The 72,089-nt window shown below is 36.7% G+C and overlaps 1 protein-coding gene and 1 non-coding gene across 3 annotated transcripts; both read left to right on the top strand.

The window, feature by feature from the left end:
- The first annotated feature begins 18,430 nt into the window (after positions 1-18,430).
- LOC149814886 (nuclear poly(A) polymerase 4-like) lies at positions 18,431-46,188 on the top strand. 2 transcript variants are annotated; one of them, XM_089990668.1, is made up of 12 exons: positions 18,431-18,933; positions 19,037-19,114; positions 19,321-19,428; positions 34,331-34,393; positions 34,509-34,670; positions 42,168-42,281; positions 42,374-42,436; positions 42,517-42,846; positions 42,948-43,112; positions 44,629-45,282; positions 45,431-45,477; positions 45,590-46,188. In XM_089990668.1, the coding sequence occupies exons 1-12, from the start codon at positions 18,823-18,825 to the stop codon at positions 45,612-45,614; spliced, it is 1,920 nt and encodes a 639-aa protein (XP_089846794.1). In that variant the 5' UTR covers positions 18,431-18,822; the 3' UTR covers positions 45,615-46,188. The 2 variants fall into 2 exon arrangements, with proteins under 2 accessions (XP_089846794.1, XP_089846795.1); XM_089990669.1 differs by lacking the exon at positions 42,374-42,436 and having other exon boundaries at positions 18,446-18,933.
- A 25,699-nt stretch (positions 46,189-71,887) lies between these two features.
- LOC149814885 (small nucleolar RNA R71) lies at positions 71,888-71,990 on the top strand. The gene has a single exon (XR_016428184.1). It is a non-coding gene; the product is annotated as a small nucleolar RNA R71 (small nucleolar RNA).
- Positions 71,991-72,089: the final 99 nt, after the last annotated feature.

Below are 72,089 nucleotides of genomic sequence, written 5' to 3'. Positions count from 1 at the left end.
ACTTGGTTTGGATCTTATCCAAATCCAAATTGCAAGGACAATAACTAAATTGGGTCTAGTCCAGATCCAATCAGTTCGGATGACAACTTGGGTTCATATGCAAGTTTTAACGTGTTATTTCTAGATTCATTAATCTTGGATCGCCTAGCAGAATGTAACCAGAGATACAAAGCTTTGAAACTTTGCATGGCATGTCATAAACAAATACCTTCTAATGAATGCAATATGTCCTACGCAGTTAAATTTTAATACATGCAACGAACGTGGATATGCAAACGATGCTAAAAAAATGCATACAAGTGCAACCTAGACAAGAGAGAGAAAGAGAGAGAGAGAGAGAGAGGGAGACACTTGAAATGTCTCTCGCTTTTGGGCTTTTATGCAAATGACTAAGAGGTCCAATAAGGGTCCTTGGTCTAACAAGTATGGGTCCAAGGCCCAAGTTGGATCTAGACATGCCAATGGGGATCCAGAATGACCTGGATTTGAACAACCCACCAACGGGGTTCCAGCATGGCCCAAAAGAAAAAAAATACAAAAATAATTAGAAAAAAATATATAAAAACTACTAGGAAGACCCACATACACCTATTGTCGAAACTGAACCTAAGAAAATAAAAATTACAAATATTGTAAAATAAATCTAATCTACTAAAAAACTGAGTTTCGAACTCCGCATGCTTGGCTTGAGCTAGGTTCCAGTGACCGGACTCGAGAATCAGTTTCCCTGGGTTCAAAAGGCTTCATCCTCAGAGCCTGCACCTTGCTCAATAAATCTCCATGGTACTTAAAAATAAATTTAACATGAAATATATCAGCAATATTATCTCAGAAAGAGAGATTCAATCGGTAAGCATTCTCATTAATAAGTGTAAGGAGAACAAAATAACAACCAACTAACATTTCTTGAGATAAGGCTAACAACATATTAGAAAAAGTCAAATTTTCTTCAAGTAAATAAATGAGCTTATCAACTAACATATCAAATAAAAGAAATGACTCTCTGCTAAGAACATCACACAATAATTAAAATATGAAATCAAAACTAGGTAAAGCTAGACCAAAACTTGAACAAAATTTTGATTTCAATAACTCAAAGGATTTATTGGCTTTTGGAGTCCAATGAAATGCTCTACCTTAATGCAATATGTGAGTGGTGTATCTAGACTACTAAAGTGTGTGATAAACCTAGGATACAATGATGCAAGACCATGAAAACTATGCTCAATAGTAATGGATGTAAGAGTAGGTGAATTCTTGATAGATTTGACCTTGGTTGGGTTCACAGAGATACCCTTACTTGACGCTACATAACTCAAGAATAAAACCTCATCCATTAAAAATATGCATTTGTCAGGAGCAACATAAAATTATTTTTTTCTCAATACAGAAAAAAACAGTTTGTAAAAATAAGTGTTCATAGACATCTATCAAAATATCATGAAAATAAGCAACAAGGAGTTTTTTTATGTATAATATTAAAACTTGATTTATGATACACAAAAAATTAGATGGTGTCCAGTAAGCCAGGAAACATAATCAACCATCCCTTCAAAGCAATTTTTCATTCATTCCCTAATTGAATACTAATTTGAAAGTTTTCACTAAGAAAATTAATGTAGAGTCGTACCTCACACAGGAGAGGTAACCCAGATGAGAACTCCTCATGAGACATATCCCTCAGTGGTTGCACTTGATAATCCACCTCATGCTCAACTAGGGGTGGTTTGGACACTAAAAGAATGGGAAGTGTAGGGCTTTGACAAAAGTGTTCTTACCTCAAATGTTGGTGAAACCAAACTCTTACCCTCAAATTTAGGTGAAGGTTCTTCCCCGACTTCTTCATAAAAAATGGGTTCACCTTCAAATTCTCGCAAGGGTTCTTTGAGAACCTCATCCAAGAATATGGAATTGAGCAGGCATGCCTTGTGTCCCATTTCGCCACACTAAGGACACTTCATAATATTCCTTATCGGGATGTAGGGATGAACTAGGGTCTTGTCCTAGCTAGTCTCGTAGGCAAGTAGAATAGGTGGGATAGACAAAATAAGTTGTGCAAGCGATGCACGAATAAGTACCTTGGCCATAGAGGCTACCCTACTAGAATACCTCTTCTCGAGAGTCTTCTTTTCACTCTTGGCATGTTCGCATGCCTCTAAAATCTCCAATCATAGTGTGAGTGCATCCAAGTCTTTTTGAAGCTCACGGTGTTGCACATGTATGGCACATGTAGCATTTTCTTTATGTTTTATGTGCGGACTACATCCACACCCTCATCGTGGCATCATGATAATGAATCATGCCTAATTAAGAAACTCAGAGAGCCGAACTCTAATACCACTTGATGGTGATGCCTATATGGGGCACGGGTCACCGACACTTTCCCAAACACCTGTGTACACAACTAGTGTACCCGACACTAAACTAAGCCTAAAAACTAAACTGACGGAACCTAATGAAGGATATGAAGCTACAAAACTCTGCATGACCTATCAAAAATAAATACCTTCTAATGAATGCAACATGTTTTATACAATTAAATTCTAATGCGGGCAATGAACGCGGATATGCTAATGATGCTAAAAAATGCGTACATGCACAACCTAGGCAAACCGAAAATGAGTATGGCTAAATTTTAAAATGTATATTTAGATGCCCAATTGAACCCAAAATAAAAATCTAATGCATTCAAATATAATATAAAATTAATATAAACATACATCAAAAAATTCAAATTCATCGAACATATGCTCATTCATTGAGGCATTTCACTGAACATTTGGTGAGCGCCTCTAAAACAAAATTTTGAAAGCATTTTTCCTTAAAATTGCTAACACGAAAATTTGTGAAACTGTTCAATTCCAAATAGTTACGAACAATCAACATATATATAAATATGATTTAATCAACAAATTACAGTTTTATCATTTTTATGCATAACAGCCTGCAATAGAAAATAAAAAATCAACAAAAACTGAATTTATCTATCTACGAAACTAAAATTCCGCACAATGTTAAGAGTTTGATTCAAACCGAACAAAACTCATTCACAACAACAAATATTTAAATCGGTTTAACAAGTTCATGCAATCAGCAAAACATGACAATGAATAAATAAAAAGCGAGGTTATCAGCCAAGAGGGTTTGAAATTTCTTAGCTCCCGCGATGAACATCGGCCAAATCCTTCATGCCTTAGCTCTAATGCAGCTCCAACCGAACTGAGGGTCACGCGGTTGACCACCTTCTCGTGTAACAGCTTCGCACATGACAACTCCTTCATGAGGTCACCAATGAGAGAGAGAGAGGAGGGCTCCTCCAGCATTATATTCTTCTCAAAAGTTTTCCACAAGGGGGGACTTTTTTGAGCAACAACAAAATTGTTGAACCCCATTACATCTAGGGGTGGGCATCGGGCCGGCCCGGTTCATGCCCATTTAGAGCTCAGTCTGTCGGGCTTTAAGTGTTGCTCGGCCAAGAGATGGCCCAACCCGTTTACTAACAGGCTAAGTTTTAGCCTGGTTCTTAATAGGCTTGGGTTTGAAGAGCAGCCCATGGCCTGACCCGTGGAACCAATGGGCTAATGTGAAGCGGGTCGGGTTTGGCCTGGCCCAAATCCATTTATAAATAGTAATAATCAACAAGTTTCTAACTTTTCATGCACTCAATTAATTATCTTTTTTATTTTTCATAAAATTAATATAGCTTATTAGGTTAATAATAATATTTACCAAATTACTATATAATAATTAATTTTTATATTATTAAAAATTAATAAATAACCAGCCCATCAAGCTTGTAACACCCCAAAATTTAAACTCAAAAATTTTTGAGAATTTTTTTTATTTTAAAAATAGCAAAACAACTTTAAAAATAGCAAAACAATTTAAACTTAAAAATTAATAAATAACCAGCCCATGGCCTTACATGATCAATGCCTGTCACCATTGCATAACAAGAATATCATTAAAAAATAATTAACAATCATATGCATGAGTAGGTAAATACTGCATGTACTTACCGATGAAGAACCGATAACCCTTTTCATACATGAGTTACTTTAATTGCCTTTATTTACTTTTCTTTTTACGTGATGTATCTCATGCTTAACTAAATGCACAAACAAATTACGATTTTCACTTTCTTAACCTTATTCCTGTGGGTACTACACAGGCATAACCTGGACTAGAAGTATGACTCGAGAGGAGTATATTCAAATAATTTATGGTTTTTCTCTGGTTGAACACCTTTCACCAGTCTTGAGTGAGAGATGACCTAGTCGAGAGATAGCTCACAACACCTCTATCTTGATGTATCGAACTTTCACTCATGAATTTCGTGACCTACCAACCCATGGCTAATGTAGAGGCCTTCTTCTATCTTCATGAATGAGGAGGAGCAACCTTCCGTACTCAAAACATATTTCACGAAGCTGAAAGTACTGCTTACCTTATCATTGTAAGCCCAATAAAATTAATGCTCACATGATTATTCTTTTAATCCATTAATTATATTATTTATCCATGCACAAACAAAATGAATTTAATCTAAGATTTATGCTTTCAATTAGGGCTCATAGATGCAGAATTCAATATCAAAGATGCTATAATGCCACATGTGCAATTTGTAGCATATCAAACTCATTTTTGCATTCACTTATAGGCATTGATTATGATTAACTATACACATTCATACACAATCACATAAACACAAAATGCATACATAACACATGCACTTGAATAACAACGTGCATTCAATCATACATATGTAGAAATGAAACTTTTCATGTCATGCCTCTTTAGGCACTTAGTACCTATATAAACACAACATTATATATTGCATATGCATATTCATTTAGCTGGAGAAAACTAGTCGTCCCTAAAATCAGAATTAGTTGCGAAATTAGCGATGGACAAATTTTGTCTCAAAATTCATTGCTAAGTAACGATGGATTAGTGACAGATAAATTCGATCTCAAACTTTATCGCTAATTAATGATGGATTAGTGATGGGAAAATTTTGTATCAAACTTCGTTGCAACTTAACGACGAATGAGCGACATAATTTTTTCATCGCTAAGTAGCGACAAATTTTGAGACAGAATATGTCTGTCGCTAAGCCGTTGCTACTTTTCAATATAAAAATGGCCCATCTAGGGTGCAAAATTATCTCCCTGCTCTCTCTTTCTCTCCCCTCTTCTGTCGATCCATTGCCCTTTCTCCTCCCTCGCTCGATCCCCCTATGTCTCCTTCCATCCTTCGAGCAGATGTCGGTGACCAAAGTTGTCGACCATCCCTTTGAACACCACCACCGTCACCTTCTTCCCTGCTGCCACCGACGACCACTGACCGTCGGCCACCCCCTCTTTGATCGCTGCCATCTCCCCTTCTTCCCTCAGCAGCCCCGTTGGTGACCCACTGCATGTTCCTCCGGCTCCGACAACTCGATCGAAGACCACCAGCGACCACACTGATGAGCTTGCCTCTCGTACCCTTGTGCCTCCCTCTGTCCCTCTTTCCAACTTGTCGGTAGGGGGGCCCGCCCCCCCTGCCGCTAGTACTTTCTGACAGGGGGGCTCGCTCCCCTACTGTTGGTATTTTTCGATAGGGGGCTCCGCCCCCTGCCTTTGTGTTTTCTCGGTCGGCAGAGGGCCCCACCCCTGCCGCTGGTACTTTCTGACAGGGAGCTCCACCCCCTTGCCCTTGTTTTAGCAACAACGGCAGGGGATCCCCCCCCCTACCTTTGTATTTGCTCGATCGACAGAAGGCCCTGCCTATGTCTTTGTCTTTGGTCGGCAGCCTCTTTTCTTCTGCTTCTCCTTATGTCTTTGTCTTTGACAGATAAGAGTATTGTGCATTGTAGGTACGTAGCAGAGCAAAATATGTGATGCTTAATGCTAAACTTCGCATGCGGCTTAAAATGTCATGCGAAAAGAAACAAGAAAATTGCAAATACAAAAGCATGCAAATCGGGTAAATACTCGTGGTGAGTAAGTGATGCAAGTGCATCACATGTTATTTACTTTCTTGGATGCAACACTTTTCTACTCACACATTCACTTAGTTGTGGATATCTAGAACTGTTTTGCTGGAGTTTGGAGATCATGATGAGCACGATTTGAATGTATGAGAATAGAAGTGCTCTTATTTTTATAGTTCGAATTTCATGCTAGTCACGGTTGTAATTAGTAGAATATTGGAGTGTGTTTGTTATAAGTACATGTTTGACATTGTTGTGATATGAATGATTGAATGTATTACAATGTTTGACATGAGTATTCATGCTTGCATGAAGTTATTTTTTATTTGATTATGCATTTCATGTGAAATTGTATCATAAAAATATGCTTAAAATAAATTTATTATGTGATATATATATATATATATATATATATATATATATATATATATATATATATAAAATCATTACATCCACCGTCAATGCATGATAAATTAGATATTTTCTTCATCATAGCATTGTTATAATTCTCTTTTAACTGGTTAAGATAATATCTGTAACATCATAGGATAAAATGGCTGCAAACTATGAATGGATGTATTGTAGGATAGTTGATAATGAGGTGTTGCTTGAATATATGGATGGTGTTGGCAGTTTTATTGAATTTGCAATGACAAGTGTCAATTCAGTGGATCTCATCTGTCGGATCAGGTGCTTCTACACGATGTGTAAGAACAATCAATTTGTAGAACCTCATGACGTTAGACATCACCTATACAGGAAGGGTTTTGTCAGTGGTTATCAGAATTGAATGTTTTATGGTGAAGAATTTTGGAATAATTTTGATGCACGGGTGGATGTGGTGCACGATAATCCATATGTGGATTTGATATTTGATGTGGCAGGACCAGAACTGGGTTCTGCAATGGGTCCTAGTAATGTACCAATTGGGGTAGAGAAAAAAGCAACAAACAATGCAGCTAGTAGATTTTATAACTTACTTAGATATGTTGATTAGCCACTGTGGAATGGTTGTGAGAGTCACACTATCTTGTCTGCAGTTCTTCAATTACTGAATTTGAAGTCAGAGTATAATTTGAGTCAATCATGTTTTGACCGTTTGTGCTCTATTATAAAGAGTATGTTGCCCAAAGACGATAAATTGCCACAAATTTTTTTACCGTGTGAAGGTTATGGTCAACGCTCTAGGTATGAGGTATCAAAAGATAGATGTTTGTCCAAATCACTGCATATTGTATTTCAAAGATCAAGAAAATAGCAGATCATGCCTGTCATATGGGCATCCTCGGTTCAAGCCAAAGACAAGGGACTGTAGTTTTTTTTCCTTTCTCTGGTTTTTTTGTTGGGAGATATTTTAAGCTTCTAAAACTACAGATCAACTGATTGGTATTATATGTGTAGATACTGGGTACGAGCCTTTGTTGGTATTATGACATCGGTCTTGAGAAGGATCAAAGAGTTGTTCCACTTGTAGATCAGTTCTGGCAGGCTTAGAAACAAACAAGACCAGTCCTTTAGTGGGATGGGTTTGTTCAGTTCCAAGAAAAAAATTTATTTATCAGCAAGCATTTATTTGTTCTTTGCATAACTAGACATGCAGTTTACTACCAATCCTTACCCGATTAAACGTTTGTAACTCCCTTGGTCTATAAAGTTTTTGTAAACGGTATGCAGTGCATAAATGCGCACAAATACAATAGAAAGATGAGTTCAGGTCTCATCCTATATACCACATGGTCATTGCTATAACAGTGAAGCAAAATTTGCCTAACCGGGTCTCAAACCAAATACATGCAGGTCGATTAAATTATATGAAGTATGAACTTTTGATGTTAATGTATGGTTTTAAGTAATAAATTAATCTGCATTTCTAACATGTAGTGTTGTGTAGATGACGGTTTTAAAGTTTAAAGAGGATGATATCAGATAAAATGGTGTTGCATGCCACTGAATGAATGCTTTTATTAAATTTCAAGTGCTTTTGCATTAAATTGAATGTGTCATGTAACAATGTATAGGTGCATGATGTAAATCATATTCAATGCCTATGGTTGAATGTATAAATGAATGTGAATGTATTACAATTAGCATGCATGACATTAAAGTTATACTAGCATTGAATAATGCATTAAAATGCCCAGATTGGAGGCACAAATCTTTGATATAGATTCATTTTGTATGTGTATGAAAATAATAGAAATAATATAATTAAAAAAATAATATGTGAACATTAATTTTATTGCTGCTTACAATGAGAGATTTTGTGATACTTTCAGCTCTATGAAAACAATTCATCAGCACAGAAAATTGTTCCTCCACAACCATGGAGATAAGAAAAACCTCTATAGTAGCTGCGAGGTGGTAGATATGGAATTCATGAGTGAATTCTTGATGCATCAAGATAGAGGTATTATAAACTCTCTCTCGACTTAGTAGTTCCTACCCAAGACTGGTGAAAGGTGTTCGGCCAGGGTTAAGCGACAATTTGTTTGAAAATACCCTTCTTGAGTCATCGCTCTGAGCCAGATTAAGCCTGTGTAGTGCCCATAGAGCTAAAAAGTAAAACAAAGAATTGTAAGTGCATTAACTTAGGCATGACATGCATCATTTAAAAATAAATTTTAAATAAAGATAGTTAAAGTCACTAATGCATGAAAGCGTCATTGTTCTTTATTGATAAGTGCATGCATTATTTACTTGCTAATGCATAAACTTATTTTTTGTTTTTGAAGTTTATTTTGGTTGTACAATTATGATATCATATATGTCTCAAATTGATATTTGCTTGAATTAATGTTTAAATTCATTGAAGTATGTTTCATGTATATTGATTTTAGTTTACATGTGTTGGTTTATTACTTTTTACTATAACCCAATGAGTCTAACCACAAAATTTAAATGCAGGTACTGAGTGAGGATGCCTAGCGATGGTGGGATGTGGTGACAGGTCAAGAGCCAATCTTTTTCCTCTCCTAGGGATTTTTGTTGAATTTAACTTTAAATTTGTTATGATGGATATTTTATAGACTTTGATATTTATTTTGAATTTGTGAGACTTAATTGAATTAATTATGTTATTGATGATCACAACAAAATGGCTTTGGTTGCTTGGTCCGATGTCTCTAAGCCTTTTGCTAGGGGAGAATTGGGTGTTGCATATCTTTCCATGAAAAATGAGGCACTTATCTCCAAGTTGTGGTGGTCTATTATCATGAATGAGGAGGACCTTGCCTCATACTTTAGATCTAAATATTCTTTGTAGGTCTACCTTGGGAGTGATTGCCTTACGGAGGATCCTGGTCATCTTCATCGGTTTGGATTTTGTAGTATTGGGTTTGGCCAAAATTGAGGACAGAGATTGGGGCCCTCGTTGGACAACTCACCCAAGTGTGTTTGGTCTCATTTTGCGTCAGGCCAGCTTCCGATCGCCTCTTTTTGCCTAGCATTTGGTGATGTGGGTTCAGATTCCTTGCCAAGGGTGTTGCTATGGGTGTGTGGGCCTTCATCAAGATCATGCATGTTTGGATGGCTGGTCATTATGGATGGGGTCTTAACCCATGAAAATTTAGCAAGGAGAGGCTTTTTTATAGTGAGATCTTCATTGCATATTCTATGGTTTTGCCTCTACTTCCAATCCATCTTTTCCACATCTTTAAGGAGCCTACGTCATCTTGTTCGAGAGGAGTCCTTCGCATGAGAACTACTTTTGAGTCCAGTGTTGTTACACCCAAAATTTTTGTGTCGGTTTTGAAAATAATTGTTAGACAAAATCTGATTGTTTTATCCAAGTAGTTTATATTGCATAGATGGTAGTAGAGATTGATACATTGAATGTTGTAACTGTAATTTGTAATTGGTGTGACTTTATTGAGTGGTTGGGTTGTGGCCTCTAAACCAAGAAGAGCTTCTTGTGAAATTCATATCACATGATAAGTGAAACTAATTAAGAAAGCTACACTAAGTTGCACATCCTTCATGGATTTAGAATGACGGTGAGCTTGTAGGGCTCGTCCTATGGTCTAAAGGACCCTATCTCTCACCATAAGAGCGTAGGAGACAACCATGTGGATCCGAGATGATGGAGTGCTGGAAAAGTTTGTTATAGTCTAAGAGGACCCTTTTTCCCCACCACGGTTCAAGTTTAGGTGCCCACGACTCTGTGTCCACCAGAGGTTTTAAAATACAAAAAAATGTTTGTTTTGAAAACATACTCTCTTATAGGTAGAAGAGCCCATAGTGACATTGAGAAGTTGTACCCTCGATTAGGTAAACATGATCAGAACAATAAATGTGTTTGCATCATGTAATTACAACATAAACTAAAGATAAAGAAATAAGATGTGTGCATGCATTCATAAGAACATTGTATTTTGGGATGAGTCACCCTCCTCCAAACTTCTCAATCGTGAAAAGAGAAGAGAAATTCATGTGTTACGAGGAAGGGGGAGAAATAGTATGGGATGTGTGATAACCACCCTAAACTCATGAAAAATTGAGCCAATTTTTTATTTTTTTTAAATATAGCACACCACAAAAAATCAAACATTTATTTTTTAAAAAATATTTTTCTAGCGCTATAGAAGAAAAAAACTTTTTAACAAAATATTCATTCCATTGATGCATATAATGATTGATTACAAAATTCAAGGGTAATCTATTACTGATTACTTATAATATTACATCCAAGTACAAGTCTGATAAAAACCCAAAACACAGAGCACTCTCAAGAAGAGAAGGGTCTATGATCAAACTCCAAAAATACTTCAGTTAAGTGCATATGTCGCCGCCAAGCTCACCTACTAATGGGTACTCAAAAAAGGAAAAATAAGCAGGGGTGAGACAAACCACAAGTCTCAGCAGGTAACACGACCACCCACTACACAATAGCGAAAATAGGTAGGTCACTAAGCCCAACTGAACTCCAACTAAGTCCATGGCTAACAACGAGTCTCAAATCCCCACTCCCTGCAAGATTTGACTCGACAAAACATCGAACTCGAGAGGTTACTCAAACAACTTTGCATAACCTAAATGCATGCATGTATATATATTTTTCTCTTTCATTTTGGTTCATCTTTTGCTCTCTACAAGTGCATGTCACAGTTTTCTTAAGTTCTCAGTTTCATTATTATCTCCATGAGGGCACCACTGTCTCGGGTTGCTATAGGCTTGCTGGTCTACATGGGAGTGTATATTCATCCATAAATGATTTAAATATTTTATTTTTAAACTATATAAGAATTTGGTTCACCAACACCAAGGTACAAAATCTTTCATCAAGGAGTTACTTTCCTTGAAAAAGTTATAGTGCACTATTGCTAAAGTACGTATCTGGACCTCCAACAACAACAAAAAGTTTATGTCCCCTAAGCCACTGTGGTCAGGGACTAATCCACACTAGTGACCAAAGCAAGGCCCACAATAGTAACACACCACCACCAACTGAGAAGGAGTTTATCGACAACTCAACACAATCCTACGGGGTTGGTGTAAGCTCGCTCTCAAGGAGATTAAATAGTCACTTAAGGTGACAAGTTACTCTTATATTAATTTTGATTCATTATCAAAAATTTAAATTTCTCAATGTACCCTTTAGGTACTCATGCCTTGCTCGACAAGACATATTGAATTTCTAATCTCAAGAGAAAATTCATTTTTCAAAACAAATGTAAACACCTTATTGCACTCTCAACTGCGCTTGACAGTAGGTTCTCGCTTTAGAAAATCATTTCTCAAGATCCATACTATAAAAAATAAAATTTTGAGACATTCATAAATCCCAAGTTTATGAATCCCAAACCTCATACACTACCACTAGGGCTAATATATAGGCTAAACCACTAGTTTTCTAGATTAATTAGCATGGCCAATGTTTTTTCCTTCTTGATTTCATATATATATATATATTATAGGTTTAGTCCATTTTTATGGCTTTAGAACAACTAAAAATATAGTTTTTTGTTTTCTCTCTCATTTTTTCATCTAACCACGTGAGGTTCATAAATATATACGTGACCTACTAAGTTCCACATATACGATGTTCCACCCAATTCACGAGCATCTATACTTACTCGCATTACAAGAACTTTGCTTGATTTTCGTACACACACACACACACACACACACACACACATATATATATATATATATATTGTCAGTTTTCATTTTCTTTTCTTTTTTTTCAAAAGCTATATGAGTTGCATACATTCTTAATTCAAGATTTTCATGTGTGCATGCAAAACAAATTATTTCAAGTACACACACATGCACACCCCCCCCCCCCCCCCACACACACATATATATATATATATATATATATATACATACATATATATATATATAATTCAAATTTTCAAAACATATCCATTAGATGTCAAATAAGAACTAGTGTGAGGCCAAAACAATTAAAAACTCACATAAATTAAATCTAACTAAATTTGAGAATAACTAAAAGAAAATCAACAACTAATCAAATAATCAACAATCAATCTATCTAATTTAGTATTACTAAAAAAAATAATAATAATGAGATTGTACTAACGATCAACATAAAAACCTCTATTTTTCTTGACAAAAAATATCACACACATGTACCAGACCTAATCAACACTAATATATCGAATAAACACAAAGCAACACCTGGAAACAAGAGAAAAACCTAAACTATTCTACTTGATTTGTAAATCAAGAAAACCGACTTCGGCAGGACCTATCAACTTTGGACAGAGGATGGGCAAGGTTAAAACATATCAAAAACTCCTCAAATTTTGGCATAGACCTAGCCAATAACCTCTAGTCACGTGTCTGCCTTGTTCCTGGATGAAACTCTATAAAAAATCACATGAAATAATGCACCAAAACACGAAATTCACTTTACTCATTTTTATTTCTAACAATAATTTAATTAAAACTAAGCAATTCAATCTAATTAAATACTGTTTAGAATGTAAGCTATACTAGAATCAATTCTAAACTAAAAAATAATCACTAACATGATGACGCAATACTGGAAATTAATTAAAAATACAAGGAAAAACTAAATTGCATGCTAAATGATCTATCGCTAACTCAAGCAAATACTCAGCTAAAATCGACTAATTTAATCCTAAAAACATGGATGAAAACAAAATTTAAAGCAAAACAGCAAGATGAAAATAAATTTAATCTAACTACTATTAAACTAAAATTAATAAATGACCAAAATTAACTAGGACACACTATACCGATTGACGTTATTCAAGTAAATCTAATTAATCTAATGTAAATAACATTTCTAAAATACAATAAAATAATTTAATTAACAAATTGATTTAACAAATTAATAATAAACTATATGTCTAATCGAATTAAATCTATTCTATGCCAAACTACAAGCAGTCGATGAGAAAACTTACCATAAGGGTTGTCAGACGAATTTTAGAAAGAAGAGAGCAATCCACTTTCCTTGAAAACACGTACCCATATTTTTTTTCTCTTATTGCACACTGATATCCTCTTGCTTCACACGTCCTGAAGCTGAGTCTACGAAGGGGAAGATCGATGGAGAAGAAAAGATGGCCGACGGTTGCTATATGAGATTCTTAGTCGTTGGTCAATGAAGGTAATTGACGTTTTCATGACAAATACGATTTGAGTCTCCAAAAGAGTGTACTTTCAGCGATTAAACACAAAATACAACAATAAGAAGAAAGAAAACATGAAGAACACGAAGATTTATGAGAGAATCACAGAGAAAAATGAAAAATAAATAGAAAGCAAGAAAGAAAAACATGAACAAGAAGAAGGGGAAGAGGAAGAAAATGTGAAGAAGAAAGTCACAACTTCTAAGGTTGTTGGACAAGGTTAGGGTTGTTGTAGCTCTCTTTTTATATGAAATTTTTATCATATTTTCTAAAACAACCCTTAGTTCAAGCTATTTTCAAGAATCACCTTCAAATTATTAAAATTTGCAATTTACCTTTAGGCACCATCTTTGAGGGTGAATCACACTATTCTCACCTTGGATCTTCAAATCTTGGATGGATTTGAGTATGGATCTTATTCAAGATCCATGGTAAAAGCTTTGGGTCAAATATGTATCCAAATTCCCTCAAAAATTGAACCATTAGCTTAAAATAGTTGTATCTCTTTTATTTTAACTCGATTTCAAGCAAAATTCGAACAAAAGCTTCTTTGCACCTAAAACATCACAAACACGGATACTTATGACATAAAACCACATATAAATGCATGAATGTATGATAAAATGATATGCATTTCATGCATTATCAATCTGCACAGAAACACTTTTAAAGGTGTTTTCTACAATGTGAAGATCCTTTCCTCCTTAATCTGACTTTGGTTAGTCCAAATCAAACAATATTGCAAAATAGATAATCTTTCTATACAAGATATCTTTAAATAATTTCTGAATTCAATTTCTTTCAAATAAAATATAATAATTTTTTTTACATCAACACTAAATTTGATTTTTTTTCTAAAATCTACACTTTAAACCGAGTAGACTCGGTTCTCTACATTCATACCTAAAACCGATTCGAAAAAAAGAAACCCATGAATCAAAACCATTTTTTTAAGTCACAAAAAAGAAAACTTAGATTCAATGCTATATATATATATATATATATATATATATATATATACACACACACACACATCATAAGAACATGCCACTATAGAAAATGCAAATTTCAACATAATTTATGAAAATGACTAAGTTTGATTTCTTTAAAAAGAAAATCGCAGATTCAAACTCATATATATATATATATTCATATTATTATTAAAAAAAACAAAAAAACCCACATAATATAGATATATTATTATTTTTTTTCGAGATTATATCTAACATACACATCAACACGTGAACAACACAAAACATCCACACATAACCATGTTTGCAACAAAAGAAAAATATTTTTGATAAAACTAACTCAAACCGGGATTAATACATGCCACTATCACATAGAAGGGATTGACACTTACCTTGTTTCGCAAAATCCGACAAGTACAATCCCTAGGCACTGAAAAATCTTGTCCTCAAGCTCGATTCTCTAATGGTTCTCCTCTTCTCAACATAAAAAACACAAGGAACCGAGGAGAAAAAACAAAACAAAACTATCTCATAAAATGAGAAAAATAATGAAGGAAAGAAAAAAGGCAAGGTCGACCTACCTGTAGTCGACTTGTCCTTCACCCCTAGGATAGGTGCTTCAAAGTCTTCCTCCATTAGAGCTCCTTAGCTGGTTGGCCTCCTCAGCTGCACCAACAAAGGCTGATAGGGGTGTGGTACCGCCCAAGAATCTGAAGCTGCAAATGCAAAAAAAAAAATCATGGTAGTGTAAGGGGAAGAGAGAGAGAGAGAGAGAGAGAGAGAGAGAGAGAGAGAGAGAGAGAGAGAGAGAGAGAGAGAGAGAGAGAAGTCAGTAAGGAGAGTGAGAGAGGGTTGAACGTCCCCCTCCTCTCTAAGTCAAAATCATTCCCCCTTCTCTCATTATTCTCTATTTTTTTAAATTTTTTTATACTTATATATATATATATATATATATATATATATATATATATATATATATGAATCCACTAAGTGAATTGATCAGTTAGGGCAACATAGCCTTTACTCCCAAATGAGAGTAGCAATCTGCTACTGTCAAGGCAACAAGACTAAGTTTTGCATGCATTGGCCCAACAAGAGGTGAGTTATGCTATAATTTTTTCATATTATATTTTTTAAAAATTTTTGAATGCGCTACATGGGGCTACAAAGGGGTTTACAACATTCAAGTGAGCTCATGATGAGCCCATTGCAAGAGTATATGGACTTACAATGCATGCAAACCCAACTCTGCATGCATTGACCCGATTTGAGGTGGTTTTGAATATCTCTATCATCTTTAAAATCATTTTTTATACTTTTCAAATCACTTCACTCTATAAAATAATTTCAAAAACTTTATCATGGTCAAAGCCTAGTCAAAGTGCATGAGACCAATATGGGTCTCACGTAGTTTACCTACTTGGCTAGTCAACTTAGGTTGGGATGATTATGTCACTCAGGATAAAAAAAATATTCCTACAAGACTTTGAATTTACTTGAATTGCCCCCAAAACTTGCCGAAGGTGTTTCAAAGTCAATTCAAGTTTGAATTCAATGAAATAAAAGCCAAAATTCATTAAAATTTTGTTATGAATCTATTTTTAACTTAAAAAATAGGGTTTGTTGGCCTTAAATATCTAAATTTATTTTTGAAAAGAAAATTACTTAAAAATTAAGTTTTTTACATTATGTGCCTCACACCGGTGGCAAACTGGTTGGGGGAAATATATAACACGATGGAGAGAATGAGAAAAGGAAAAGAAAAAAGAGGAAGATTAAATGCTTAAAATGAGGGAGAAGGAGAGTTTAAAGTTTTTAATCTCTTGCTTAAAAGGGTTTTAAGCCACGTGTTAAAGAGGTTGTGCCACGTGGGTTGAGATGGGGCAAAAACAGCAACTACACTGGTTACAAAAATGCCCCTATAGCAAAAAAGATTCTCCAACGTGCCTTACTCATACCTATCCTTGATGGCTTCACAAGTAACACTTTTGCCTCAAGCCCAAAAAACCAAACTCTTTTCATAAAATGCCATCCACATCCCTGGTCTTTTACATGATAAACACTAAGCAAATACTTTGCTCGAATTACCCTTCAACAATGGCTATAATGACGGTTATATCCCCAAAACATAATGGATCGATTCCGAACCCAATTTGGGTTGAACGAAGAGTCTAAACTTTATATAAAACACTCAAATTTTCGCACTAATATGCAAAAGAAAATCACAAGCATGAATTGAGATATCAGAGGGTTTACAAAATCAGGGGTGTTAGAGGGGTTGCCACCTAGCAAATGGTTCTATGTCTGGAGGTGCTGGTTGTTCATGACATGGTGGGCGGCCTGGAAGGAGCGCAATTCCAGGATTTTTTGCTTGTCCATCTGTTCTAGCAAGGTTGGAAGTCGATCTCTCATTGCCCTAGGCCTTGCGCATTTTTTATAAATAAATTCTATTTTACTTAAAAAAAAACTATAATTGAGTTTTTTTGGGTAGGGGCCCGCTGAACCTTAGGGGATGTTTGTGTCTCCCATCCGTGGGATTAGGACACAAACATGGGATGTGTTTGCGTGAAAGTGCATTTGGTAGACTATTTTTAGGCATCCATAGCTGTTCTGTCTCCCCACCAAACAGGGAGGACAGGACAGCATCATAGGCTGCACAAAAGAAAAAAAAAGAGGATGCCTGAACAGGGGAGAACAACACGTTCCGTCCTCCCCTGTTGGCGATTCAAACGACACTTGCCCAAATGATCACGACTCTGGCTTAGCCTTCACCGACAGATGGCGGCCAAAATCATCACTAGCTTAGCAACAAAGATCATGACCTATAGCTAAACCCATAAATCAAGTATTACAAAAGGTAGAAATAAGTATTACAAAATGTAAGAAAAGACTTAAACGAAACCACGTCTCAAACGCAGGCTGCGTTGGCAGGTCGTCGTCTTAATTCCGATTTATTCCTTTTTTTTTTTTTAAATATTTTTTATTTTTTTGAGTGAATTACCACAGGCCACCCCACCTAATCAGCTATTTGCCAAATAGCCCACACGCTTCTTGAAACTCCCTCTTAAGATTTACAATTTTGTTTTTACACCAAATGGAATTTAATGTTGCAGCCCTCCTTTTCGGAAAAATCTTAAAGAGGAAAATATTGCAAACGTTTGAAAGTTTCAGCATAAATGATATCTCGGAGAAACACCAATATAACTTGGGTGGGCATCGGGCCGGCCTAGCCCGATCAATAGCCTGGCTCTTAACGGGTTCAGGTTTGAAGAGAAGCCCATGGCTGACTCATTGGCCTAACGGGCTAACGCCTAAGGGGATCGTGTTGAGGTATGCTGACCCGCCAACCCGCCGACATGACCCTCCAACCCGACCCGATTGCCACCCCTACTTAAAATGCATAAATGATTGACTGAAATTATGGGTTAATGAAAAGAATAGCAAGTTCTCATCCAATTAATTAGGTAAATAGTAACAATTAATAAATATTTAGTTTTTATGCAATTAATTAGGTAAATAATACTAATTATTTAAATTATATATAATAGTTAATTCTTAAAAATTTTAAATTATTAAAAAATTAATAAATAGCTCAGGCTCATTGGGCCAGCCACGGGTCGCCGTTACCTAACAAGCCCGAGCTTAAAATCATGACCCAAATCTGGCTCATAGTGGGCCTGGTACCGTTGGCCCATCGGGTTGCCCACCTCTAGGCTCATATGACTTTTCTTGATCTGTTTGAATAAGGGGTTAAAAAAGAAAAACGAGAGCAGTTGACTGTAACAAGTAAATTTGATGCCTTTTCTTTTTTAATGGTTTTGTTGGGTTATAATCGCCGTTCCTCTCTCTCTCTCCAAGCAACCTCTCGTCCCCTTAGATTTTCTAGGGTTTCCCCGTGGCCCCCCTCCCTCCGCGCCGGAATCTTCCCGGGATCCCGCCGGTAAACCGCCCGATCTGCATGATCTCAGGGTTCCGGCGCCCGTCCTTCGCCTCTTCGTCGTTTTCGTCGCAGGCGAACCGATCTGGGCGGTGGCGCGGTGGCGCGGGACTCGGTGTTCCGTTCTCGTCGAGGAACTAGGGTTTTCGTTCTTCTCTGGTTCTCTTTTTCGCGTTGCTCTTTCTTTGTTCCTTAGCCTCCGGATCGTCTTCGTTTAAATTTGCCGTTCTAGGGTTTCTTTCTTTTCTTCTATTTTTTTTTCCTTTTGTTCTTTGTTTTCCCCTGCTCTGGATTTCGGTTGCGGGATTTTCTCCGATGGTGAACTCGGAGAAGCCGGGCGGGCAGAAGCAGTACGGCGTAACGAAGCCGATCTCCGTCTCGGGCCCGACGGAGGCGGACATACAGAGGAGCTTGGAATTGGAGCAGGTAGCCCTATTTTCTTTCGTTCTTTTCTTGATCGGTTTCTCTCTCTCTCTCACCTCTCTCCGTTTCTTATTTCCATAATGGTATTATGGCTTTTCTTGGGAAGTTTTTGGTGGACGCTGGATTGTATGAGAGTCCGGAGGACGCGTTGAAGAGGGAGGAAGTTCTTGTCGAGCTCGACCAGGTTTGTCTTGGAATTTGAGGACGGTGTGTCTGTGATTTGTGTTTCAACTTCGTTATGAATGCTCTTTTGGATTTTTTGGGTTGCATGAGATCTCTAGGGGTTGTGTTTCTCAGAATGTATCAGGAGGGCGTTTAGTTGTTTTTCTTTTATCTTTTGTTGTTGAGGGGGAAAATTGATGGTTCGGTGTGGTTTGGCGTTTGTTTCAGATCGTGAAGAAATGGGTGAAACAACTGACACGCCAGAGAGGGTATACGGATCAGATGGTGGAGGATGCTAATGCCGTGATATTTACGTTTGGTTCTTACCGTCTTGGGGTGAGAATTTCCGTTGGTTCAAGTTGAAAATTTTCATTGGCCTTCTCTTTAGACAATTGGTTTATGGGTGTTGCTAAGGGCTCAGTATTATAGGTTACTTTGTTGGTTTTTCCTTTGTTGCTTGTGCATTATTGATTTCTGTATGTCTTTGCCTCCTTATATAGCCTTGCACTTACAACTTGTCTAGAATTCCTAGAGTATGCATCGTGGGTTCGATAGTCAGTTAATTCATCTGTCAAGGTGTCATCTATATGTTCATTTGTAGCATTGTGCTGTCACATACTTGTTCTACAGAGAATTTTGATATTCGAGTTGGCGTTTATCTTCAGCATGACTAGGAAAAATACTTCATGTCATCATGCTTCAATTATTCTTGTTGTTGATTATGTGAATTCAAAGCGCATTTACTGTTGACTGATTGAATGTCATAGTTTGATGAAGACTGCGAGGCACATTTTTGAATGATCTCTATATGTCTACCTGATCAAGAATACCAGTCATTTTTGGGTTGATAATGATACGAGTAACCTTTTCTAGTTATCTGAGATGGAATATGCTGCTTTTATAGACTGTGCCATACCTGTATAAGCCATCATGATGAAATTTTATAAGACCATCAAGGTTGAAAAAAGCATATCAGTGCTTGTATTGGTTGAGCCCAAGATAGGTATGCATCATAACCTATCGTCAATGTTTTACTTTTAGTAAAAAATATAAAATCCATAATTTTTTTTAAAAACTATGGAAAATTCTAAAAAAATCTAATGCCAGAAAGAATGATATTATCCACAAAATCAAACTATGATATCACATATCAAACAAATAAACTACATAAAACATTGAACATCCAATAATCAAGACATTGTGCTATGGATGGCATGTGTATCATAAAAAAAATGCAAATCATGAAATACTATGCATACTAAACAATGAAACTAAGCTAACAAGACATATACTCACAAGGCTCATAATGTGTGTTTACATAAACGAAAACAAAATGACAATGTTTCATGATACCTAAAAGTTTTGCATAATCTATTTTTTCAAGATTTAAACTCAAACAAACTAGATGATGTTGATTATCGTCATCATCTTCTTCTTTTCCATCTTTATCTTCATTGACATACTCCCCATACACGCGGGCTTCTTCGAGCATTTGTTGGCAATGTGATTTCATGCCCTCCAGGATGGTTTTCAATGTGCACAAGGCTACATTTTGGTGTGCCTTGGGTAAGTAATACTTTAGCTGACACACCTACAAAATTGCTCTTGATGGGGGATTTGAATGTAGGACTCCTTGGTTATATAGATTCCTAGTGACCCTATTTATTTAGCTTCCATATTGTACTTCAACCTGTTGTCTCTCATGGTTGTAATTGTTGTACTCCCACTTGCCTAGAGAAACAAAGGTGAGTAGGTGAGGATATTCATTTATGTGATTTTTCATTGGATCACATTTGCACCCAGTGTAATAATCTTTTTATCTTATTGGTATTTGGATCCTGTCCTTTTGTTGCTCTCTTCTTTTTTGGTTCATTTATTCTTGTAGTCTATAGCTGTATGTTAGATGCTATAATGCATCATATGTTAAGGAGGGTAATCTTTTCGATAGTCATCAAGTATGGTACTCTTGTTTATTAGTAAACGGTGTGGAACTAATTTTGTAATGTGTTGAGTACATGATATTCTCAAATAGGTTAAGGTCGAAGGAAAAAATTAATTACATTAGTTATTAGTTAGAAATGATTGATCCACAAGGCACTTGGCCTCCATTAATGTACATATTGAACCTTTGCTAAATGTATACCAAGGCTCAATTTTGATTATTGCAACCTCAGACTTTGATGTTCATAAGGCTAGGTTTAGTGGATTGGATGGGAAGGATCAAAATAGGCATATGACACTCTATAGAATTTGTTTGTGAAATCTCAAGAACAATCGTGGCACCACTCCATATTACTAAAAATGTAAACAAATGTTCAAAAGGTATTTAAAATAAATGAGAAACATATATACATAAAATACTAGAACAAGAGCAATTTTTTTGATATTTTGCAATATTATCTTGATCAAGGTTGTAAGTATCGTATTGTTACCCATATCGTTCGGGCCCAAAGTAACACCATATCGTATCGTATCATAAACATATCATAAAATTTTAATAAAATTTTCCAACAATTCGAAACAAAATCTAGAAAAAAAAACAACAAAAATTCTAAAAGCATATCACATAAAACAATGATGAATTGCACAAAATACAACCATAAAATCACATATGAAGGCAACTATATAATTTAAATTAATAATCAGTGTTGTGAGAGGCGTACGCCTCAGTACTTGAAGCGTACGCCTCACAGGCGAGTCACACGCTCAAGGTACTGAGGCGCACACTCAGTACCTGAAGCGTTCTGGAATTGCTTTGAATACATAATTATCTAAAATAATTTCAAATATAACATTGTTTGGATTGCCCTCACTATGATTTCAGCTAAATGTTTGATGCAAGTTTCAATAGCATTAATGGCTCCTGATTAATTGCGTGGTGGTAAACCACTAAAAATCTTGCATTAGTATAACTAACTTAAATTTACATATACCTGTATATAAGTAAGAGATGTGCGCAAAAGTGCATTGATGAAAAACTATAGTTTCATGATAGTTCTATTGCATGTATGCATTTGATATGTCCAAGAAAAAATATTTATATGCATCACTAAGATTTTTTTTTGTTTAGGCCGTTTTTGATGGAAACAAATTCAAGGTTATAATTTAAAAAATTGGGAGCTATTTATTTTTCAAGTAGTTCAAAAACCTTATATTTAATAAATCAACCATCAAACAAACTCATATATGTACATTTATATTAAAAAACCATTTACCCGTGCTATTTTATTAATATTATATATTTTATTATTTTGATCATGAAGCTTACGCTTCAACGCCTCGAGGCTTACGCCTCGCTTCGTAACATGTTCAACGCCTCGCTTTGCCTCATCGCATTTAACAACCCTGTTAATAACAAACCTTGCAACCGATAACTGGCAATGTAAATAAAAGGAAACTACATAATTTAAATTTTAAATACAATTAAAGGCTAAAGCTTTAACTAACGATATTAAATTTATGTCCAAGTTATACTAAAATGTCACGAGTTATAACTAAACTACTAAGAGTTCATGATAAGTAAAAGTATTACATTTAACCAATGTCTTATATGCCAATCTTCATCTCTAAAGCTCTAAACTATAAAGATCCTAAAACTAAACTATCTTCCAGCGCCTATTTGCCAAACATTAGGACAATATTTTCTCAGTGTTGCCTCTAACTTCCGCGCCATGGTCTCTTTATCAGTTTATCTTCGACCATTTTTTGTCTATTAGGTCATCATCATCATCATCTTCAACACCTGGAATAATCGTTGGAACTCCTTCATCTTTGCATTTTTGCAAAATTCTTTTTCTTCAAATTTCTTCTAGTTCAACAATAACATCAAACACGAAAAGTGGTAGGAATAGATGGAGAATCACATGGACGTACATTTTGATCTTGATGATGATAGCATGACAAAATAGACATTTCAAATTCAATGATGACTGTAGTTGTGGTACATCATCAATGCTTTTGCAGTATTGCCATGAACAATGATCTCTATGACATGAATGTGAAGATGACATTGAAGGATCTAAAATAAAATATAACCAATTAAAAAGCTTAATAAGAAGCACGAGACACACCTTTCCTCAAAAAACACTCAATAAGAAGCAAAGAATAGGGTATTTGTACCTTAACCCACTTCCTTGAGTGGAAAAATGGTGAAAATGCACTCTTGATAAAATCGCAAAAGCCCTCTCCCTTGTTTACAAATTGGCCCAAATCGATCTCACGGAACCTAGGGTGCGTGGATTCCCTTCTAACGGACTCTAGACATATGGAGAACTTGGCCTTCAAGAGGCTTTTTAAACCCAAAATGAAAAAGACAACTTTCAGCCTTTTTAAGTGCTCCAAAACCTATGTAGTTAAAAGCGCTAGGCGGTGCCTAGTCGGTAGACCCGTACAAAGACTAGTCGAGGACTTGTCGGTACCCCAATCAAATATAAAAAAAGTACACAAAATATGCATAAAAATAAGTTTAATTCTTTTACTAATAAGGTTATTTCATTACACAAGTACAAAATTACATGCTTTTACAAAATATATTAATATACTTATCTAGAATATACATATATATAATTGTACACACACAAATATATATTCAATTATTCATAACATATTCAGTATAATCAATAAAATATGCTTTCAACCTTTCACATAAGCACAATAACACATACATATATAAATAACATATTGCATAATTCATAATGCTAAACATGCTTTCAGGCTTTTATAGAAAAATTCATCAGAAACAATATTATAAAAAACATAACCAATTAAAATTAACTGAGCATACTTTCAATGTTTCACAGAAAAAATCCCAAAAGAATATTTGCACACACACACATATATAAATATAATAACTAAGCATGCTTTCATGATTTCACATAACAAATCACACAAACACACACCCATACATCTAATTATATATATACAAAAAAGTAACAATATATATATATATATATATATATATATATATATATATGAATAATAAATAACTAAACTGCCCTCATGCCTAGGCGGAGGTAGCTCTGTCGCCGACTAGGTGCCTTAGTCGGTGCCTAGTCGGCAAAATTAGTACCTTTTAAGGTACCTACTTAGGAATTGCAAGGCCTAGGAGTTTTACTTAGCTTAGACTGACTAGTCGGGGCTTTTGACTACATAGGCTGATACTGTATTGTACGATTGTAAAAGTATCTCCAACAAGATACTAAGATCAAAACCTTAATATTCTTTATAATAAACTCGACACACATGCACAATAAGAACACTTTAGAACACTTGTGCACAAAAGCACAACTCACAAAATCTCACAAATGTACGACAACATAAAAAATATTGGAATCACTTTATTGAGCACTTGGGCTTTGACTCAAAGCCATAGAAAAACACAAGGGGGAATACCCCTATTTATACACAATGGGAAGCCATGGAGGGGCTCCCAATATGATCGTTGGGACCCCTCCAACGGTTATAATTATAACCGTTGGACCCCTCCACCGTTGGAAGGGCCAAACCATCATGTTGAGTGGGCCCCTCCATGGCTTCCCATTGTGTATAAATAGGGGTATTCCCCCTTATGTTTTTCTATGGCTTCCAACGGTTATAATTATAATCGTTGGAAGAGCCCAACGATCATGTTGGGTGGGCCCCTCCATCGCCAAAAGGAAAAAAAGGAATAAGAAAAGAGAAAAAAAGAAAAAAGAAAAAAGAAAAGAGAAAAAAAGAAAGGGGAAAAAATACATACATATTCAAAAAAGAATGTGTAAAATGATGAGTATACCCCTACGACTAAGGTGAAATAAATATATATTATATATATATAATAGGTAGATACATATACATATATTATATATATGTATATGTATTACCTTATATATATAAAATATATATTAGATTACATGATATGATTACATAATTTAACACCCCCCTCAAGGGCAAGATGACCGAAAGTTTGTCAAGGAGAAAGTTGAATCGTGGAGCACACAATGCTTTGGTGAAGAAATCTGCCAACTGATATTCTGAAGTGACATATGGAAGATCAATGACTCCTTTTAGGTAGGCTTCACGAACACAGTGACAGTCGATCTCAATGTGCTTAGTCCACTCGTAGAAGGTATAATTTTGTGGCAATATAAATTGCACTCTTGTTGTCACAACATAGCTTAGTGGGTCCTTCTAATGTGATTTTCATGTCTTCTAGAAGTTGATGAATCCATACAATTTTCATGGTAGTAGTTGCCATGGCACTATATTCAACTTCGGTCGAAGATAGAAAAACTTTTTGTTGTTTCTTACATCTCCACGAGATCAGTGAATCACCTAAGAACACACAAAAACCAATGGTGGAGTGACGGTTATTTGGGCCACCTCCCCAATCAGAGTCAGTATAAGCAATTAATTTTAAATCAGAAGAAGATGACATAAAAACTCCCTTATTTAGAGTACCCTTTAGGCATCTTACGACTCGTAAGACGACACTCATGTGAACAAAAGTTGGTGCATGCTGAAACTGACTTACCATATGAACTGCATGTGAGATATCTGGTATGGTAATACTCAGGTACATCAACGATCCTACAAGCTGTCTGTAGGGAGTAAGATCGGAGAGAAAAACACCATCATCAATCTTCATTTTAGCTCCTACAATAACAGGAGTTTCACAAACCTTATCATCTGTAATACCTGACCTGTCAATAATCTCGGATACAAGCTTAGTTTGAGACAAAAAATACCCTCTATGAGAGTATGCTACTTCAATACCCAAAAAATAAGTTAGAAATCCCAAGTCAGACATTTCAAACATATCATTTAAAATGGTTTTTATGCTTTTAATCCCTTTAGAATCGCTTCTGGTTATAAGCATGTCATCCACATATAGAAGTAAAATAACAATCCCTGCATTGGATTTTCTAACAAACAAAGCAGTATCGGTAAAACAGGATAAAAAATCATTTTCTAACATTACAAAGTTAAACCTATCATACCAAGCCTTGGGGGCTTGTTTTAAACCATAAAGTGCTTTTCGAAGGCGAAACACTTTTCCTTTAGGAGACTCCATTCTAGGAGGAGCATCCATATACACTTCTTCATTTAGATCTCCGATTAGAAATGCATTTTTAACATCTATTTGATAGATGTTCCACTTGTTGATCGAGGCAACAATTATAAGACATCTGACAGTGACCATTCGAGCTACCGGGGCAAAGGTTTCTTCATAATCAATCCCATATTCTTGACTATATCCTTTTGCAACTAAATGAGCCTTGTATCTCTCGAGGGACCCATCACTCTTAGTCTTAACCTTAAACACCCATCTACACCCTATTGCTTTCTTACCTTTGGGAAGGTCTTGAAATTCCCATGTCTTGGCTCTTCTTAGAGCTTCGAGTTCATTATCCATTGCGACTATCCATTCAGGACATTTTCGTGCTTCCTCGAAGTTTCTAGGTTCTATGTAAGAATGAATGGTGCTTAGACAAACTCTATGTTTAGGTAAAAAAAACTCATATGAGATGAACCTAGAAGGGGTTTTTCTACGTCTTTCGGTCCTTTTAAGGTTTTCCTCACTTTGAGGAGCAATCCCACTATCATCATCATATCTTTCGAGGGCACTTCTGAAGGTATTTCTATCTCTATGAGTGTAGGTTATGGGATCTCTATGCGGTTCCTCATTGACATGTTGATGAAATGAGGACACAGGACTGGTTTCATTATCATTTGAGTCATTCTGATTCGACTCATCATCACTAGTTTCATCACCTTCAGTTAATAGATCAAACAGAAAAGAATAGTCTACATTCTCGTCATTAGTTTCAAATTTTTTGAAACCACTGAGATTTTCCAAAAAACTTACATTTCTGGAAACATATAATTTATCATTTTTAATATCATAACACCAAAAATCCTTTTGAGTTTCAGAATAACCAAGAAAGACACAAGGAATGGCCTTGGGGGAGAGTTTGTCATTTTTATCAGTAAGGACAAAACATTTGCATCCAAAAACCCTTAACCTGCTATAATCAGGTTTTTTTTCGTACAATCTTTCAAATGGGGAAACCTTGTTCAATTTTTTTGATGGGAGTCTATTTATGAGATAAACCGATGTAAGGGCTGCCTCAGCCCAAAGCCTTTTCAGAATATTCTGTGAAATGAGCATGGTTCTAGTTGTTTCAATGATATGCCTATGTTTTCGTTCAGCCAACCCATTTTGTTGTGGGGTTTTTGGACAAGATTCTTGATGGAGAATACCATGACTTTCAAGATAACTTTTGAATTCATTGGAAAAATATTCGCCACCGGAGTCGGTTCTAAGAATTTTTAAACTTTCATTGAATTGATTTAAAATCATCATATGAAATGTTTTAAAAATCGAAAAAACTTCATATTTATGTTTAAGAAAATATATCCAATTAAATCTAGTGTAATTGTCCACAAAGATAACATATTATGAAAAACCTTCTTTAGATATTATCGGAGCCGGACCCCATGCATCGGAGGGAACAATTTCAAAAGATTTTGTTGTAAACATGGATCTTTGAGTAAAAGGTAGACTTTTCATTTTTCAAAGAATACATTCATTACATACAAAATTTTCATTACAAAGATGCTTAATAAAAGGCAAATAAGAGATTTTAACAATGTTGGGATGCCCAATCTCTTATGCCATACATGAATATCTTTGTTTTGAGCAACATTAAAAAATTGGTTCTTGGGAATTTGGTCTCCTCTCCTAGAGCCTTCTCCAATCAATTTCCCGGACTGACGATCCTATATCCAACATTTATTATAAGAGAATTTTATATCGCAACCATAGTCTGAGAGTTGAGAAACCGAAAGTAAATTTAAGTTTAGTTTTAGTATAAGACAAATTTTTGGAATAAAGAAGTCTTGTTTTTCAAAATTGCCAATTCCTTTAATTTCAAGAGGTGTTCCATCCGCCGTTGAAACAAAAGATGGAAGAAATTTTTTAGAAAAATCGGAAAGAGAACAAGTACTTTGAGTCATGTGAAATGATGCACCAGAATCTAGGAGCCAAAATGTCTTATCGAGAGATGAGGAAGATGGCATAGCGGCTTCGGAAATGCCTCCTTTGAGAAGAGGTTGTAGAGCATCCACAATTTGTTGAAGGGAAAGAGGCTCATTTGATGAAGGTCGTTCCTCAGGTTGGGATGCCATAGCCGCGGCAAGTATTTTCTTCCATTTGGGGCAAATGGGTTTGATATGCCCGGGTTCTTTACAAAAGTAGCAAGTTAATTTGCTATAGTCTCTTTTGCCACATCTATCATTTCCTCCTTGGCCTTGATTTTTGAAATGACGAGGTTTGTAGGCCTTCGTATTATTCCCGGGTCTCGACACAACATTAACCCCTTCATAATCATTTTGAGAAGAAGGTGTAGCAAGGATGCTAGGATTATTCTTACTAATCCCCATACGGGTTTTCTCACCACTTAGCTTAGTGATTACATCTTCGATAGAGGGAGATGTGAATGTGGATAGAAGAGAGGACCAAATTTGCTCAAATTCGGGTTTAAGACCATTTAGAAAATTGAAGAATCGATCTTCTTCTAGTTGTTTGTGTCTTAACTTAATTGCTTATCCGCTCTATTTTGGTTTGAGCATAACAAGCTCGTCCCAAATAGATGATAGTTCGGCAAAATATTCTCGAATAAACAAATCGTTTTGTTGAAGTGTCAATGCCTTCTTTTAGAGGTAATACTTGTGTGACAAATCCCTTGAAGTATACATTTTTTCAAGGTACAACCAAGCTTTGGAGGCCTTTTTGAACTTAATGATGTTGGCGTTGATCTTGGTTTCTACGGACGAAAATATCCAAGACAAGATCTTGAAGTTCTTCATCTCCCATTCATCATGCTTTTTTGAATAATCTTCTAGGGCCTTTTGTCTATCTTCCCCTTCAAGAATCTTAATATTTCCTTTTTCAATGATTGTAAGTTTGGGTTCGGGTTTCGGTATTGAACCTTGAACGTACCCCCAAAGACCCTTTCCTTTGATATGTGCTTGCATATTGCCGGCCCAAACATGATAGTTTGAACCACTATGTTTAAAACCAAGGGAGAAGTGAGTCTTTTTCACCCATTAGAGAGGGTAGAAGATAAAAAAATAATACGTACCTCAGACGATTTTCAAGTCTTTCTTGATAAAAGAGGCTTCTAAAATATTGCCCGAAGAGGATGATCCACTTTAAACTCCAATAACTTGAAGGCACGTTTTTCGAGGCACTTCAAAAATGAAGAGATGCACGATTCTCCTTCTTCAACGAGACTCTGATACCATGTAAAAGTATCTCCAACAAGATACTAAGATCAAGACCTTAATATTCTTGATAATAAACTCGTCACACATGCACAATAAGAACACTTTAGATCACTTGTGCACAAAAGCACAACTCACAAAATCTCAGAAATGCACGACGACATAAAAAATATTGGAATCACTTTATTGAGCACTTGGGCTTTGACTCAAAGCCATAAAAAACACAAGGGGGAATACTGCTATTTATACACAATGGGAAGCCATGGAGGGGCTCCCAATATGATCGTTGGGACCCCTCCAACGGTTATAAATAACCGTAGGAAGGGCCCAACGATCATGTTGGGTGGGCCCCTCCATGCGCCAAAAGGAAAAAAGAAGGAATAAAAAAAGAGAAAAAAAAGAAAAGAGAAAAAGGGGAAAAATACATACATATTCCAAAAAGTATATGTGTAAAATGATGAGTATACCCCTACGGCTAAGGTGAAATAAATATATATATATTATATATAATAGGTAGATACATATACATATATTATATATATATGTATATGTATTAGCTTATATATATAAAATATATATTAGATTACGTGATATGATTACATAATTTAACAACGATACATCACATTACTTAGGTGTATCGTATGATACACCCGATACGGGTATGATACACACTCGTATCGCGATACGTGTGTATCGTATCACAAAACCCAAAAGGTATGATACCTGCAACCATGATCTTGATAGTTATATTATGCTGGTATTTTGAAAATATCATGATATTTTACATTTTTAATATCGAAATATTTTCAAATATCAGTGATCTTGTTGGCTATGTGAACACAAATCCCTCATCATGCTTCAAGTTTGGACTTATCAACTAGTTGCTAAAATAGTGTAAGATGTCTGTTACTTACTCAATTTAGGCTCTTTTTGGGAGCTGTATTTGAGAGGGTGATAGGGATTCATTGAATTCCATATCCTATTGTTGTTTGGAAGCTCGGGCTTGAGAGATGGGAGTGGGGAGTAGGTCTGGTAAACGAATCGAGCAGCTCGTGACTCATCTCTGTACAGCTCGTCACAAACTCGTTTGTCATCTGTATGTATAGCTGCAGAGCCGAGCCACGAGCAGCTTGTTTAGCTTAAACGAGTCAAGCCTAAACATAGGGTGTTCGACTCAGCTTAGCTAGACTTGGGAGAGCTCGTATAGATAATATATATATATATATATATATTTATGTATAATATATATTTTAAGTGTAATATATAAAAAGAAAAATGCATAAAGTATATATAAAAAGAGAAGGATGAATGAGAAATATAGACATAAAATATGATCTAGTAAGTGTAATATATATATATAAGAGTAATATGTAAAAAAATTATATATTCCATGTATAAATAACATTGTATGTTTTTACATGAACCAGCTCGTGTTCGGCTAAATATGAACCCGAGCCGAGCCACGAGCTCAATCCACTGGTAAACATGCCGAGCCTGAACATGCCCTGTTTGGTTTGTTTGGCTCATTTACCAGCCCTATTGTGGAGTGGAGATGGCCTCTCATCCTCATGTTTCAACTACATCATCATAAACCCACCCTCATCACTGATTTTAATCTCCACTCTTATAATCCCTTTGATTTTTGCTCCAGCACCAGCTCCCAAATAGAGCCTTAGTTGAATTGGAAAGATGGAAATTTTAAGCAAGGAAAAGCATTCATTGTGGTGAACTATGTCATGTTGCTATGAGTTTATTAGTTAAAATCCTGCCTAGTCCCCCGCCTAGGCTACTTAGGCACAAGGATACTGCCCAAGAGCGCCTAGTTACCTAGGCGAGTACCTAGGTGGGGGCTGTGATTATATTTGTTTTCATATAATGTTTAAAACACGTGTGTTTTTGAATTTTTTAGCCTTTTCTTATTTTTATGGTTTTTGTATTTTTATATAAATTTATTATATTCGTTGGCCGGTCTTTAGGCTACACTGTTAAACAAGTATTTGTTTAGATTGATTTAAATGTTGAAAACATAATCATGTCTTAATTGTTTAGCTTTGTTCATCAATTAATTTTTTTCTGTTCAGTTGTTTGGCTTAAAAAATTGTTTTGAATATGTATTTTCTTATACTTTGAAGAATTTATTGTGTGTATGTGTCTCTCTCTCTCTCTCTCTCTATATATATATATATTCTTTTCTGCATCCTGACTATCCTGGCTAGGCCTTTTAGGGGCTTGGGACTAGGTCTCGATTAGCACGTCTGACTATATGGGTGAAAGTATGGGGTGCGATGTAGTGCAAATGGTACAACACAGAATTTTCTTAAAAAAGATGGATCTGTGAGCATGATGGTACAAGCACACACACATCAACTTGGAAAAATGCACACTTATGTTCCATTTTAAAGGATGCTTTAGATATGAGTTATTAATTACAATATGCTTTAATAGTTGACGTTTTCAGTGTTGAATGTAAGCTATATATTAATTGGATCATAAGATAATAAAATGAGTCATGTTCAAAACCTAGATGACCCATACATTAAAGCTATGCATTCCAAAGCGCTAGGCGGTGCCTTGTCGGTAGACCCCCTAAAAAGACTAGTCGAGGATTAGGCGGGACTAGTCGAGGATTAGGTGGGACTAGTCGAGGATTAGGTGGGACTAGTCGGTACCCCAATTAAAATATAAAAAGGTACACAAAATATACATAAAAATATGTTTAATTCTTTTACTAATAAGATGTTTTCATTACACAAGTACAAAATTACACATGCTTTCACAAAATATATTAATATACATAACCAGAATATATATATATATATATATATAATTGTACAAAAAAAATATATTTCAATTATTCATAACATATTCAGTATAATCAACAAAATATGCTTTCAACCTTTCACAGAAGCACAATAAAACATACATATATAAATAACATATTACATAATTCATAATACTAAACATGCTTTCAGGATTTTATAGAAAAATTCATCAGAAACAAACACACATATATAAAAACATAATCAATTAAAATTAACTGTGCATGCTTTCAATGTTTCACAGAAAAAATCCCAAAAGCAAAGTAGCACACACACACACACATATACATAAATATAATAACTAAGCATGTTTTCATGATTTCACAGAACAAATCACACATAACACACACATATATATAATTATATATACAAAAAATAACAATATATAAGAATAATAAATGATTAAACTGCCCTCGTGCCTAGGCTGAGGCAGCTTAGTTGTCGACTAGGTGCCTAGCTGGCAAAATTGGTACCTTTTAAGGTACCCACATAGGAATTGCAAAGCCTAGGCGTTTTACTTACGTCCGACCGACTAGGTGGACTAGTCGGGGCTTTTGATTACATAGCCTTTAAGTGCGTAGTACTGTTTCAAATATGACATGGGTACAAGGCTTCGTAGATATCCATGTTACATAGGTGGTGAAGCTGCTTGTTTAGGGAGCATAGATAATGGGAAAAGTAAAAAGAAAAAGATAGTTCTGCTTGGTTATCGTAGCTTCAAATACATGTAATCAACCTTTCATTTTTTGACCTGCCTCATCTCATTCATGCTAGTATGGTGCTATCCCTACTTCAACTTTTGCCACCATTGATCCACCTTCTCTTCGGCCCTCCACCACTCCTTATTTTAGGGACGTCACAATATCCTTCATTTGTTTAAACAGCAAGTTGTGGACCAATATATTAATTAACAGCTTTTTTTTAGGTGGTGCGGGGGTTTTGTCTCTATATTATCAGTTTGTGTCTCTTTTGGTGAGGGTCATGGTGATCCATGGTGAGGATTACATAAAGGGTGAATGGGTGGAGTTAGTGGATAGGGGCTTTGTATGGCTGTAAGAGGTAGTGTTCATGGAGTGTTGGTGAACAAGTTAGGACAACAAATCTTTGATTTTAAGCGGCTTTTGCATTCATTGAAAATTTTACTTTGAGTTATTTCGTTAATCATGAAATGACTTTCTAGGTGTGTGGCTGTTAGTCATTTGCAAGTTGTGCCAAGTAGTGGAATGTCTTCTTTGCTTGTAGCCTGAAAGAGTTGTTTCATTGCTTATGAGATATCCATTGAGTCTATTTTCTAACACCAGTGTTTCACAATAAAACCATCCATTCACATGCACAAACCTGCACAATCCATAGGACCCACCTAGTGGAATTTATAGTGGTTTTATCACCCACAAAGATTGCTTGAAGATTAGAACCTTTTGGGCGACTTTGCTTTCCTATTGTGATGGGTGAGTCATGGAGCAGATGGACATAAAATAAAACATTGTAAAAACGAAGATCATAATATTTCCATGGAAGTAAATATTGAAATTTGAATTTCTTGGATGGACATGATGGCTATTGTCTTCTTAAAATTTCTCGATCTTATTGTGGGGAAAAATATTTGCCTTTTGTCTCTGCTTTATATATTTTTACCTTTTTTCCCCCTTTTAGTTATGACATGAATCTTGGTTGTTTTCACCTAAACCTATATCCCAAGTAGCTCAAGTCTTCTATCCAGTGCAAAATTGATGGACCTGAAGCAATTATGAAGTGGAACATCATATTAATTTGTTTGACATGTTCGGGTATATTTAAGCTAGAGTTACAATGTGGCTATTACTTTCATGCGGATTTCCCCCCCTAAGAAAATAAAAACATGGTCCTTAGAGACACTTCGGAAGTGAGTGCAATAAAAAATAGTGAAGGTGATCATTGTGCTTTAGTCTTAGATGTATTTGAACTGTTGAAGGAAGGGCATACTAATATGTTGACGAGGTGCTTGTTTTTTCTTTGCAAATCTTTTAATGTTGAATTATTTGTTCAGGCTGCAACTTTTGCTTTCTTTATTTAATTGTTTTTTTCCTGTACTGGTAGTCCTCCAATTTGCCTGGCTTTTGATGGTCATGCTACTTCCTATTGTAAGTTCAAAAGGTTAATTACTGCCTCACTATCAGGTTCATGGTCCTGGTGCTGATATTGATACCTTGTGTGTTGGTCCATCTTATGTGAATAGGGAGGTAACTCTTAACTCCTTGATTTTTTTGAACCTCTCATCGATTTTTATAAATTCATGGTGTGAACCTTCGGCCTTTACTAACTTACAATGGGTGTCTCCCTCACCTTTGCCCGCAGGAAGATTTTTTTATTATTTTGCATGATATTTTGAATGAAATCGATGAAGTGACTGAGCTGCAGCCTGTTCCGGATGCTCATGTACCTGTCATGAAATTCAAGTTTCAAGGAATATCAATTGATCTGCTGTACGCCAGCATCTCTGTCTTGGTTGTTCCCGAGGTGGGTTATGTTTTTCTTTTTGAAAATCTCTATTAGTTAAGTTTTTGGGTCATTAGATAAGCAGGTTCCTTCATTTTACTTCTCAAGTACGTGTTACATGTTTGAGCTCTTGGTTGTGAATGGACATGCCTATATCTTTGTATTATTAAGTGTTGAGTTATATTTTTCTAATTCACTTACTTTGCAAGCATAAACATGAACAAACTTGGTAAAACAGGAGTTTAAAAATATAAATTTACCTTCCCCCCTGCACATGTCAATCACTTATGCATCCATGCTCTTGTTCGAGAGATTAGTGGGTTTTGATGTGGAAAACAAATTTTGTCTTAATATTTATTGTTGGATAATATTGTCGACTTTCTTACAATCAATAGGTGGGTGGCTCAATTTTCCCTAAATGAACTTGTGGTAAGGCAAAACAAGGTTTATGTGGGTGGAAAGTACTGGAAGCTTCTTGCTATATGGGGAAGCTCCGTTTCGGAAGCGGGAAACTCCTCACTTCCCCGAAAGGAGGGAAACTCGACTCCCTTTAGTGGGAAGCTTGCTTCCTTTTCGTTTCTCAAATCGATTCCCTTTCGCTTTCTTAACGTTTCCCTCTCGCTTCTTGCCACTTTTCACTCGCTTCCTCGTCACTTCATATGTAAATTTTTTATAACAAGCTTGCGTGTTGGTTTTATACTACTATTCATGTGATTTCTAATTTGCTTCTGCCCACACTTTATATTTGCTTTCTATGTGTTTGGTTTTCATTTTTCATGCACTTACATAATTGCTTCATGACCGCTTCTTACTACTTTTTAACACTTGTTTCCCCGTTTCCGCTTCTCGCATCACTTCTCTTATCCATTTCATTTCCTGGTAACTAAGGCAGAAACATCAAACAAATTATTTAGTTTTGTATGAGATAGGAATTGGTTGTATGATCTGATCACCATATATAATTTCACACATGAACCAAAATGCGGAGACAGGCCCATGTATATTTTTAGGAAGTTGCATGTTAAATCTTTGGGCAATACAAAGTTTATATCATTAGTGGTTTGAAGTCTGCATGCAGTTGACCTACAGAATGTATATGAAATCGGATATCATGAGAACTGCAGTTTCAATACTTTTGGTGGTGTTTGGTGATCCAGGATCCTGGCAGAAAATCTTTGCTCTATATGTATTATGTATGAACGCAAAGAGGTGGTCAAACGGTTGAGTAGTTGCTCTCATTCTTGAGACTTGAGTACTCTTTTTTCTTGAGGTTTTCACCTATAAATGGCTCGTTGAGGTGTTACGACTTTAAGGGATATTCTTCATTCTTCCACTTTCCAATCTCATTCAATGTTGTTGAATAAATGCTCTATGGATATGGAGTAACCTTGTCAGTATGTAAATGATCTTGCAGCCTTTATCCTGTTTGGATAAACTGTCTCTGATCATTAATGCTATTGCAGGTTATTGATGATGAATTCTTAAATGTACAATCACAAGAGGTCTAAGTCAGTATGATGTATGAACGTAAAGAGGTGGTCAAACTGTTGAGTAGTTGCTCTCATTCTTGGAACTTGATTACTCTTTTTTCTTGAGGTTTGTACCTTTAAATGGCTCGTTGAGGTGTTAAGACTTTAAGAGATATTCTTCATTCTTCCACTTTCCGAGCTCATTCAATGTTGTTGAATAAATGCTCTATGGATATGGAGTAACCTTGTCTGTATGTAAATGATCTTGTAGCCTTTATCCTGTTTGGGTAAACTGTCTTGGATCATTAATGCTATTACATGTTATTGACGATGAATTCTTAAATGTACAATCACAAGAGGTCTGAGTCAGGATGATTTTATCCAGAGAAATTACATGACTAAGGTCTTTTGAAGGACATGTAGGAAATTTGGTGTCATTCTTCATTTTATGCTATTCAGCATCATGCTTGTAGTTTGTGAGGTGGCAGGATAGCTAGCTATTATGAATATGGCCATGACACACTGGCACTGGTGTTAATCAACTCAGCAAGGATAAAACAACTCACCAACTTTTTAAGATGTGCAACAGAGTAGAAATCAAGTGGTTTCAGTCGAGCCAAGGATTTTGGCAAGTCCAACATTCCAGCCATTTACATCTTTTTACAAGAAGATGAGAAGGGGAAGAATGCTCCAAGAATAAAATCTTCGTATAGCAAAACAACTTCTCATGCTGCCTAAGTCGTGTTTAAGGGCACATCCAATTTTTCTTCCAAGTTGATACATCTTTCACTTGGAATCAGATAACCGTTCACTTCTCATATGATTTACATTCTTTACAGATACAAAACAGTCTTAGTTGTCAAAGGCGGCGCCTAGGCGCAGCCCCATCGCTTGGGCGACCAAGTTTGGGCGGTGGGGCCCTATATTGTCGCCTAGGCTTGGACTGCCTAGGCTTAAGCCCAGGACGGTCCGCCTTTTTTTTGGTTGACTTAAATCAACTTGTAAAAGGGGGACCTTTTCCCCCTTTTCACCCCTCTCGTGTCTTCTCTCTCTTGATAGGGCAGAAGAAGAAAACGAAGAAGAAGAAGAAGCTCTGTTACTCTCGCGTGCAGGTACCTCTCTCTCGGGCTCGGACTCAACTCTCTCTCTCGGGCTCGGGTTCGACTCATGCTCTCTCGCTCATTCTCTCTTGTCTGTCTCTCGTCTCTCTCTGATTTGTCTCTCGTCTCTCTCTTTTTCTTATGGGGTTTGGCATGGGGAAAATCTTGTTCTGGGTTTTCTTATTTGGTTTTGGGGATGTATGTTTGATGCTTTCCTTTTTGGTGGTTTTTGGGTTTTTAGGAGAAAAGCCCATTTGAGTTTTTATTGGATTGCTTATGTAGATCTTGGAAAACTCATAATCTTATTTGGTTTTCCTTTTGTTTTTTTGTTGGTAATTATTTCTTGCAAGGTTATGGGTAGGAGTATTTTTTAGGGTATTGTTTATTTCTTGGTTGATCATGGATATGATGCTTTTTTTATTTATGGGTTTTTCTTCTTTATTAGTAATCATGCTCTTTTTTGAGTTTTCTATCTCTCAAACTATTGGTTTTTCTTTGCTGATCTGTTTCTTAGATGCATAACCTGGCTGCCATTTGATCTACATGATTGATTGTCTACTTTTTTTGTCAAATGTATAGTTTCTTCTTGGTCATTTGATTTTGAGAAGGGGTTGATCCCTTGGTCATTATGTTGGTTGTGATTCTCTGCTTTTGCTTTTCTGTTTTCCCGGGGTAGATCCTTTCATTGTGATGCCACATTTCCACATTTCAAATATGAATACACACTATGTAAAGCAAGGTGCAGGCTTGGGCAGTCCAATTCCGCCTAAAAAATACGGCACCAGCAAAGTCCAATTCCGCCTCATTTCACCCTCAATCCTTGGTCCTCGGCACATCTGGAAAGGGTCTGCATCAAATAGTTAGACACATTCAGCTTTCAGGATCAAACTAACATCATGAACTGATTTCAGCTTTTCGAGTTCATACCTCAATTCTAAAGACCAAAGTGTTCAACGACATATTTTGTTTTGTATATTACTTATTGTTGATTGATTTTATGTTGTATACATGTTTGCTATTAATTTTAGTTGTTTGTTTACATATTTATATGTTTTTTTATTTGGGGTACCGCCTAGACCGCCTAGGCCCTGCTTAGGCTTTCTAGGAGCTCACCTCCAACATATTTTTAACATTAACAATACTATCTTGATCATTTTCTGTGATAATCATGTCATCAACATAAAGTAATAGGATAACAATCTTAGTACCTACACTTTTCACAAAAAAGAGCAGTGTCAGTATAACAGAAAGAAATCCCAATTTAATCATGATATCACTAAATCGAGCATACCAAGCCTTTGGGGCTTGATTAAGACCATGTAAAGCTTTTAAAAGTTTAAGAGTTTGACCTTGTCCAATGGTAACTCCGGGTGGCGGATCCATATATACTTCTTTATTGAGACTTCCATTAAAAAATGCGTTTTTTACATCAAGTTGATATATAGGTCATTTTTTGATTGATGCAACAACTATTAAGGTTCTAATACTCGTCATTCTGGCTACAAGAGCAAATGTTTCCTCGTAGTCAATTCCATATTCTTGCGAATATCCTTTAGCCATTAATCTGGCCTTATATCTTTCTAAGGATCCATCGCTTTTGGTTTTAATAATCAAGTCAGACTTGGTTTTCAGTCTAAGCCGACGGGCTCTTATTAAATAAATATAAATTACAAGATATATTTTTATCTTGTATATGCCTAAATCAGATAATGTATCAAGGTCTTGAAAATTCAAAACCTGACTTGTGATGGGCCCTTCCTGTGTTGAAAAGGTGGAACCCTCTTTTTTCTAGTAGGTAATGAAGGCTTTCCACTCCCTTCCCTTCTTTGACATGGGACTATTCTCCCATGGAGCTTTCCGCTTTATGTATGTATTGTATGAGAAATGTAAAGTTTCCCTTTATAAATGATTTTAGATTAATGCTCTCTCTCTCTCTCTTAAATTAAAAAAGTAGCTACCTTTCTTTATTAGTCCCTTATCAATGTAAGAGGGGAGGCAAGGCCCCTCCAAACCTATAGAAATGGGGATTCTCCACTATTTTGCACAACCAACAAGTTAAAACCCTTGGGTTGCCTAACTGACTCGATACAACTTAAAAAAATACTCGGCGGGTCACAGGCATGGTGAGTAAATCCGAGCTCGATTGAAGTCAGGCTTTATTCGACATGACAATTACCAAGTCGGGCTTTCAGTGGCTTAAAAGCTTATCAGGTCAGTCAGGCCCTTGCAGACCTGTTATTGGGCTGGCTCTGCCCGACCTGATGGTTACTTGAGATTGTGATAGAGGTTTCAATTTGGGAATGAGAAAGATAAACTTAGGTGTCCTCTTTGTGCGAACACTAGGCATACTAGAGATCAATGTTGGGACATAGTGGGAAGACCTGTGTCACACGGACTCGGCTCCAAGGTTGCCGCACCCGCATCAACACGCACCGACACGGGTGCGGCTCGGACTTGGTCAACCCGACCTTGGGTGCAGTCAATGCATCCGGGGTCATTTTGGTCCATTTTTGATTTTTTTTTTAAATTTTCTGAGCTACAGAATTTAAGGAAAAAAACCCTGAATCAGGCTTCACAACTCGTCACCTGTCCCCTAATGGGCACAACTTTGATTGAGTCTTATATATATATATATATATATATATATATATATATATATATATATATATATATATATATATATATATATATATATATATATATATATATATATATATATATATATATATAGCCGAGTCCCCGTGTCCAAAATTTTTGAAATTGCGCCACACCCGCACCCATGTGACATAGGGGAAGACCAACCTTTTGAAGAAAACCAAGCATATAATGCTGGCTGGGAAAGCAGGATAGATGCTTTTTCTAAGAAAAAGGTCATACTAGAGACGGGGGGGGAGCGTTTACTTTTGCATCCAAGTCTTATCGTGCAGGATATGAAACTAATATCTCAGCCCACTTGGCATTTTACTTCTTGGATTATAGATTCAGGAGCTTTAAACCAAGGTTGCTAAACTAGGAAGCGAAAGCAGAAAACGGTATGGGAAGCGGAAGCAAGAAGCGAAACATTTTAAAATTTATAGGAAGCGGGAAGCGAAGTATCAATTTAAAAGCAAAATATTAAAAAAATGAAGCAGTATGGTAATTGAATAGGAATCGAACAAGAAACAAATAAAAACTAAAATAAAATTGATTTTTTAGTAAAAGAGTTAAATTTTTGTTAAAATATAACAATGATGGTTACTAATTTAAAGAAAGTAGATGGAAAGTGAGTGAAGGCATGAGAGAAGATACAAGAAAAACATGAGAAAAACATATAGGAAGCATAGACCATGTGTATGGGAAGCATAGAAGAAGCGTGGGGGAATCGAGATTCCCATGAAGTTTCGGAAGTGAGGGGTATCACGGTTCCGAAGCGAGTTTCCGGGAAGCGAGCTTCCCACCTACCTAAGAAGCTTCCGGTAACTCTGCTTTAAACCACATAACTAGATGAGAGCTCTATTATTATTATCATGCTTCTGACTATAGTATGAATTTGAAATTGACTGATGGTTCTTAATTTGCTTTTAAAAATGATTTTTAGAAGTTGTTTGTGCCTTTCTTTGGTTGGATAGTCCTTTTTCCCTTACCTATATATATCGATCTCCCATATGCCCTCTTTAACATACAAGTTACAAACATGATATGCAGCTCAGCAAGAGACTAAATATCCTTGTCTATGAACATCTAATTTTATCAGTTATAGCAGGGCTACTGTTGACCTCTCTCATCTTATTCTTGAATTTGATTCTTATTCCGTTTGCATTGATGAGGATCAATAGGCAGCTCAGATTTTAGCTATGTAGTCAAAAGCCCCGACTAGGCACAGACTAGTCCGCCTAGTCGGTCAGACGTGAGTAAAACACCTAGGCTTTGCAATTCCTAGGTGGGTACCTTAAAATGTACCAATTTTTAAGGCACCTATTTGGCGACTAAGCTGCCTTCGCCAAGGCACAAGGGCAGTTTAGCCATTTATTATTCTTATATATATTAATTTTTTTGTATATATATATATACATGTGTGTGTTTGTGTGATTTGTTATGTGAAACCATGAAAACATGCTTAGTTATATATATATATATATATATATATATATATATATATATATATATATATATATATATATATATATATATGTGTGTGTGTGTGTGTGTGTGTGTGTGTGTGTGTGTGTGTGTGTGTACGTGTGTGTGCTACTTTGCTTTTAGGATTCTTTCTGTGAAACATTGAAAGCGTGCACAGTTAATTTTAATTGATTATGTTTTTTTATGAGTGTGTGTTTGTTTCTGATGAATTTTTCTATAAAATCCTGAAAGCATGTTTAGTATTATGAATTATGTAATATGTTATTTATATATGTATGTATTATTGTGCTTCTGTGAAATGTTGGAAGCATATTTTGTTGATTATACTGAATATGTTTTGAATAATTGAAAATATATATATATATATATATATATATAATGAAAATATCTTATTAGTAAAAGAATTGAACAAATTTTATGTATATTTTGTGTACTTTTTTATATTATATTTGGGGTACCGACTAGTCCGACTTTGTCCCGCCTAGTCGATTAGTTTTTTTAGGGGTCTACTGACTAGGCACCGCCTAGCGCTTTTGACTACATAGGATTTTAGCCCTCCATCCTTGGTTAACTAACGACAATTAGAATTCTAGCCGACTTAATTATAGATATTTGTGACAAGCTCTTCACCTGATCCTGGTGTATCTATTTTCTACTTGCTTTTTGTTTTAGGCAGTCTTGTTGCTTGGTTGGCTTCTGCAGATGCCTCAAGAATTAAGTTTGCAAGTCGGCTTATTTCTTAATCCAATATATGGTTATATTTTATTTAATTATTTATTGGTTATTTTTAATTCTTAAAGTTCCAATAAGCTTTTCGTGGTGATGCACAGGACTTGGATATTTCTGATAGTTCTGTCTTGTACAATGTTGATGAGCCAACTGTCCGAAGTCTCAATGGATGCAGGGTTGCAGATCAAATACTTCGTCATGTTCCAAATGTTGAGGTGAACTTTTATCATCTTTAGTTTGGAGAAAGCATTTTGTGTTGGTTATGTTTTTCACTCCGTCACTGAATTTTCCAACAAAAAATTTACAGCATTTTTGTACAGCTCTGAGGTGCCTGAAGTTTTGGGCAAGAAGGCGTGGAGTATATTCAAATGTAAATCTGACATATTTTTTAATTGATATTTTTGTTGGTTTACCAAGAATTTCATTCTAATAGTTGCCTGTTTGATCCAGGTCACAGGGTTTCTTGGTGGTGTGAATTGGGCTCTCCTAGTAGCTCGTGTCTGCCAGCTCTATCCTATTGCAAATCCTAGTATGCTTGTGTCTCGATTCTTCAGAGTTTATACACAGTGGCGTTGGCCAAATCCTGTTATGCTGTGCTCAATAGAAGAAGATGATCTTGGGTTTCCTGTGTGGGACCCCCGTAAGAACCCTCGTGACAGAACTCACCACATGCCAATTATAACACCTGCATATCCTTGTATGAATTCTAGTTACAATGTCTCTACAAGTACTCTTCGGGTTATAATGGAGCAGTTTCAAAATGGTAACAAGATCTGTGAGGTGGGGCATTTGGTTCTGTGATCTGTTCAAAATTGTACTAAAGTTCATTACTGACACTTGATATTTTTTCCTTATTTTAATTATTGTCCACGAGTATGCAGGACATCGAGCTGAGCAAAGCGAGTTGGAGCTCATTGTTTGAACCTTATCTCTTTTTCGAGACATATAAAAATTATCTGCAGGTTGATATTGTTGCTGCTGATGCTGATGATCTGCGAGCCTGGAAGGGCTGGGTCGAATCTCGCTTGCGACAACTTACTCTTAAGGTGTGTTATGATTGAAAGCTGTTTCTATTAGGGTTGAATGACTTGATGATTCACTCATCCACAAGACCTGCTATATGAAGCCTGTAATTTTAGTCTGGTCTGACTTGAGATTAGGACTGGGAAGCGAGTTGAACCATTCATGCTCGGCTCGTAAACTGCCTAGGCTTATGGGTCTAGGCAGTAGGGCCATGTTTTTCGACGTAGGCTTCCTAGACTGTCCCTGCTTAGGCCGCAGGAACATAGTTGTCATGTTTTCTTTTTTTCTTTTTCTTCATCGTCTCGTTCCAAAAGCTTTCTTTTTTTGTTCTCCCATTTTCTTCTTCTTTTCTACTCTTTTGCTTCTTTTTCCTCCTTTCACCCCTCCAGCTTCTCTTTTTCTTCCTCTTCCACTTCTCCCTCCTTTTTCCTTTTTTTTCCTTATTTTTTAATTTTTTCTTCCTTCTCTCGCCCCTCCACTCTTTTTTTTTCCTTTCCTTTTCTTCTTTTTTATCTTTTTTTTGTTTACATGCATGCATGTGTTTTTGACACATATAATCTGTTTTCTCAGTTCTCTCTCTCTCTCTCTCTCTCTCTCTCTATATATATATATATATATATATATATATATATATATATATATATATAAGAAGGGGGTTCATCCTATCCTCCTTTTCTTTATGTCACCGTTAGGACCCTCCAAATATCAAAGTTTCAGTTGTTTTATGCTTAATTTAAACCATTAGATGTGTTTATCAATACTTATTTATTGAGAAATAAGCTTTGTTTCAAATTTGATTTGATGGAAAAATGTCAACATTTTATCATGAAATTTTAGTAAGATATCAACCGATGATTTTTTTACCTCTTTAAAATGTATATCTGAGCATAAAGATGCTTAATCAATTACATGTTCTCCATTCGACAACAATCATAAACACATCTAACGGTTCATTTCGAGTATAAAACATCTAAAAACTATGATTTTGGAGGGTCCTAACAATGACCTACCACAGGATAATCCCCATTCTCTCTCTCTCTATCTATAAATATGTATGTATGTAAGTATATAAAGTAATGGGATGGTGCACCTCAAGTTTTAGTGTATGTACAATATTATGTACTTTCATGAATTTTGTGACATGTTACACTTAATTAGACACTTCATCCATAGTTACAATCATATGTTTGTTACTAAATGTAACCATTTATTGTAATATTTTTGTTTTTATTGATGTTTTTTTTTTTGGTTCTGCGTAGGCCGACTAGTCCCACCTAGGTCTGCCTAGTCCTTTTGGGTGTCTACCGCCTAGGCTCCGAGTAGCGCTTTTGACAACTAAGGGTTTAACTCTGGGACACGGCCCGACTTTGGGCCTTGTGCTTACTGATTTTTGTCATCCTGAATCAGTGAGCAATCCATGAGGCGGGTCAGTGTGGTTCTTTGTTGAAGTCTCACGTTTGGCATTGATTGTTGAAGCCCCGGGCTTATGAATGACTATACCTTCCATTTTTGCTTGTTTTATCTCCTATGCTTACACAGATAGAGCGTGACACATACGGGATGCTGCAATGCCATCCATACCCAAATGAGTATGTAGACAAGTCCAAGCAGTGTTCACATTGTGCGTTCTTCATGGGCTTGCAACGGAAGCAGGGGGTGCAAGTACAAGAAGGCCAACAATTTGATATACGTGGCACTGTTGATGAATTTCGTCATTCTGTCAACATGTATATGTTCTGGAAGCCAGGGATGGAAATATATGTGTCCCATGTCCGCAGGAAGCAAATTCCTGCATATGTTTTCCCAGAAGGGTACCGTCGACTGCGTCCCTCCAGGATTTCGAACCATCATGAGAAAAGTTCAGGAGATGAAACAGCTGAAGAATGTGGTGATGGCTCTTCCGAGGGACGGCTTAAGAGGAAGAAGCATCCTTCTACACCTACAAAGCTGGGCAAGAGAGCTTCTCTTAGCCCAGAGCCGTCCAATCATTTTTCAACACCTGATGGTGGTAATCTCTCAGGTGCATCTGATCGGGGGAGCTCGGTGGAGAAGAGCAAATCTGATTCAGGTGGACACAGTAAGGAGAATGCTCGAAGTGCAGTCCTACAAGAAGCCCCATCTGAGGCACTGTTGGAAAACACAGAGTTAATTGGAAATGGGAATTTTCAAAATGGACTAGTAGAAGAACTCGAGGTAGTCATTTTGTTTTCTACCGTTGATGTTTAGCTTTATGAATTTACTGGCTGATATGCCTTGACTCACCTACTATAACTGCTTCTGTGTTCCCATCTCTTGTTTTGGATTGATGACGCCAAATGTTACTCTTGGAATGGTTCTTCAGGCTCACGGTGGAGTTAGCAACGAATCTGTTCCGAAGCAAATGATCAGGCACACAATTTTTGATCCTTGCTTGATCCGTTTTTCTGGTTTTACAGAATGATTCTGTTATTTTTAATTTTTTATACTGTCACATCTCTTTTTTTGGAATTTTCTTGTACAGGTTGAGCCTAACCACAACGGCCTAGCTATGGCTGCAGAGGACCAACAAGCGTAAGCTGCTGGGAATCAAGTAAGATTTCTTTAACAGTATCTTGTTTCTCCTTGAAAAATAAAGGAAAAAGAAAACAAAAGAAAAATTATTGAGGAGAAAAAGAGGAAACTATGAGGGTAGGGAACCCCAGGATTTGGGCAAAAGATCAACAAAAGCCAAGTCCGGACAAGGTGGTGAGATTCTTTTAATTGCTGGCTTTTAAACTTTTCGTGTACAGGCGTGCTAGTGTATGTTAATGTATGAATTGGGTGGCTGACTGGGGGCACCTTTGGGGAAAAGGAGCTTGGTAAGTATTTGGTCATGTGTGCAGTATCATGTAGTGCTACAGATACTGTAAGGCCATGTCTTCCATTTGGAACTTTAATCCGGGTGACCCTAGTGTTCCATCTAGGTTAGAAATTTTACTCTTTTTTTTTGCGTTCTAGTGGTTTAGAGCTAGGCTAGAATAGGTCTTCTAGAACAGGATTCTCTCTCTCTCTCACCATTCTCTTTTTGTGATATTGTAAATGGAGAAAAGGACACTTTTAATACAGACTATTTCCCCATCATTTCTTCTTCTTCTCTCTCTCTCTCTCATGCCTTTGATGGTGCGTGTTTGTGAACGATGGATTCAACGTCAATCTTGTTATGAAGTTGCTTTGCTTTGAGTTACGTTGTATTGATATAAATAGACGATAATTAGCTTGGATTCATTGTCAAAAACTTCCCTGACCTAGCTAATGAACCAACCCTCTGGAAGCTGCTTGATGTATTGGACTATGGTCTTGTTCTGATTGGACTATGCTCTAGTGTGGGGCCTATGATGGCTGGTTCCATGCTCTAAAATTGCCGAAACATTTATGTTTAACTGTATTAATTAAAAAAAACTTTATTGAGCAAAAACGAAAGCTTTTATGACATGCTGTGCAGACTGAGTTGGGTCATGGTCTTTGTTCATGGGATCTTGTTGGGAATTAAACTTGCTGATCAACATTTTGATCCAATCGGGCCATACATGAACCGTATGCATCTCTCACTACCATCGCCTGATCGGACTTCCTGCTCTGTTGAATCAGCCGGATGTTTGATTTAACCAGCAAGGCTTACATTTCAGAACGTATCAAATCAAAATCCCAATCTGTTTGGAAGTAGTGTCCTGTTTAGTCAGAGAGTGCCGTTCGCCTCATCAGCTATTTGGCCTGTTCAAAGCGTAGTTACTGGAGCTATTGAAATTGTACTGGCCGGTCTAGAGTGATTGAATGAAATTTCAAAATGTCTGCCAAAGGAACGTCCACTTTCTGATTGCAATTTTAAAATCAAGTATACGAGAGCTTGCGTTACACCCCTGGCTGCGTTGCTCATGAGGGCTGGCTAAGGTGCTTTATGTTGAGGGATGCCTTAAGTTGGGTATTCAGGGTCTGCAGCCTTCACCTCAAGGCTAAATCAGGGCTGCAAGGGCGGGATGCAGTGAGTTTTTACTTCTACGAGGGCTGGTTGGGCTGGTTGGAGAAAAGACGGTTGAGGTCCATGAGGGGGTTTGCCTGTGAATGCATCCCCGATGGTCCTTCATGGATGGTTTCCTTCACTAAAATAAAGGAAAGGTCTAGCTGGGCCTTTGAACCTGTGTATGTGTGCCAGCGTAAGTAGACTTGCTGTCACATAAAGTTAGAGATATGGGAGCATGAGTTCAAATCCCTTATAATCAACCTTTTGCAAATAAGTATTTCACTAGTGGCTAAAGGAGAGAGATATAAGAGTTTGTATCACATAACCATCGTTGTACTAGCCACAGTGACGGTTTCATCCTTGGCAGATTTAAAAACAGGAGACAAGAAACAAAACAAAAGGAGAGGTGAATACAAACGGAAAAGGAGGTAAAAATTCAGCTGCATTCCCAATCGATTAGGGAAGGCCAAGTTGCTCATTACCAACCAAGGTCTCAAGTGTCCCTTCTTTAACTATATTGTGGTAGCAAGTTTCTCCATGCTGGCATGTTCTGTGGTAGGTCCAATGGCCCATTCAGTGGTTACTAGTAAAATTTAAACCAGTATGCTTGTTTATATGCATTTTGCAATTAGTGTTCGGCTATCTCTCCCCTTCCAAGTACATCAACTAGTATGTTTGTGTATATGCTGGTCTAATCCCATATTTCTACTTGTTATTTTCACTCAAACACTGATATGGTTAAGATATAGAGATTGAGGAAGGCTGTTCCTGAAACCTACAGATTTGATATCTGATTCTGCTAGAAGCTAATTTATCTAAGAATATATAAGAAAATGCAAAAAATAACAGGAATTTGACTAGAAATTAACGAAACTAGAAATGATCTCATATCCAAGTTTGAATAAAGCTTCTAAGTCACCCATCTACTTATAGATGAGGGTTTTCAAATTCTATAGTAACAAAATACCTATTTTGTTAACTTTCCCAATAAACCAAGCCTATCTTAAGGATATGGATCACAAACAATGATCCATATCCAAATACAAAAGAATGATCCAAATGTCCAATTAGAAAAGATCCAAATAACAAAATACTCTAAAATAATAAAATGAATCTTGATGGTGTAATATCCAAAAATTTTCTATGATTTTTTCATGATTATTAAATAAATAAAAGTAGAATTTTACCCCAAATATGGTTTGTAATTTTAATTTATAATTAAATTACATTTAAATTATGAGTGAAAATTATTTGCTAATTTTAGTTGAATTAGCATTTAGTTTTAGTTATATTTAAATTGGCATTTGATTTTAAATTTAGATAGCATTTAAATTATAATTTATATATTTAATTTAATTAGGGTTTTAATAACCCTTAAAAAAATAGTCTAAGTAGTAGTATTTGAAGAACCTAGATGCAAGTGTGGGTTGACCCAACGAAGTGGGGTTTGAACCCACTTGAAAGGAGCTCCAAGTGGGAGGGGCACATGAGTATAGTGGAATAGTGGTGGTGGGGACCACTCATTTGGGCAACCCAAAAAGGAAAGGAGGAGAAACTTCTCTCCCTCTCCTTAGCTTCCACCCCCATCCCTCTAGTCCTTTCCAAAAGTCGAGTTTCTCTATCTCCCTCTCTCATTCAATCCAAACCTTAACCCTAATTTTTTTTATTTTTAACACCAACTTCATCCCTCATCTCATTCCCCATTAATCTTTCTTAAGGCACTCTCTCTCATTCACGTTTTGGAAGAAACTCTTCCTCTCTCACTTTTTTAGAAAGGCTCCTTCTCTCTCTCATGATTTTGAAGAAAGAGGTTCCTCTCATTCATGGTTTTAGAGAAGCTCATTCTCTCCTTCACACATTTTTGGAGAAGCTCACTCTCTCTCCCTTTCATGATTTTGGATGAGACTTTCTCATTCACGATTTTGAAAATTCTCTATTTCATAGTTTTCTTGAGAATTCAAATTCTATATTTTAAGATGTTGAAAAATACTCTAACCTTGTATGGTTGTAGAGCTCTAAGCATGCTAAAACTGAATTCTATATGCATGTTAGAAATATTTTTATTTAGAATTAAGTTCTAAATACATGCTAGAATGATGTTGTATGTGTTATAATTGATTTATGTGCAACATATGAGGTTTTTCCTAAATTTAAATTCTATATGCATGTTAGAATATGATTTTATGTAAATTTAAATTTTAAATGCATGTTAGAATATTGTTCTATGTAAATTAAAATTTTATTCATATGTTAGAATCATGTTTCTATGTAAATATGAATTTATTCATGTATTAAAATCATGTTTCTAAGTAAATATGAATTTATTCATGTATTAAAATCATATTTTTATGCAAATCTAAATTGAAACATGTATTAGAATCATGTTTCTATGCAAATATGAATTTATACATGCATTAGAAATGTATTTATATGTAAATATGAATTTATACATGCATTAGAAATATGTTTTATTAAAATCCAAATTTATACAAACTTTAAAAATATGTTGCTATGCAAATCTGAATTTCTACCTGCATTAAAAATATGTTTCTATGTAAATATGAATTTATACATGCACCAAAATTTTAGATTTGATAGAATACATGTATAAACAGAAATTTTAGATTTGATAAAATGTATGCATGAAAATAAATTTCAAATTTGATAGAATGCATGGGTGAAAATAAATTTTAGATTTGATAGAATGCATGAGTAAAAAGAAATTCCAGATTTGATAGAATACATGTGCGAAAAAAAATCAGATTTGATAGAATGCATGTGTGTAAAATAAATTTCATATTTAAGAGTGTACTTGTATGCATAGAAATTTCAGATTTGATAATATACATGTATACAAAAAATCTCATTTAATAGAATGCATGTGTAAAGAAAAGTTTAGATTTGAGAGTATGCTTATATGCACAAAATTTTCAGATTTGAGAATGCCCTTGTATATACAAAATTTTTGGGTTTGTTCATGTACATGTGTGCACAAAAATTTCAGATTTGATAGAATACATGCATATACAATAAATTTCAGATTTAAAAGTGTGCTTATATGCACAAAATTTTTAGATTTAAAATGATGCTCATATGCACATGAATTTTATATTTGAAATGGTGCTTAGATGCACATAAATTTCAGATTTGAAATAATGCTCATATGCAAAAAAACATCAGAATGTATGATGCTTATATGCATAGAAATTTCAGATTTGAAATGGTACTCATATGCACACAAATTTTAGAATATTTATATGGTGCACATATGCACATAAATTTCAGATTTAAAATGGTGCTTAGATGTACAAAATTTTCATATTTAAAATAGTGCTCATGTAAAACCCTGTAAAATTCAAGCCTTTTTAAAAAAATAAATAAATGAAGAATAGAGGTTTTCGATTTTTTTTTTAGAATACCATAACAATGCGATTCAAACATTCTAGGCAATAAACTTCAAGTTCGGGTAAGAGCACTACAAACCAAGGGATATGCTTAAAAAAAGGAGCAAGACAACAAGAAAAGTAATAGCGTTATGGGGGAGTGCGCGGCCATAGGGAAGGGCGTCCTAAGTTTGAAGCATTGTATACAGAAGAGATTAGTAAAAACATCTTTTTTTTTGAGTATTTTGACTAAAACGAAAAAAAAAAAAACAAAAGACCAGAAAAGAAAAAGGATAAGGAAGTTTTAGTCGCAGAGAAGTGCAACCAAGAAATAAATGGCGCACTGGTGAGGTTGGTGGCCTCTAAGGGAGGAGAACCTTGGTTCAAATCCCCCTTTAGGCGTCAAGTTATTTTTTTGACAGAAAATTCTTTTTTTTTTGAAACGGTTGGGAATCCAAAAAGGTTGACCATAACTCCTCAATAAAGAGGACATTAAAAAGGGAAAGGAGTTTGCTTAATAGAAAAGATGGCTGAACGGTCACCCAGATTTGGAAACTCCACCAGATATTTTGGGAAGACTCCCTTGCCACATTATTTTTTTTATTTGGGAAGTGGTTTAAGGTGAGGTAGGTGAAAAGACTTCACGTTTTTTTTTTGAAGGAAAAGAAGAGTTATGCCTACACTAATGAATTCAGTTTCAAGAAAAGGAAAAGAAAACGTTTTTGGATGGAGGCTTTACAAAAACGGGGGAGAAGGAAAAGCCTTTCCTCTTCTCCCACCGAATTTCTGTATAACCCTCACCTATCTTTCAAAAAAAAAAAAAAAAACACAGTTGAGCTATTGGTGTTCCGTGGTGCTGGAACCATCCTTGACAGGGTGCAGGCCAGTGGGTGTAAGGAGCAAAGGGTTAACCTCCAGTCGATTTTGTGGATTTTTTTTTCTTTAAAGAGGTAGGTGTAGTGTTCCTAGCTACTTATGGGTATTGCCATGAAATAGGTATGTGCGTGTTTGTTGAAATCGGATATTGAGACTAGTATACAAGGAAAATAGTTGTTGTTGTTATCTCCGTAACCTGCTGAAACAAAGTAGTGGTATAGGATTAGAAAACACTCAACAACGTGAAGAAAAAAAAAACATATAACAATAGGACATGCGTGTTATACAGAAAATGTAGTAATTTAGCATCCAATAGTTTTGTAGTTATTGGATATCATGTTACAGGGGCAATGAAATTAACTGATCATGACATTTTTCATATTGTGTTGATGGTTTTTTTTTTGAATACCCATCCACTACATGGTTGTATCGAGTTTTTTTTTTTTCCATAAAAGAGCATCAATCAGGCTGCTTTCCTATGAATATTGTCTGAAATTTTAGTGACCACCGTGGGAGAAAAGAAGAGTGTTAAGGTCTGCAGCTATTTGCTGAACTCAAAAGAAAAAAAAAATGAATGGAAATATATTATCCCTTCTACCAAACTTCCATGGCTTTGAATACTCTTGCTGGAATTGCCGGATGAACAAAGCCCATACAACCGTAGTAACTTTGATATGACTCTTATCATCTAAATTTTTTTGTTCTAATGGTACCTGAGAACGGCTCTTGATATTTACATTCTTATATGGTGCATCTTTACATTATGCAATGTGCGTCTGACAATGGCCTCTTGGAATTTTGTGAGAAGTTGTCCTCTTACAATGCATCCTGCTTACGCTTATGTGGTACTTATGAAGGACTGAATTAGTTTTACAAATCATAGGAGCAACTGGGATCATTTCAATGATCACATAGATATCTTAGATATAGTTTATTGAGGATTAAAACTTGAATGGTATTTTTTTTCTTTCTTCAATGTATTGAAGCCCACGAAACACCTGCTTATATGACACAAGATCCAGTTTCTTCTAAACAAATGTTGTAAATCACAACCATAGGGTCAGATCTACAGAAAATTCTAAAATGTGTGAAAAAGGTGAATAATAATAGTATGAAAAAAAAACAATAATAAAAATGAGTGATAATAGTCTGGGCCTTCATTAGTATCAAATATTTACCCTACATGTTTTTATACATGGACACCCCGATTTTTCTTTTATTGTATAACTTGGTCCTTTTTACCCAAACCATGTATTTGTGGTTATGGGTCTTCATGATAATTGACTATGAAAGAGGACAAAGTGCTCGCTCACCCGAAAGAGGCAATCGCGCACGGCTCGTGGGTGGGATAAATCGAAAATTTAGGTACATGTCAAGTGAGACAGGTGAATCGGGTGAAGTACCTGGCAAAATAAGTCTTCGTGGGGTTAGCCGGGCATATAATGAAGGAGAAACTAAAGGAAGACAATTAAGGTGAGAACTGGGTATACTGAAAAAAAAATAATAAAAGGGTATATGTTACTGGTATCTCATTGGGTGTCTGGGTACACCATGGCGGTGTATGTTACTGGATTCCCGAGCTCTGGGTACACTGGATCACAGTGTATGTTACCGGACCCATGGTCCACCTTAGAGAGGGTGGGTGGTACACACTCCGTGGGACATACTTGTATTGTGAGAGCGAGGCGTCTCACCCGGTCCCCAGTCCTCGGAGTTAGGGGACCAGGACCACCAGTGAGTCCTAGGTGGTGGGTCCGAGTCTTCTGCAGAAGAGTTATGGGTGCATCTAATGCTAGTTCTTGCCAATTGGGGATCTCTCTCAGTCGAGCATCGTGCCCCTTTTGGGTATCCGTACGGCTAGTTATACGGGTCATATGAACCCCCGTATAATCTCGGTCCGCTACGATGTCGAATGCCTGTGCGTACCCACAGGGTAAGTATGAACTAAAGATTCAAACCAATAAAAGTGGTGATAACTAATGTGACCGATAGGGGTCTAGTAGAACAATACATGGGAAGTCGAAATCATAGAAGTTCTCACTCAGCAACCACATTAGACATGATGGACTTAAAAAGAAAAGCATGGTTACATAAATACTAAATTTCGGTTAAATCATAACTCATACATACTTGTTCACATGACACTGCACATATGTATTTTGGACTGTATCACTTACTCAGACAATGGTGGTCTAATTCCTTTATGGTTTATTGCTTTAAGGTGAAGACATAAATGCACAATCAGAGTGAGGACGGCATCGTCAGGCGATCATGGCACTACTACTTTTCTGTTTAATGTTTCTGGATATTTGAACTTGATGTAATAAACTTTGTTATGATGGAATAAGATTGAAGTTCATAGTAGCTCCTCATTTATCTAGTTAAATGTTTAAAAAAAAAATTTAAAATTTTCATTAAAAATAAATGGGGTGTTACAACTCATATGCACAAAAAATTCAGAATTTATATGTTGCTTATGTGCACAGAAAATCAGACATGAGATATATGAATTGTACCATGTTTATATACACAAAAAATCAGATTTGATGTATGTGATTATGCGATGCTTATGTGCTCAAAAAATCAGATTTAGGATATGTAATTTGTGTGCAAAGAAAATCAGAGTTGTTATATATGTTGATATTATGGTTATGTAAGTAAAGAATATGTGTAAATATTATACTTATGATGAATGATTGTTAAGCACACTATTATATACTATCTTGATAGTGGAAGGATTCATGATATTAAGCATGATGTTTATATACAATATGATATGTTAAGATGCAACATGATATTATAAATTGTTATATAGTGCTATAAGGCATGAAATATATGCATGCACTTATGATGCTCATGAATGAGTTTGGGTTTGAGGAACCAACCTGGTGCAATAATGCATAAATGAATGCGTGACATATGATTATAGTATATTGTAAGATATGAAAAATATAAGACTCGCAAATTTTAAAGAATGTTTGAATAATATATTGGCCTAAATACTAATGAATTTCTAATTGGATCGTAATTAATTGTTATTTACCATATTTGATCATTTATTGGCACATTTTGGGCGAACACCAGTTATTTCATAGTTAATTATTATTTGCAATTAATTGGCAATTAATTGGTAAATAATGATTAATTCATATTTTTATAAGGTAATAAATAAATTAACAATTTAAGAGATGATAAAATTAAATTTCATCCAATTACAAGATTTTAATAAAATTCGAATTTATAAGGTTTTAGAGACATATTTGGGTTTGGATCCTAATGGGGGATCCAAGAGGATCAACCCACATGAACTTAAGTTCAAAATCTCCGATTAGCGCACATAAGATCTTAAAATAGTATACAGGTTTGGATCTTGATAGGGGATCCAAATGGATCAACACACTTGATTGAGATTGGATCTCAAAACCATTTGGATATTGATCCTAATGGAGATCCAAGATGGCTAACCCAAATAGTTCAGTTTTGAACCTAGTTTAATTAGGATCCACACTATTTGGATCCTAGGGTTCTTGGATTTGAACCCAATTCAAATGGATCTGCACTGATTAAATCCTTGACACTTATTGGATCTATTTGATTGACCCAATTCGACTTACCAAAATATATTATAATATATATACTTGAGATTTAGATTTGGATCTTAGTAAGAATCTGATCAAGACCTACCTTCAAAATTCTAAATTTGGAATATCCAATTGGAACATGTTAGATCCAAAATATATTTGTGTTTGGATCTTAACAGATCCACATGAGTCAACCCATCTGAAACAGTTTTGGACTCGATGTATTTGGATATATAAGATCTAAATGAATCAACACACTCTAGATGGTGTTTTTGAATCCCTATTTAAATCTAGGTAATGGATTTGGGTTTGGATCTGAGGACCTAAAACCCAAAACCATCATTTTACTCAATCCTCTCACATTCCTCATTTCACTCCCCATTGCACTCACCTCTCGCCTTAGCTCCTTTTCTCCCTTTTTTCCTCACCTACCCCCTCCCAACTCCCTTGTTTCATGCATAATTTTATGCATGAAATCACTATAAAACTTCCCCTTAACTCAATATCACTCTCATTTTCACTCCCACGTCTCTCCTCTCACGCACCCTCCTCCTCCATTCTCAGCCGACGAGAGGGGTTGACTCACCCTCGCGTCCTCTCTTTTAGCAAGCAAAGACCCCTGGCAGCACCAGTTGGTGCCACCAACCTATGCCTTAGTTGGAACTCGGTAGAGCCCGACCATCACAACCGAGCCTAGCTACCGTTGTCTGCTCCCCCTTCTTTTCTGTGTGAACATAGTGGACAAATGGTGTCACCCAACTTCTGTTCTTCTTCTCTGTGTGACGACCACTGTCACCACTTCCTCTCCGTTCTTTGCTCCCTATTGGACCGAAGAGGTAGACCAACAGGCCACCTCGCTCCACTTACTCTTCTTCTTCAGGTATATGCTGACACCCACTTGCCACCTCTCTCCTCTGTTCCCCGAGCCGCCTACTCACCACACTGAGCCCCACCTTCTTCTTTGCTTAATGTAAAGACCTAGCCGCCCACCTCCTTGTTTTCTGCCGCCAACAATCACCCTACCGCCCTCTACTTCCTCTTCTTTTGTTGAGTTTTCAACTAGAAGGGAGGCATACAATTGAGACACAGGTTGGTGGCATGCATCCTTAACTGCTCATGCATATTTAAATGTTCATGGATATTTGACTGCTTATTATTGAAAAAAATTGCAAGTGTGTATGATTGGTATTCGTATGAGGCATTGCAATGTACACATACTTAAATTGATGATTGATGTCTGTATATGTGAGTTGTAGGAATATCATTTTGCATACTTGTTTTAATTTATGTATACTGAATAATACTTTCCTACTGAGGACTTGTTAAGTTTGACCCTGTTATAAAAACTTGTTTTCAGGTAATGAATAGACGACCAACGTAATGACAAGAGGTTGCGGTGGGACCTGAGCCAAATATTTTCCACTTATGCTAGATTTTTGGATTGTAGACATTCACTTTTCTATGAACTTTTAAAGGAAGTCTGATATTATTATTTTAAATTTGGAATGAACTTTTATTAATATGTGAATGCTGAAATTTAAGTTAATATGTTGAATGGTGTGATGGATCTGTAACTTGCCCAAACCTTTTATCTATTTTTTGAATTTTTCCTATGATTTCTTAAACCATTAAATTTTTTTTTTGCGATTTTTGAGATAAAATTTTAGGGCGTTACAACTTTGGTATCAGAACAGATAGAAAAATTTGGCTCAAAACTTGTCCAACTGACCATCATCTTTTGGTGAGTGTGTTCCTTTGTATTTTTATGTATTATCATGATCTTGTTTATAAAAAGTTTAATTTTTATGATTCATGCAAAATTTGAACTTAGATGTTAAATAGGGACATCAATAGTAATTTTGGTTACACAAACATAGAAATTTATATAGAGTTTGAAATTATTGTAGATGGATGGACATCCTGTGGGTTGGACCACATAAAAGAATTTCCTCCTTAAATCCCTTATGATCTTTACTGCCACTTGCTAGAACCTCATAAATAACGAGATTAATGACAATGGGAACGGCCATCACCCTGATGGCAATGGGGTACCGAATGCAGCAAACCATGGTGTGAGCTATAAGCGCTTCATGAAATTGAGTCCCCTATCCTTTTCTAGGAAGGAGGACCCTGACGTAGTTGAGGAGTGGATCCGCACCATAGGCGAGATTTTTGACATCCTCGAGGTTTTCGTAGAGAGGCAGGTTTCCTTTGCCACCTACCGACTTCAGAGTGATGCCATGAGAGGTGCGCTATACGCTAGCACAATAAAAAATACTTACTTGGGCACAATTCTCTAAGGTGTTTCTAGATACCGTTTTTTCCTAGTTTATGAGAGATCGCAAGATGCAAGAGTTCTTAGACTTCCAGCAGGGCAACATGAAAGTGGCAAAATACACTATACAGTTCAGGCATTTAGAGAAATACTGCCTGAACACATACACCACTAATGAGGCTCGTGCAAAGAAGTTTGTGCATGGGCTATGAGATGGACTAAGGACTCGAGTTCTGACGAGTCGACCCCAGAATATCAACCAGGCCATCAAGATGGCTATGGTACTCCAGGTGAGAAAATAAAATAATTCTTTTTATAACCCTAAGATAACTCCAACAATTATTAACGATTATTTATACATTGCAGGATGATTGGGGGTCTTCCAAAAAGACTCAGTCCAGGCGATTTGATAGATCAAATGGTAATAGAAATAGAACCCAAAGACCTACAACCGAATCGAGCAAGGCACCACCTACCAAGAAGCCCAAGGTGTAGTAAGGTGAGACTAGTTGCTCACAATAGATTACCATGGTGTGTTCTTTCTGCCAGAAGCTGCATGGGGGAGTCTACTAGAAGGCAACAGGAGCATGCCTACATTATGGAAGGATGGGACATTACATTCGGAATTGTCCAAAGAGGGAGGCACATGAAAGAATGAACACCACACTACGAGGGCAGCAATAACAACGAACACAGTAGCCCCAGTAGCAGTCCCAAGCACAGGGACAGAAGAAAGTGACAAACAAAGTTTACATGACTTCTATAAAGGAGTTGCAAGAGGATACCGATGTCATAGAAGACACTATTTTCATTGTCAAATTTGATGCTAGAGTACTAATAGATACAAACGCTACATACTTTTTTGTGTTCATGCGATTTGCTATAATGATTGATATGACACCGATTATATTGGGGTACATTTTGGAAATCGTCATACCTTCGAACGATAGGACCATTTCTCGTACTACTTACCAGATGTGCAAGTCATCATTTCAGGGCAGAACCTCTCTGCCAACATGATCATATTAGATATGATTGGGTATGTTCTGGGTATGAATTGGATGCACGAGCACTATACTTGTATAAAATATTGTGATCAACAGATACATTTTAATCATCCTAATCAGTTTGTTCTTAAGTAAAAGGCTAGTAAGACAACAAGAAAAGACAAAATAATCTCAACATTGAAGGCCCAACACTGTATGGAGAAGGGGGTTGTGAGGCCTTTTTGGCCAGTGTTTCCTTGGTAGAACCCAACATGACCCTGATGGAGGACTTGGACGTGGTTCAAGAATTTGTAGATGTGTTCCCTGATTACTTGCCAGGTCTATTGCCTGCAAGAAAGATCAATTTTTCTATAGAATTGGCGCTTGTCACGACCCCAATATCTAAGGCTCCCTGTCGCATGGACTCTGCAGAGCTTGAAGAATTGAAGAAACAACTCCAAGAATTGATGGACAAAAGATTTATTAGGCCGAGTATATCGCCGTGGGGTGCTCTGGTATTGTTCATCAAGAAGAAGGATGGATCAATGCATTTGTACATTGATTACCACATGTTGAACCAGGTAACGATCAAGAATAAGTATCCTCTTCCATGAATCAAAGATTTGTTCGATCAACTCCGAGATACCAAGATTTTCTCAAGGATAGATCTCCAATCTGGATACCATAAATTGAGAATCAAAGATTCATATGTGCAAAAGACAACGTTCATAACAAGGTATGTTCACTACGAGTTTTTGGTGATGCCTTTTGGACTAACCAATGTTCCTATGACATTTATGGACCTGATGAACATGATTTTTGGACCTTATCTGGATTCATTTGTGATTGTATTCATTGACAACATTTTGATCTATTCAGAGAGTGAGGAAGATCACAAAGATCATCCGAGGATTGTTCTTGAAACACTTAGACAACATCAGTTGTATGCAAAATTTTCTAAGTGCAAATTATGGTTGAAGGAGGTTATGTTTTTGGGACATGTGATCTCAAAAGATGGAGTGTCAGTAGAACTTGCTAAGGTAAATTAATATCTATGAATATGCTTTGAAGAAAATCTTCCTTAAGGTTTTTATCTTATCCGGTTTAAATCTTGTGTTTTGTACTATAATTGTATTAGATGGAAGCAATCCTAGACTGAAAACAACCGAATAGCGTGTCAGATATCTGTAGTTTCCTTGGTCTTGCGGGATATTAAGGAAGATTTATTCAGGACTTCTCAAAGGTAGCGACACTGATGGCCAAACTGCTTCGCAAAAGAATAAAACTTGTATGGACTCAGTAGTGTGAAAAAAGCATTTAAGAGCTACAAAGAAGGCTTACTTCAACCCCAGTGCTCACACTACCTTTAGGCCATGGAAGATTTGTGGTTTACAATGATGCCTTAGGTACAGGACTTTGGTTGCGTACTAATGCAACATGGCAAGGTCATAGCTTATGTTTTTTGTAAATTGAAAGTGCATGAAAAAAATTATCCTATGCATGATTTGGAACAAGAAGCTGGAGTTTTTGCACTTAAAGTATGGCGAGACTACTTGTATAGAGAATAATTCAAGGTTTTCTCCGATCACAAAAGTCTCAAATACATTTTCTCATAGAAAGATTTAAACATGAGACAAAGACAATGGTTAAAGTTTTTGAAAGATTACGACTTCTACATATCCTACCACCCGAGAAAAGCCAATGTAGTGGTTGATGCATTGAGCAGGAAAGTTGGAAACCTAGCAAGCATGATCAACAACGAGTTGAGACTACTTGAGGACCTGACTCAGATTCATGTAGCATTCGGATCACAAGTCTTGCCGTGCAAACCAAACTCATGGATTGAATTATAGTCCAACAAAAGAATGACCCAAGCTTTTCAAAGATGGTTGCAGTGTGTAAACAAGTTGAGTCAGCCCTACACTAGAAGATGATCCACAATTATGAAAGAAACTACATGATAAAGCACACAAAACTAAGTATACTATACATCCAGGTAGTACCAAGATGTATAAAGATATGCAGCAAAACTACTGGTGGAATGAGATGAAAAAGAAAATTGCAGTATATGTGTTGAGGTACTTAGTATGTCAACATGCAAAGATAGAACATCAGAGACCAGGCATAACATTGCAGATGATTGAGATACCCTACTGAAAATGGAAAGACATTACCATAGACTTTGTGGTAAGTCTGCCCAAGACACGACACTAGTATGATAATATATGGGTCATTGTGGATCACTTTACGAAGTCAACACACTTTTTATCGACTAGGGAAAATTAGACTTTAGAGAGTCTAGCAAACTTATATGTAGATGAGTTTGTCAGGTTATATGGAGTACTTATCTCGATTATTTCAAATAGAGATCTACGATTTAGATCCAAGTTTTGGGGACAACTATAGAAGGCTTTGGGGACAAAGCTTAAGTTTAACATAACCTTTCACCAGTAGACAGACAGACAATCAGAGAAGACAATCCAGATGCTAGAGGACACGTGTGCTTGTGCACTAGAATTGAAGGGAAATTGGAGTAAACACTTAAAGCTAGAAGAGTTCACCTATAATAACAACTATCATTCAAGCATCAATATGGCTCCATACGAGGCTATATATGGGCAACCCTGCAGGTCTCTTGTATGTTGGAACAAGGTTTGTGATCGATCCATCGAGTCACCAATAGTCCTAAAACACTACACTGATAAATTGCAGTTGGTATGGAAGAGACTTCTAACCGCTTAAAGCTGTCAGAAAAGCTATGCAGATCCAAAGCATCGTGAAGTCTGGTTGATATTTTGGAATGCTCTTTTTAAAACAGTTATTTTCAATAAAACTTTGGAAAATCGTCAACCAAAAATATAAAAACCGACTTTCCACAAAGTGGTAAGTACGGGTCGATCCTCCGGGAACAGGAATTAATCACTATAATTCTAGAAAATTTAATTTATTAATATCAAATGACAATCTACAATTATAAAGTGAATACAACTACAATTAAGCACTAAAAGAACAATAAACAAGCATTTAGTCTTCTGCTCCACGCCAAGGGTAATTCTGTCTTTTCGCCACTTAGAGAATCTTTTCACTAGTATACTAACCCTGGAAACTAAATATGCTTTTCAACCTAAAAAATGCAGAAAAATACAAAGTTAGTTTTCTATTTTAATGATGCAAACAACAATTAAAACTATGTCTAATTCTACGAAAATAATAAACAAATGCTATTTATCAAACAAAAATTAAATAACATACTAAATTAATTCTAAAATTAACCAAATTACTTCTACTAATGCTGTATGATGATTATGCAACTTCTAAAATACAGAAACTACTGAAAACAAGTCTAAAATGCCGAAACTAAGAAAATTACAAAACTGCCCCTAACTAGTGTAAACTAGCAATCTGACAGGTTATCGGAAAACCACTGTTTGATAGGGCAAACGAGGTCCGATTTTCCCGAAATTTGTTCTGTTCTGCAACTGACAGATTAAACAAAATGACAGTTTTTACAGAATTAAAAAACAGTATCTGGAACTCTAGATATAAGCGTTTCAAATCTGGGAAAAATCAGGATATCGCCAGTCCTGTAATTTAAAATCCAGAAAAAGCGGTTTTCACAAAACGCTTAAAAATCAGACCAAATCAACTCCGAATGAGCTGAAATTTGGTCTGCAGTTAAATAACACGTCAATACAGTGAATAGAAAAAATAAATTTGGAAAACACAGAGTTTTTGATCAGAAAATAATTCTGTTTCGACAGGGCAAAAATCTGGTTTTTATTTGAGTGCACTATTCACTTTATGAACCTATGGAAACACTATCAAATGCAATCTAAACCTAATGCAATCTAAATGACTGTATAACAGTGTATATGCAGATGACAATTAGGAAAATACTAAATGCACGACGCACAAAACCTACAAGCAATTTATGACTAGAAATAAGTTAACTCACAATGGAAATGCAACTATGCTAAATAATAAAATGCAATCTAACCACTAAGTTAACTAATATCTAACTATCATTCAAAACACAACAAAACACATTTCATACATACTGAATAAATACGCTATACGTACACACACTTCTATACTAAAACTAAATTAGATAAATAAACTAATTAATATAGAAATCAAAGGAAATAATAAAAAAATTGACTTACTTAACTAAAGAACGAAGGCTAAGGTTAGGATTCACTTGGTTGACTCGATCTAGGATCGGTTTCGACTTGAGTAGGTTCAGTTTGGGTTTGGATGCACTTGGATGGGATTAGGTAGGCTCGGTTTGACTAGGTTGAAAGAGATAGGTTCGAGCTAAGGTGGACTCACTAATTGGATTCGGTTTTGAGTTACCTTAGTCAACTAGGTTCGAATTGACTTAGGCTCGAATGGGCTAAGATAAGCTCGGTTGACTCACTAGGTTTAGACTAAGTTTTGACCCGAGTTAGGTCTTTGACTAGGTTTGACCTAACTTAGGTTAAGGTTGACTCCACTAAACTTGACTAAGGTTGGGCTTTGGTCTTAGACTTGACCTAAGTGCGGTTTAGGCTTTGACTTGGGCTAGGCTAGGTTTTGACTAGACTCAAAGGGGGTGTAGACTAGGGGTTGACTCGACCTAGGCTCGGTTTGACTAGGTTAGATCTAGACTAAAGTAGTAACCTCCTAATTAAGCTACAATTAATCCAAAGTTCACGATTTTAATTGAGGAGGTTGGAAAAAGGAATGTAATAATTACCAATATTCAAACTTTGAAATGCTTTGGATTCTCAAAAATCGCCCCATTTAAAGAGGGAGTTACACTCCTTAATTGCCTTTAATACCTTTTTGGAAATCTGAAAAGACCAATCTAGAAATCCACGATTTTTGCTTTTCAAGATGGAATTAAAATGCTTTTAATGCTCTATGGAAATCGTGTAACCTAGATTGGAATTTTGGTTTAATTGCAAAACACTTTCCAAAGTTAAGGAGTAATTCCTTCTTTAATACACATTCAAAATTCAAATTTTCCTTAAATGCCTCACACGATTTTTGAAGAATATCCTTTTTCCAAAAGCTTTCCAATTTTCAATTACTTTAATTACCTCCCTTCTCCAAAAATCGCCAACTTCAATGGATGCTACTTTCTAAACTAATAGACTTAATTATACCTAGGGAACAAAAGAACTTAAATGGAAAATCGATTTCCTAGGAGTTAATGCTAACCTAATTCCAAAACTTACCTAAATGCAACCCTAAAAACGGCTAAAAAAAGAAAGACCTAATACATTGAACCTAGACACCTTCCTAACTCAACTAATGACCATTAAGACTTGCTAAAAAAATTGACCAAGAGCTCCAGGGGAGCTCTAATGGCTGCCGCCCCACCTTGGGGAAGAAGAAGAACCACACGAAAATAAAAAAAACTAAAATTATAAATTAACAAAAAGCAATAAAACTAAATAACCACTAATTTGATAAAACTAAATTAGAGAATAATACAAAGGACTCCTAATTACACCAAGGCTAACAAGAACAACACTATGCTGGAATTAAAAACATGAAAAAAAAAAAGAAAACTTGATTTTTATAATTTTCAACAATAGACTCAAAACACAAAAACGAAAAATTGATTAAAACACCTAATTAAATCAATCCTAAAACAATGAAATGACTAACACAACTATATACTGCTGTTAACACCTAAAACACACAGCAACTACACGATTCACCAACATCAACACAAACATTTAACAAAAATACAAAGATCGGCTAGAATATCTCTAGCCGAATTTTTTTTTCTTTTTCAAAAATACAATCAAAACAAGACAAGCAGCACCTACAATCAAAATGAATTAAAATAAACTTTTTGGAATAGGATTTTCAGCAAAACAACACAATACACATGCTGGACAAAACAAAAATATCAAAACAGAAAAATATTTTTGTAAAAATCAAGAATCGGCTAGAATAAGTCTAGCCGATGTTGGATTTTTTTTCTTTTTAATTAAAACCAAATACAACCCACACAAAAACCGAATAAAGTAAATCAAAATGAACACCTTTTTTTATTGGATTTTCTGTAAAACAATATCAATAACACTTATGACAAACTTGAAGAATCGGCTAGATGAAGATCTAGCCGATTTTTATAAAAAAAATGAAAAATCAATAAAAACTCGATTCCAATGAATCAATCAAATAAATAAACCTAAGCTAACGTGCTGGCCTATGCACGAATGCTATTCTAAGGTTGAAATAAAAAGAAAAACAAGAAACATACAGAAAATAACAAAACAAAAACCACACACACAAATCGGTTTTATCTAGAAGAGAAGGAAGAAGAAGACCTACCTTTTGGAAGATCCGACGACCGGGGGGATGAAGAAGAGCGGACCGTGGCTGGAGGTAGACGTCTTCTACAGTTCAAGGATGCTGTACTTCACCAAAAACGGCACCTATTGTAGCTGCTACACGTTGGAGATCCACCGGTGATGGAATGGGAGCCGATTCGCGATCGGAGGGTGTAGAAAGCCGGATGGAGGTAGGGCCGGCTCACCTTGGTGGTATGTTGCGCACTCCCGCCCAAAGTTAATGGTCTCCACCTCTGCTACACCTGCAAAAGTACAGAAAAATGGTGAAAAGACAGCAAGGAATAAGAAAGAAATGAAAAGAAACCAAAGAAAGCTTGAAAATATGCTTGAAAATCAAGCATAGGTCGATCTTCAATGGCCAACACTTGGGGAAGATGGAGAGGAAGGAGCTGCTGCTGTAGAGTCACTGTAGGGGGCGTCCAAACACAGCCAAAGACCCCTAGGGTTCTTGAAAAAAAACTATTTATAGTTTTGACATTTTTCAGAAAGAGTGTTAAAAAATAAAATATTGCTAGGCGCCACTTTCTGGGGGGTTTTTAGAAAAACTTTTTGAAATGGGTATGGATAGGTGTGTGGGTTGAGTTTTGGGCTTTCTAAGAGTTGATCCAAGGTCCAATTGACCTAATTGGGTCGGATATGGATCCGATCCACCTCGAAATCCGTGCCCAAACACTGAAATAGCCATAACTCTCTCATTTTAACTCCGATTTTTCTGAAATTCGAACCATAGCCCCTTACTATCAAAACACATCTAAACATGGGTTTAAAACCTTAAACTTGATACAAAACGCATGAAAAACTTGTTTACATGATGTGCATTTCATGCATCATCAAATACCCCCATGCTTGAATGTTTGTTAGTCCCTTAACAAACCCTAATCATGATATGCACTGAAGACAAGAAATGCTAAGCATGAATGCATAATACTACCTCACTTTCGTAGGAATCATGGTTGCATTTAGCGTATGCAACAAGCCCTTTAAACCCCTAGCTTACACTAGTGGACGAGTAAGGTCTCGTGAGGGTTTGCAGCGATGCTACCCACAAACATCAATAAAATGCAAGGATGATCTTTCAAAAATATTAGGCTCTTAAGAATGCAGTTGTAACCAATATTTCATGTAATTGACATTCTCAAAACAAGTTTAAAAATCTCATGCCTCCACAGTAAAAATTCTTTTCCTTCACTTTTCTAATATTGTAGCTAGTTCATGATTTTTCTCCGAAAGTCAAGTATTCTCATGTTTTACTCATTTATTCTCACTTGTATATTTTCTGCACAGTAATGCACCTATATACTTAAGCAATGAAAATTTTCTCATTCAGCACATTCTTTTTCTTTCATTTTCAACTTTTGATCTCTTGTGCATTCTTCTCATATGAGCACTATTTCGAATAGTCAGTTTTCGTGACCCGTGTAGCGAGCTTTGGGTCAGTGACTCCCAAGTCGGCCGACCTTAGGGCACTAGATACAGAGTATCCCTCGGACTTAATTGCTCGAGTCACTAGACCTTCTATTCTAATCGTTTACGTATAGTCTTCCTCTTGTCATGTGCAATGTCTCTATCTCTTAAGCTTTCTATGCAGTCCATGTAACAAGCTTTCGAACCGGTGGCTCCCAAGTCAGTTGGCTTTGGGGCACCAGGTGTAAAACACCTTTCAGATTCTACTTACTCGAACTACAAAGGCCACAAATATAGACTTAGACAAGAAGATGATCTCCTTCGTTATCCTTTTCGTTAAGACACTCAAACACTTCATCTCGTGTCTGAGTTCCACTACTAGGATTCACGAAGACATCAACAACTAAACGTAGCTCTATTCTTTTAAACTCATTTTTCAAACATATCTTTCCATTGCTTATTTCTTCCTCAAAACATACTGTGCATACTTATACAAAAGTGATTCAAAATTTTCTAACAATCAAATACTATCTTTTTTTTTTGAATTATCTCATAAACAACTACTACATTTGATTCAGTTCAGAGAAAAAAATTTTTATGGGGCTTAAAAATTTTTTTAAACTGTTAGATTATGCCAAAAACAATCATATATGCTACACTTTGTTCTTAAATGCCTACTTTGATTACCAGTCATACAAAAAAAAAAAAATTTGTGTATTTTTGTGTGCATGCATCTAAACCACCCCCCATGCTTGAATGACACTGTCTCTAGTGGCATACAAAATGAATAAAAATGTAATGCAAATGCACACTAAAAGACACTAACAAAAATATGGGAGAAAGGATAGATACAACCTGCTTTGCTCTGAGCTTTTGAAGTTGATTTTCCTCTGATTCTTGAATTCTTTGAAAACTCTTCTCTGTACCTGGTAATTGACACACTAATTGTTAAGTTCATTCTGCATACATCAAAACACAAATTAGCACATGTGAAATGAAATACTAAATAAATAAAAACTCTGAAATGAAAAATAAATAATGTACATATGATACATCCCTCTGGTCGAATCTTCATGCCTTCGTGAGATGCACTATCTCACACTCACCATCCTGTAAGGCATCTGAAATGAATGGCTTCAGTCTTTGCCCATTTACTTTGAATGTACCTTGGGTCATAGGATCGAATAATGTCACTGCTCCATGGGGAAATACTTCTTTTACAATGTATGGACCTGTCCATCTCGATCTTAACTTCCCTGGGAATAAATGTAAACGAGAATTGTATAGCCACACTTTCTGATCTGGCTCAAACACTTTTCTGACAATATACTTATCATGAAATGCTTTAGTGCGAGCTTTGTATAATTTGGCATTCTCATATGCATCATTCCTGAGTTCCTCTAATTCTGAGAGCTGCAGTGCTCTCTCTTTGCCAGCCTGGGTGAGGTCAAAATTCAATTTCTTTATAGCCCAGAACGCTCTATGCTCTAGCTCGACAGGAAGATGGCATGCTTTCCCGAATACAAGGCGATACGGAGACATGCCAATGGGAGTCTTGAATGCAGTTCTATATGCCCAAAGTGCATCATCTAAGCGCTGGGACCAATCCTTGCGGTCCGGACGAACTGTCTTTTCTAAAATTCGCTTAATCTCCCTATTGGACACTTCAACCTGTCCACTAGTCTGCGGATGATATGGAGTGGTGAATCTATGATTGACAGAATATCTTCTCAGCAGAGAAGCTATCTGAACATTCCTAAAATGCTTGCCACCATCGCACGTGGCACTCCAAAACGACTGAAAATGTTGTGCTTAATGAACTTAAGCACTACTCTGTGATCATTGGTCTTGGTTGCCACAGCCTCGACCCACTTGGACACATAATCAACCGCCACCAGAATATATAAATTTCCGAATGAGGGCGGAAATGGTCCCATGAAATCAATGCCCCAAACATCAAAAATTTCGACTATCAAAATCGGCAGCAAGGGCATCATGTCCCTCTTGGACATGTTTCCAATCTGCTGACATCGCAGGCATCGCCTACAGAACTCATGAGCGTCCCTGTGGAGTGTGGGCCAATAAAATCCTGACTGCAAAACCTTTGCAGCCGTCTTCCTACTACTAAAATGCCCTCCACAGGCTAACGAATGGGAAAAATTCAAAATGGATTGGTATTCCTCCTCCGGAACGCATCTCCTAATGATCTGATCTGCACAGTATTTGAACAACTCCGGTTCATCCCAATAATAGTGCCTCACCTGAGATAGGAACCTCTCACGCTCATTCATGTTCCAATGCTCAGGTATCTGCCTCGAAACCAGATAGTTCACAATATCTGCAAACCAGGGTAACTGCGATGTACTGACTGACATGATCTGCTCGTCGGGGAAAGAATCACTGATCGGTCTCTGATCCTGCGTGGTCTCCACGATCAGTCTGGAAAGATGGTCTGCTACTACATTCTCGCTTCCCTTCTTATCTCGAATCTCGAGATCAAACTCCTGTAGTAATAGGACCCAACGAATTAATCTCGGTTTGGTGTCTTTCTTATTCAACAAATATTTCAATGCAGAATGATCAGAATAGACAACCACCTTCGAACCGAGTAAATAGGACCTAAATTTATCCAATGCGAAAACTACCGCAAGTAGTTCCTTTTCTGTCGTAGTATAATTCATCTGGGCATCAGACAGAGTTCTACTCGCATAGTAGATCACATAGGGCTTCCTATCAATGCGTTGTCCTAAAATGGCCCCCATAGCATAATCAGATGCATCGCACATAATCTCAAATGGAAGAGTCCAATCTGGAGGTCTCAAAATAGGTGCAGTAATCAAGGCCTCTTTGAGAATCTCAAAGGCCTTCATACAATCCTCACCGAAAACAAAGGGCTGGTCTTTCTCCAATAACGTGCAAAGCGGTCGAGAGATTTTGCTGAAATCTTTTATGAACCGCCTGTAAAATCCCGCATGCCCTAAAAATGATCGAATCTGCCTCACAGAGGTGGGTGGAGTCAAACGAGAAATGGATTCCACCTTCGCTCTATCAACCTCAATACCACGCTTGGACACAATGTGTCCAAGTACAATCCCCTCATGGACCATAAAATGGCTCTTTTCCCAACTCAGGACGAGATTGGTCTCCACACACCTACTCAATACTCGAGCAAGTTTTTGGAGGCAATCTTCAAAAGAAGAGCCATACACAGAAAAGTCGTCCATAAAAACTTCCATCACATCATCAATCATGTCCGAGAAGATAGCAAGCATGCACCTCTGAAAAGTAGCCGGGGCATTACAAAGCCCAAAAGGCATACGTCTAAATGCGAAGGTGCCATAAGGACATGTAAACGTGGTCTTCTCTTGGTCGTCAGGATGGACAGCTACCTGATTGTATCCTGAATATCCGTCTAGAAAGCAGTAGTAGCTCTGTCCTGCGAGTCGCTCTAAGATCTGATCAATGAATGGCAATGGGAAATGATCTTTCCTAGTTGCCACATTCAACTTCCTATAATCGATGCAGACTCGCCATCCTGTAGTGGTCCTCATCGGAATTTTCTCACCCTTCTCATTCTCAACCACAGTGAGTCCTGACTTCTTTGGCACAACTTGAATCGGACTGACCCACTGACTATCAGAAATAGGGTAAATGATTCCGGCATCCAACCACTTCACCACCTCTTTCTTCACCACTTCCTTCATGTTGGGATTTAGCCTTCTCTGCATATCCCTAAATGGCTTGATTTCCTCATTACAATGGATCCTATGCATGCAGAATGAAGGATCAATCCCCTTTAGATCAGCAACTCCCCATCCAATCGCTGCCTTGTGCTCTCGAAGAATAGTCAGTAATTTCTGTTCCTGCTCCTCAGTGAGCAAGGACGAGATGATCACAGGCAGAGTCTCATCATCTCCGAGGTATGCATACTTGAGTGAATCCGGTAAGGGTTTCAACTCAAGTTTCGGAGGTGACTCGATCGACGATTTGGCGGGAGTCTCCGCAAGTGGTGGAAGAGGTTCCCTGACTGCTCCCCAAGGTGGTCTCTCCGACGACACTCTAGACACATCTACACTATCTACACCTCTATTCTTCTCTATATGGTACAAATCTAAAGAATCCTCAGTAATGTACAACTCGGGCTGCTCCTCCACTAACTCCTGTGCAATGTCTACATGAAAGCAGTCCATGTCTCCTGCTGGTTCCATCGCGGCATTGAAAATATTCAGCTTTACCTTCCTATTGCCGAATGAGAGATCCATGGCTCCGGTCCTACAGTTGATGCATGCATTGGCAGTCGCCAAGAATGGTCTGCCTAAAATAATCGGAGTCTGGTGCTGGCTGTCTACTCCTTCCATATCAAGGATAATGAAATCGACTGGAAAATAAAAGTCTTCCACTTTAACTAGCACGTCCTCCAAGACACCTCTCGGTACCTTGACGGAACGATCTGCCAGTTGAAGTGTAATCGGAGTCGATCTCATCTCACCTAGCCCGAAAGAATCAAAGAAATATCCTGGCAGAATGTTCACGCTTGCTCCAAGATCGAGCAATGCGCGTTCTATCCGGATGTTCCCTATAGTACAAGCAATGATAGGGGCTCCAGGGTCCTTGAGCTTTGGTGGTGTCTGATGCTGAAGTACTGAACTCACCTGCTCAGTCAGATGGACCCTGTTAGGAACTCGCTCTCTGGATTTCCTCTTTTGCGTACATAGCTCCTTCAGGAATTTGGCATAAGCCGGCACCTGCTGAATAGCATCGAGCAAAGGTAGGTTGATCTGTACATGCTTGAAGATATCAAGCATGTCCTGGATCTTCGCACCTTGCTTCCCTCTATAACCAGGAGACTCTAATGCTTTGGGATAGGGTGGTGGGAGAATATACTCTGCTGGCTCCTCCTCTTTGCGAGAAGGCTCACTCCTATCCTTCTTCTTCTCTGAGGATAAAGATGATGAAGGTGATGATAGGGATGGGGATGATGATTGAGCCGACGTAGGTGAAACAATGGTCTCTGGCTCCTCTATCTTCTCTCTACTCTCAACGTGATACTCATGTCCACTCCTCAAGGCCATAACTGATTTAGCCTGCTGCTGTGTCTCAGTATGAAATAGGCCTCCAGTCATCTGGTCCTTACCCTTCGGGTTCATGACAGCCTGACTCGGCAATGTACCCTCGGGTCTCCTACTAATAGCCTCAGCTAACTGTCCCATTTGCGACTCTAACTTCGCAATGGACTGCGTATGTGAGCTCAAAATCTGGCTACACTTCTCGAAGGCGTTCTGATTAGAGGTTTTCACCTCTTGGAATGCCTGGAGAAGTCTCTCCTCAAAAGATGTCTGCGGGGCAGACTCCTGCTGAATCGGGGAAGGAACTGAAGAAGAAGAAGACTGAGCATAGTTCGGTCTTTGAAATGGCTGAGTAAAAGATGGCTGCCGAACTGGCTGAGAGGAAGAAGGCATCTGTATAGAAGACTGTGGATTCTTCCATGAAAAATTGGGATGGTTACGCCAACCCGGATTATATGTTGATGAAAATGGGTTATTTGGCGGTCTGACGTAACCCTGAGCTGCCTGAACTTGTTCTTGAACAAATTCAGGGTACTGAGCTGCTGAAGGGCACTCAGTGATCTCGTGTGCCGGACTGGCACAAAGAGTACACACCTGCTGTGTAGTGGATGGTCCTGAGAGAAGCTGGTCCAGCTTCTGAGCAATCATGTCTACTTTACACTGTAGTGCAGTAGATGGACCAATCTCAAGAACGCCAGCTTTCTTCTGAATGCTGGGTGTGGCTCTATCAGAATGAGAGCTCGAAGCATGGTGGAGTGAATTCTCGGCCAATGTATCAAATAGCCTCCATGCTTCGTCCTCGCTCTTCAGCATGAATGTCCCACCGCATGAAGAGTCGATCATCTGACGATTCTTGTCAGACAATCCATCATAGAAACTCTGCACCAGTTGCCATTTCGGCACCTGATGATGGGGGCATTTTCTGAGGAGATCCTTCATTCTCTCCCAGGTCTCATGAAAGCGCTCACCATCTAGCTCTGAAAAGCTAGTGATGGATCTACGATATTGGTTCGTGCGACCAATGGGAAAGTATTTCCGAAGAAACTCCTGTTGCAACTGATCCCAGGACTCTATTTCTACAGAATCTAAGGACTTTAGCCAAT

The sequence above is a fragment of the Nuphar pumila genome, chromosome 15 (assembly GCF_984573655.1).
Source record: "Nuphar pumila chromosome 15, dmNupPumi1.hap1.1, whole genome shotgun sequence".
NCBI lineage: Eukaryota > Viridiplantae > Streptophyta > Magnoliopsida > Nymphaeales > Nymphaeaceae > Nuphar > Nuphar pumila.
This window is presented reverse-complemented; position numbering and strand designations above follow the sequence as displayed.

Bases quoted from the DNA above. Each gene is read 5' to 3' on its own strand.
- LOC149814886 (XM_089990668.1), top strand. From the start codon at position 18,823: ATGGTGAACTCGGAGAAGCCGGGCGGGCAGAAGCAGTACGGCGTAACG. The intron at 19,429-34,330 runs GTGAGAATTTCC...CCTCACTATCAG, and splicing joins TTGGTTCTTACCGTCTTGGG to GTTCATGGTCCTGGTGCTGA. The intron at 34,671-42,167 runs GTGGGTTATGTT...GGTGATGCACAG, and splicing joins CTGTCTTGGTTGTTCCCGAG to GACTTGGATATTTCTGATAG.